At 46.6% G+C, this 60,948-nt stretch overlaps 1 protein-coding gene across 1 annotated transcript; it reads right to left on the bottom strand.

The window, feature by feature from the left end:
• Window positions 1-14,853: 14,853 nt before the first annotated feature.
• RPN1 (ribophorin I) lies at window positions 14,854-45,106 on the bottom strand. Its single transcript, XM_045494004.1, has 10 exons — window positions 44,718-45,106; window positions 41,015-41,079; window positions 37,016-37,322; window positions 28,464-28,673; window positions 26,621-26,813; window positions 22,174-22,273; window positions 20,371-20,509; window positions 20,017-20,136; window positions 16,687-16,932; window positions 14,854-15,476 (listed from the first exon to the last, which is right to left on the bottom strand). The coding sequence occupies exons 1-10, from the start codon at window positions 44,976-44,978 to the stop codon at window positions 15,294-15,296; spliced, it is 1,824 nt and encodes a 607-aa protein (XP_045349960.1). The 5' UTR covers window positions 44,979-45,106; the 3' UTR covers window positions 14,854-15,293.
• Between the last annotated feature and the right edge of the window lie 15,842 nt (window positions 45,107-60,948).

Here is a 60,948-nt window from a genome sequence, read left to right as displayed (position 1 = left end):
AGGAGGAGATGTGATTGGCTCCTCCAATCCCTGCCCTGCTTCGGGCCCTCCAAGAAGGCAGCTTCCTACAGGAAGGGCCAAGACTTTTCAGAGGATTTTAGGGAGCAGGAAGCAGAGTGGGGACCCCTTGCCCTGCCAGCTTACACCACTCCCATCAGTTGGGGTCAGAAGAATAGAGAAGCTTCTACCCGTGTGCTTACTCTGGTCAGTTCATAGTGCTTCCGGGCACCGTGACGAGAAAGGACCTGAGGCCTAGTCCAAGCTTGAAGGAAAGAGTGTGCCGGTGACATATTGGCCATGTCGGCACGACGTGGAATGGGAGACTGGCAGGGTACAGACTGTGTATTTGTCATCCCGGAGGTACGGTCTTTTCTCTCCCGAAATTGTAGGCATCCCCTCCACTAGAGAGAGGTGGGAGAGGTTATTAGCAGACTAGCAGGAATGCGATTACTACCCTCATAGCTAACAATATCTAGCACCTACTTTTAGCCAGGCACTTCGCAGATGCTGCCCCTGGAACAGTCCTAAAAGCGTGGGGACAACTAGGAAGGGCTGGAGTCTCACTGACCTCTGACACTCTGGAACTGAGGGGTAGGTATCATAACCCCATTTTATAGCTGAGCTGAAGCATCTGAGGCTTACGACGTACTCGCCGAGGTCCCACTGCTAGTAAGTGATAGAACCAAGAATGGACCCCAAACCCAGGCGCTCTTGAGCCCCCCCCCTTTGCTTCCCCCCATCCACTCTTCCCATCCCAGGGCCCGGCCTCCTGCTGCCTTTCCTGAACCGCCCTCCTCCCACAAGTCCCCTGCAGATATGGGGGGCGTCAGCCTACAAAGCTGTGGATGCTGCTGGGAGGGGCAGCAAGGTGGGCAGGGGCTCACCACCCCCACAGGCAGTGGACAGGGGCCTCCCTGCATCCGTTATTCGCCCCCCAGCCCAGGCTCTGCCCACCACACAGCAGTGATAGATAGTTTGTGAAATACCCCAAGCTTGCGGTTGACCAGAATTCTGAAATAATTCCATTGAGACCGGAATTCATGCAATGTTCTGTATCCTGATGTGGTAAAGAAGGCAGCCCGCAGGGGGGCGAGGGGATGTGAAGGCCTGAGGATGGTGAGGCAGCCTCCAGGCCCTGCAGCAGTGGCTCCTGCCAAACCCCCCCCTTGCCCACGGGCTCCGGAAGGCCCATCTGACAGGAGCGGAACCCTGATAAGCACCACCTGACCAGGAGGCCCCAGGCAGAGAGATTAATGCACAAATTGTCAACAACCTCCCCACGATGCACCCCCACAGGGGGAGCAGGGGCAGATGGGGGGGAGCACTGGGAAAGGAAGGACAGAGAGGCCTCAACCAGAGATAGGCAACAGGACAGCTCAGTCAACCCCAATCCCTCGGCTTCGGACTTGCTCCCCAACCTGCGGCACCCCAGCCCTGGACACCCTGAGCTGGAAGGGGCCAAGGCGTGAGGCCAAGCGAGCATCATGGCGGCCCTGGGGCCTGAGCAGGCCCTTGTTGTGCAGGGAGACGGGTGGTTGTCTGCGGAGGACCTCCGCCTTGGCCTAGAAGCTTCCCATAACGGTGACTTTCAAGCCCCCATGTCCACGACTGAGCCCGCGGGGCCCCAGGGGTTGGGGGGTGCTCCACCTGGCCCTGCCTGCCTCCTTGGCCGTTGGGCTAGATGGGGATGTGGGCTTCTCCTTGGCCAGCCTCCTCTTCATGTTGTAAAGCATCCCTCCACTCCTGTAGCTGGGCAGGGACTCCAGACCCAGACTCGATCGTGTGGGGTCACCGCAGTTCAGGGTCCCCCCACACAGGTCAATAGGTTTAGGCCAAATGAAGTTTCCTCTCCTCGCCTGGAAACCAGAATCCTGAGGGCAACCTAATAGGCTTTCCATAAAGCAAAATGAAAGGGCTGCCATGGTACATTGAGATTATGAGACCCCCACTTTTTAGGGGGGCAAAAAAGCGAAACCTTTTCTCTGAAGAAATGATGGTACGAGCCAATCAGACACAGCAGAGTGAAGGCCCACGGCTGCCCGGCGTTTGCTGGGTAGCTGGGTTTAGGTTGTTATTTCCAGCTTTGTTTAGAAGCTCTGAGCCGCATGCGTCCCCATGTGCCCAGGCCCCAGCCCTCTCACTCGCTCCCTCCCCCTCTTCCCTGCAGCAACCCCGAGTACGCTGGTTATTTATGATTCGCACTTTGTGTCACGTAGAGTTAGCCATGCCGCACGGCCGTCCCACACCATGGCAGCCTGTCCCTGGCCCGTGTGTTCCAAGCCAGGGGGTTTTGGCCCCTGCCCCATCCCTCGCCCTGGAACGCCTCCCTCGTGTGTCTGAATCCCTCCATGGGCGAGGTACGCCAGGGTCCACCTGTCCAGTGCCCCTGGCATCCACAGCGGGACAGGCTGAAGGTGCCACCCTGGGTTGTACCCTGCATGTGCAGAGGGTACTGTCTCCAGAACAGCAAGGACCCAGACTGTAAACCCCGGTGCTGTCCTGGGCGGCACCAACCTGGAAGAGAGGCTCCTGGGGGGCCTGGGGACCGCAGACAGGCATGGCCAAGTCCAAAGCCACAGACTCAGGGACCTTGGGCCAGGCAGGGGGTGCATACAAGTGTATAGATGGAAGTGGGAGGTGGGAGCACAGTCGGTTGTGTGGACCGGGCACACGGGAGCAGCCGCCGCTCTAGCCCAGGGCCACCAGGCAGGGGCACAGGCCCCCCCACGGCCCGATCATCGGAATTTTTTCAAGAGACGTAACGAAGTCAGATTTTTAGGGGCGCCTGGGTGGCTCAGTCGGTTAAGCGTCTGACTTCGGCAGTTTGTGGGTTCGAGGGCCACATCGGGTTCTGTGCTGACAGCTCAGAGCCTGGAGCCTGGAGACCCAGAAGTGTCTCCCTCTCTCTCCTCCCCTCCCCTGCTGGTGCTCTGTCCCTCTCTCTCTCAAAAATCAATAAAAACATTTTTTTAAAAATTTTTTTAATTAAAAAAAAAGTCAGACTTTTAGGGTATATCGCCTGGCTTTTAAGTGCTGAAAATTAACTCAGTACTTCATAATGATAACAACATTGCACAGGAAAAGAAAATACACATGGCGGCCAGAGAGTGCAAACTCCAGTCGGCAGCAAGGAGATTCAGCAGGTCCCACACTACATACGGCCAGTGAAAACACAAGGCCAGCCTGGGCAACATCATCCAGGTGTGTTTTCTGGGCCTAGCCCAGGGCTGGCTCTGGGCAGCCACCTAACTCAGACCCTATCCCAGGCCTCATGGAGGTAGACATGTAGGTCATTAAAGTGCAGTGAAGAAGGGCAGCATTCTTGTACAGGCATAGAGTTTTCTGGAAGCTCACAAAGAATTGCCAGCAAAGTTTTCCTTTGGGAGAGTGGTTGGCCACTATGGGCAGGTAGGAAGGAAACCTTTTACAGGGTTTTTGTTAATGTTTATTTATTTTGAGAGAATGAGAGAAAGTCACACATACACATGCGAGTGGGAGAGGGGCAGAGAGAGAGAGAGAGAGAGAGAGAGAGAGAGAGGGTTAGGGAGAATCCCAAGCAGGCTCCACGCTGTCAGTGCAGAGTCCGACACGGGGCTCGATCTCACAAACCGGGAGATCATGACCTGAGCTGAAATCAAGAGTCCGAAGCTTAAACGATGCCCCTACTTTCACAATCTTTAAAACACAAGGTGCATTTCTAATGAATCTGTCTGTAAAGCAATGCAGTGATACTTGTAACTCACATTGCAGAACGCCCAGCAAGGCAGTAACTGTCCTCATCTAGGAGAGGAGACAAGGATGGCATTAAGCCCTCCCAGGGGTAATGTTGGCAGCTGGATTTTAGAGACGAAATAGGAGTTTTTTTCCAGGCAGACAAGGAGGGAAACTTCCTTGCAGACCAAGGAAATCAGCGTCTGTCGGGGTTGCTGGGGAAGGTTTTATGGCGTGGCACAAGCACGGACATGGAGGGAGAAATGAACTTGACACATGTCAGGGACCTGGAATCGAGCTGGAAACCATAGAGTGGTTCCAGAGCAGGGGCTGCAGCCTGAGAACGGCCCTGGGTCCTCACAAGGCCTGGCCCAGAGCTACCTCTCAGAGGTCCAGGAGGACCTCGGTCCATCACTGGAGGATGAACAGCTGCCTCGGGCCGTGCGGGTTCTCAGGGAGCCTGGGCCCACCCACTGGGAGTCGCAAAGGCCCGAGCAGCATAGCATGACTAGCTGCCAACTAGGAGCCGGTCAGCAGGTCTGAGTCTTGCTGGACCTTCCCTCACCACAGTGGGACCTTTAGCTGTCTTTCCTAAGCTCCAGTTTCCTTAGTAAAACCTCCAGCTGCATGGTAACTGTGAGGAACCAAGGGTATGAGGATGCCAAGTTCTCACCACTGGTCCTGACTTGTGGTGCAGAGCGGAACTCTGGGACAATTGCTGACGTCTATCCGACACCCACTTTCCTAAGTGCCCTACCGCCATCGATTTGTTCAGTCTGCGCAAGAGCCCTAAGCGGCAGTTCCAGCGATAATCCACATGACAGAGGAGGAAACTGAGGCAGGCAGGGTGACACACAGCCAGGGAGTGTGGGAGCTGGGATGTGAACCCTGACGCAGCTGGCTCGGGCATCCCGACTGTCACCCGCCACATACCTCAGGCTGGTGCCATGTGACTGCGTCATTCCAAAGTAGAATTTGGCCACCGTCAACAGAGGTCCTCTGCGCCAGAGCACAGGCCACCAACTGGCAAAAGCAACCCAGAGCCGGGGCCAAATGCCCGGGCCTGCCTCCTCCAGGCGAGAAGAGTGAATTTCCTGGGCGGGAGGCGCCCTCTGGTGGCGAAGGGCTCAGAGTCCCCGCCGCCTGGGAGGGTCTTTAGAGCAAGGGGAGGCGGGTCCAACTTTTACCTGAACCTGGCTCACACTCAGGGGCCAGGGCCCCGCAGCCCCACTTTGCAAAGGGGGAAACCAAAGCCCTGAAAATGGAGCAGTAACTTTGTCCGGGGCCACAGAACAGTTCATGGAAGAACTGCAGGAAAAAACCAGACTTCTGTCTAGCTGATCAGATACACAGAGTGGAGGATTCTAGCTACAACTGGATGTTGCAAAAGAAGACAAAAGCCCCAAAGTCAGGGCCCAGTTGAGGACAGACTTCAGAGGAGCCCGACCAGAGTTTGGTCAACCCTGGGATGATCCCATTCTATGGAGGAGACCTAAGGCTCAATGTCAGGCTGATTCCAAAGCCACCATGCAGGCCAGCCTCCCAGAGGGAGGCCCAGGGGGCATCTTAATGGCCCCCGTGTTCCAGTGGAGGGTCCAGTGGAGGGTGGCATAAGGCAAAAGGGACTCAGTGTCCCCTCTGAAATAGGAGCTGAATCAGATGGTTGCCTGCCAGCATTCCAGCCCCACCGTCACACCCTGTGTCACACACTCCGGTCCTGTAGTCTGTGTTCCTACAGGGACAACAGACCCACCTCATGCCCCCTGTGGGCCAGCGCCCGCCCAGCCCCTGCCCAGTCATTTGAGCCTCACACCAATGACGGCTCTCCGAGTTAGGAATTACTATTGCCCCATTTTATGGATGGGAAATTCGAGGCTCAGGGCACCCGAGTACCTTGCCCAGTCACACTGCTCAGAAGTGGCAAAGCCAGCAGTCCACCCCAAGGGCCTGCCCAGAGGTCACCTCCCTGCTCAGGTCTGTCTCATGGTCTCAACTAGCTGTAATGAAAATTTGTAATCTACCATTTCACTAGCTTAAGTAAAAGATACTCTAAAAAAAACCCAAAGAGAATGTACATCGAATGAAGGGATTCCATCTGACTACACGGAATCGCGAATGGAAAGCCTGGCGTTTGGAAGCAGCCCTGATTTTGTGAGATTACATGTTGGGGGGCTGTGAGATTCCAAGCTGCCCCACCTGGCAGACCCTCCAGACCCGCCCTCTGAGTCATTATGTCCAACCTCTCCCAGGGAACTGCACTGCCTAGTACCTCCTTCCCAGGCTGCGCTCTGGGGGCACAGATACCTCAGAGCGGATTGGAGCTTTAGACCAGGGCTCCCATCTTGCCCCAGGCTGGGCACAGCCCCACCGCCGTGTGCGCGGCACGATGTAACCGCTATTCTGCAACCAGACTTGCCCGATGGCTGTTTGGCCCCAGAAGAATCACTCGTCTCTGGCTTCTAGTCCTCACTGTAAATGGAAAGAAATTGCCCCCACTTGCCAGATTTGCTGTAGGGACGAAACAGAACCCCGGCCGAAGTCAGCAAAGCAGGGTGACACCACTGCGGGGGAGGGTGGTGCACGCTGGTGACCACCCTTGCCAAGCCTGTGTGACCCACCAGTCCTCCCACCCCAGCTCCTTTGGCCAGGTCTACTCCCTGAAGCCTCCTTTGGGACAGAGGGAAGACGGGGGTGTGGGGGTCCATCACTGGGGATTCGAGGGTGGGACATGGGGGGGTGTGGCACCCATCACTGGGGGTAGACGGTTGAGGGGTGGAGGACGCACAGTGAAATAATCTGGGATAGAATGTTGTGGATGCACACAGAGCAACACGGGCAGACCCCCAAAACTGAGCCAAGTACGGTCAGTAAGAATCAGAGTATGATCTAGAGCCAAGTGGACACATCCGCATGAAAACATACCACATGCTTTCCCAGGACACACCCCCACATCTGAGGACACGCACTCTACACAGTGGGGCTGTCTACGGGGACAGAGGAGGGGAAGAGGGGTCAGGATGAAGGTACTTCGAGGACAGAGGCAGTGTGTCCCAATCTGAGGAAAAGAAACAAGTAGGGATTAATAACAGATCGCCCAGCCCAGAATCTAACCTATCAGACCATGGTTAAGGACTAAGTACCCATGTCCGTGTCTAACAGATGGGAGTCCGGCGGGCAGGAGAGCAGGTGACTGTGGGTCCTGGTAACAGATGGGCAGCGCCCCTAGAATCACAGGACAGCCACATTGGGATGGGGCCCTCAAGACCAGCTCTGCCAGGACCTGCAATTCACAAGTCCTAAAAGGGCCCCCAAATCCTCCCTCTCCCCCTCTCTCTCTCACACACACTCACACACACACACACACACGCATACAAATTGCAACTGCTATGTGTTAGGCACACACGTTCTTTGTGCTGGGATGTTTACTTACATGTTTTTCATCCTTGTAACATCATTTGGCCCACTGTTTGGGTGGAAAAGTTAAGTGACTCCCAGAACCAAGTGATTCCGGGTAGATCTGGTTCCACCCTCTTCCAGCTGTCCCAGGGCTGCCTCCCACCACCGCACATACATACGCACGCATGGGCACGTGCACGCACACACACACACACGGGTCACAGCATGGCAGAACACTTTCCTGGAGCTGCCTCTTCCCCTCCTGCGCCTCGGGTGTGCACAGATACCCTGTCCCAGTCCTCACATCCCCAATCGCCCTCTCTAGCTCTCCCAAATTCAAACAGGTCTCCTTCTCAGGACCCAGTCTCCATCCCTGACAACATCCCCCCCCCCCCCCGCCATGCTGCTGGAGTCCCTCACCTGGGTCTCCAGGGGCCCAGTTCATCTCCTGCCCAGTTCCCTCCTGGCTCGGAGCTTCCTGCTCCAGTGACCAGGCCTCATAAGGGGGAAACTGGGCTCTCTGGAAGGGCTCTGTGGGTGAGAGGCTGTGCCTTTGTGTAGTGTCCCTCAACACCCCCTAAGCACAAAGACCCACTTCTACTGCAGGCCTTGTGCTCGGCACAAAACCCAGGGCCTGCCCTGGACTCAGCCTGGTGGAGGGGGTGGCCAGGCCTGGGGGATTCTGTGCCAGGCCCTAAGGGGGATGGGTCAGAGCCGCAAAAGCAGCTTCTGAGACTAAGTAAACAGAAAGATGCTCTCCGAAGAGAAGCCCATGTGAGTCAGGACGGAGGAGGGGGTGTGGAATAGCTGTGTGATGGGAGGGTGCGTGGAGAGCCCCACGCCGCAGGCCTGAGGGTGCAAAGAAGTGTTTCTGCTCATGAGGGTGCCCTGGAGCAGTCTGCTTGCCTGGAGGAGAGAGTCTGTGGGTGAGAAAAGGCCTAGAATGCCAGGCCTGCCTGTGCCAGCCCCAGGGCTGCAAAGTGAGGCAACAGCGCCCATCGACAGAGTGACTCAGGGTTAACACAGGTGGACACGTAAAGCGACGAGAGCAGCGGCAGCACCAGGTGCGTGCCCTGAGTGTCAGCGGTCATTATGACCGCGACTTGGCCTTCTAAGGTCCTTAAGGGTGGAGACTTTGCCCACTCCCCACCTAGCACACGATGCACGCCCCTGAACATCTGACGCCCTCGACCCAGCCCAGCAGCGGGTGTGCGTGTCGGTCTGCAAGTCTCGGTGAGAACCATGGCGGGGTGGGCGGGTGCTCCCAGGTGCTGGATGGCCGCACACCCGAGGCCGTGTGCCTTCTCTGCCCCCCATGAAGGTACACGGGAGACAGAGATGGAGAGAAAGCCCCCACCCTGCTAGTGCAGGTCATGCGGAGGCTCGGGAAGGATCTGCTCTGCTCACGATGCCTCCAGAGCTCGCTCACAAGGCAACCAGGAGCCAAGACGGGTCCTGCCTCAGAAAACCAGGCTCGGCCTCTCCCCTTAAGAGCCCAGCCCAGCACTGGGAAGAAGCTGGAATGGGGAAAGAAAGCTCTGTGACTCTCTCCTCAGCTGAGGCTCCTCCCTGCCTGGCTGGCCCCAGCATCAGGTGTCCATGGTAGGAGGGCCCTCGAACGCCCATCATTGAGTCCCAAAGGGGAGAGGGAGCTGGGACCCAGGCTCCCATGCTCAGGGACCCCCGTCTGCACCTGAACCAATGAGCAACGGATGCTCATAAAGGCACTTTGTAAATAGCTAAGCTCTTCGGACAAAAGTGTTAGGCTGATCATTCCAGCAACTGTTGAGGAGAGACTCCCATTTCTTAAGCCACCGCTCAAGAAGGGTTTCACTTGTGCCATGTCACTTGGTCCTTACAGACCTCCAACCATATGGTCCCCGATCTCCAGATGAGCAAGGTGAGGCTCAGAGGACAGGATAAGCCCTGGGTCTGGAGTGGGTCACACGCCCAGTCAGGAGCCCGGCCTGGGGCACCAAGACAATGATGGCCGAGGGCACCAAGACCCGGGCCTCAAGGGCAGGGAGCAGGGAGCCAGGAGCTAAGGATCTGGGCTGCCCTGGAGAAAAGGGGTGCCATGATACCTGACTTGGAGGCAGGAATTTCTGTAGCCACCAGGGCCCAGCTGGGACGGGGCAGGGCAGGGAGGGGTGAGGTGGTGGGACTTGGGGTGTTCACTCGGCCTTCTAGTCAACACTCTGCCATGCCACCCTCCAGAGCTCTCGGTTCAGCGGTCTCCTCCCAGGGATGCCTCCCGGCCCTTCAGACTAAATCCAGTCGTCACTGCACGCTATTTTGTCCCTCAAAACATCCATCGCTACCTGCCAACATTTTTCTAGTTTATTTTTTTTATTAATGTTTATATATTTTTGAGAGAAAGAGACAGAGCCCAAGAAGCGCAGTGGCAGAGGGACAGGGAGACACAGAATCCGAAGCAGGCTCCAGGCTCCGAGCTGTTGCCACAGAGCCCAATGCGGGGCTCGAACCACAAAACGCAAGATCATGACCTGAGCCGAAGTCGGACGCTTAACCGACTGAGCCACCCAGGAACGCCTTTCTAGTTTCTTTCTGAAAGTCACACGCGGGGCGACTGGGCGGCTCGCTCAGTTAAGCATCCAACTTTGGCTCAGGTCATGACCTCACCATTCAGGAGTTCAAGGCCCCCATCAGCCTGTCTGCTGTCAGCACAGAGCCTACTTCGGATCCTCTGTCCCCCGTCTCTCTGCCCCTCCGCCCACCAAAAAAAAAAAAAAAAAATTAAAAAATAAGTAAAAACTAAAACTCACACAAGACTGTGTCCTACGTACAATGTCCCTGGTGTCTTTCAGGCACAGTGTCTGACACACAGTAAAGCTATGTGCCAAGTGAATCAGAGGCATCGGGTGTGACACTTCTTTGACTCTGCTCAGAATGAGCTCCCAGTCTAGGGAGGCAAGCACCTCAGAGAGCAATGCCAAATTCCCAGGGGAAATAGGGAAGGCGGCCCAGGCCTCAGAGGGCGCTGGTGGGAGGCACAACCAACGGCTCAGAGATCTCCCCGAGGTCTCCCCCTTTGGCCCTCAGTCCCATCCAGTCCTGCTCTTCAGGCTCCCTCTCTCCTAGATCTGCAACCTTTCCCTCCCCATGACCTCTTTCCTTCTCTCAGCAATTAAATGGGCTCCTTTCCATCACCCCCACATGCAAATGCTTCAGGCCCCATTATTACTCCTCTTGACTATGCCCCCATTCTGTTTTTTCTCATGCCCGGTCCCCTGCATTTCCTTCTGGGCCTGCCACAGAAAACACAGAACCAGTCACCTGAAGGAGGTTGGGAATTTAGAGGGCTGGGTTGGAGGCACCATGGAAGGACTGGCCACAGGAGGGGAGAGGCTCTGGTTCACGTCCAGCCCCATTTGAAGGTTCCCTCTTCCCTCTCTGTCATCTTCCAAGCCCGTCCATGCAGGTGACAGACGAGTCAGCAGGTCTCACGCCAGAGTCCGAGAGTCCAGCCCAGCTTCAAAATGGCGCCAGGGCCAGGTCCAAGGCAGCAGGCCTGTGCGGAGGCCATGGGCCCTGGGGTACGCTTGGGGGCGTTTCCTGTCTGGGCCTGCGGCCCCCAACCGCTGGCAGCGCGGTTTCCGGCAGGGCTGCGGCCGGGGCCTGCACTATCAGCTTGGTACCAGATGCCCGGTCAGGATACTTGTGGTGAAACTGTGAGGGTGCACTTGGTCCTTTGGGGTTTTCTCCCGTGTCAGCCTCCAAGACAAATGAATGAGGGAAAGTGACATCCCGCCCTTCTTCAGCCGTGTTTTCCCCCCTCTGAGCCAGGGGCCAGGCTGTGGGCAGCCGCCCAGGGCTGGGGGCCTGCCACCCAACCAGCTATGGCTGCAGGGACAGCTCAAGGCTGGGGCAGGGAAGCAGGCCAGGGCCAGGTCACTGGGGTCAGGAGTCTTGGCCAGGGTTGGGGGTCTCAACAGTGGCAGGGAAGCCCCAGGAGAGCACTCCTCTCCGCCAGCCATGAGGGCCACGGAGAGGGCAGGCTCAGTCTGAGACCAAATGAGAGTTATTAGGTGTCTGGGGCACCTTACCCTACACCGGGGGGGGGGGGGGGGGGGGGGGGGGGGGCTAGGCCTGGGCCAGGGCTTCATACTCAGGACCCCACTTTACTGCCCATCCCAGGACTTGTAAGGAGAAAACTGGGGCCCTGTTTGCCACTAGGGAAATCAAGGATCCAAGAGGCACAGGGCTGTCAATGGACTAAAATGCTATGCCCCAGAACTACAAATACAAGGAGGGGCTAGTGGAGAGTGTGGGATGTCTCATCTGTGGTCCCCAGCCCTGATGCCGGGTGAGCTATGGGCCAGTTGGCCCCTAAACCCTACAGGGCATCTGGGAGCCCAAGTCCTCATTGTCCTTTGGCAGCACCGCGGCCCGGCTTGCACGTAGACCCCAGACCCAGGTGTAGTCCAGGCCAGGGCTGTGGTTCCCGACCTGCACCCCTAGATGGCGCCACAGCCGGAGCATTGGCTTTGGGGAATGTCGGAGCTGCCCAGCCCTCAAAGCAGCTGCAGCCCTGCACATGCGCCGCTTTTCAACCCCAGCGGGCCCTCTGCGCCTGTGCATTCCACCTTACTTCCTGGCGCCCCAGTGACGTGTCCACAGCTTCCACAGAGACACAAGGGCGCAAGCGCAGCTCCCTCCCCAGGTCTGGGAGCAGCCCAGCAGCCCAGCAGAGGGCGCCCGGCGACAGGGACCTTTGGTTCCGGCCAAGTTGTCTTTTCCCGCTCTAAATTGAGAAAAGATTTCACCAAATGCAAAAGGATGGGGAGGGCTAGGAAGAAACTAGCCCAAAGGCCTGAGATGGTACCCACCCAGGGTAACCAGGTCCCCACTCTAAGACACACAGCTGCCCCTGGGGCTTCCTTAGAGAAGTAGAGGCAGCGCAGGGAGGCAAAGGAGAGGGTCAGCCAGCGCAGGGCTGCTTGCTGGGCAAGTAATCTGACAATTCCAGGGGAACAAAGGGAGGCCCAGCTCGGTCCCACCGAGGGGCGCCAGGGACTGGGCAAGTGTGGGGCCAGACCCACGAGAACACAACTGTGAACACCAATCAAGTGCCGCCTCTACGGTTTCCAACCCTTGAGGCCACAACACCCCAAAGACGCACCCAGGATACTGCCAGGAACATTGACTGGAGGAATGGAAAGAGATTAAGCGATGGGACGAAACCAATAGTTAATGTTTAACGAGCAGCTGCCCTATGACACTCCATGTTTATTACCTCACGTGATCCATCCTATGAAGCATTAACAAAGCCCTGTTCCATTTTACACATGAGGGAATGGATGCCTCAAAGACTCACCTAAGGTCACGGTGAGTGGCCTTAATATGCAGTTGGTCTGGAGCGCCTGGATGGCTCAGTCAGCTGGGCATCCAACTCTTGCTTTCAGTTCAGGTCAAGATCTCACGGTTCATGAAATCGAGCCCCGCGTCAGGCTCTTGGGATTCTCTCCCTCTCTCTCCCTGCCCCTCCCCCAGCTCGCACTCTTTCTCAAAATAAACTTTAAAAAAAAAAAAAAAAGATGGTGAATACGTTCTAAAAACACTATGCAGTCTGTCTGACTGCACGCCCCACTCTTGAGCCAACATTCTCGTGCACATCCAAGTCCTCTCCTTCCACCATCCTTTGGACTCCTTATCTTCCCACTGCCGGAAAAACCTCTCACCCTGCCCATGTCTTCTCACCTTTATATTCAGCCTCTCATTTTCCACCGGACCCTTCCCACTGGCACTGAACACACTTGAGTCTCCCTCCCCGTTCCCTCTCACAGCCTCTGACAACATTCGAAGGAAGCCTCAGCCTCGCCTGGGTCCCATTCCCATTCCCGCCGCTCCACCCACACAGCGCTCAAGTCCCTGAAGGCCAATGTCGGTGACCTGCTCCCAGCACAGGCTGACCTTTCCCAGCCTTCCTGTCACATGACCACTCAGCAGTGCTTGCTCCTGCGCCTCGTAAAGTCACCCCTTCCCTTAGTTTCCATAACCTCATTCGTTCCTGCTCTCTTATTTCACAGGCCAGTTCACAACCTGTGCACAGATGGGGGGCTCCAAGTGGCCACTGTGCTTTGGAGCCCTACATTGACTTGAGTCTCTTCTTCTTGACACTCTTCCTAGACACCCTCACCCACCACAACCTCTTACCTCGCTATTCCCACAGCCAGCTGCATGTTGAACGACCCCCACATTTATCATTTCCACACCAGGCCCCTTGGAACTCCAGGCCTAAATATCCAACTGCCCAGACATTTCCATTTGGAAGTCTCAGGCACACCCACCTCACCGTCTCTGAAACAGACCTCATCATCATCCTCCTCGAAACTCGTCTTTATAGACTTCCCCCTGTTAAATGAATGGCACAACCATCCCTCAACCCACCCTGCCAGTATGTCACACGCTATGTCACATGCTGATCTGTGTGTCTGGCTGATAACAGAAGAGGCCCTTATCAGGCAAAACCCTCGCCCCATCAGAGCCAGTCCAGTAATTATGCACATCCCAACTGTGATATGATGTGCAGACAGAGTAGAACAAGAGGGGCTGACTGGGTGTGGGAGGTCATGAAAGGCCTCCCTGAAGCTACTACCTGAAAGCTGAGCAGGAACTACCTAAATGAAGACAAGGCATAAACCTCAGGCAGAGGGGCGCCCGAGTGGCTCAGTCGGTTAAGCGTCCGACTTCGGCTTAGGTCACGATCTCGCGGTTCGTGGGTTCGAGCCCCGCGTCGGGCTCCGTTCTGACAGCTCAGAGCCTGGAGCCCGCTTCAGATTCTGTGTCTCCCTCTCTCTGCCCCTCTGCCGCCTGCACTCTGTCTCTCGCGTTGTTTCAAAAATAAATAAACGTTAAAAACAAACAAAAAAAAAAACCTCAGGCAGAGAGGAGAGGAGAGAAAGCATGGCATTCATCTCACACTGTCCATTCCCCCACCTAGATCTCTCAGCTACACCCATGTGGGCACATGGCCACCCTTGCCCAAGGTTCTCTCCCACACCCATTTATGGCCTTCAGCAGTTTGTTCTCGGCCAAAATACAAATCTAAGCATGTCTCATACAGTGGTTGGTCTTCCCTTGGTTTTAGCGTAAAACCAAAAGCCTCGCCAGACCTACAAAGCCTGATCTCATCTGGGCTCTCCCACCTCTGCAGCCTATGCCCTACGCTTTCGGATTCCTTTCAGGTCCTCAAGCCCTAGCCTGTCCCAAGGCCTTTGCACATGCTATGCCCCCTGCCATCTATGTAACTCCTACAGAGCCCAACTCCAAAGTCACTGCCTTAGGGAAATTGCCCAATTCCCCTCTCGACCCAGATTGCGCTGGGTACTCTCCTGTAAATACTCAGAGAACCCTGTCCCTTTTCTTCATGGGGTTTTGTCACAGTTTGTGATTATGAATTTGTATTTGATCATCTGTCCTCCATAAGAACCACCTCTACCTCGTCCATCATTGTGTCCTTAGTGCCTAATATAGTATGTGATGCAAAATAGATTTACAAAAAGAAGTTTAAAAGAGCATTCACTCCACCACTCTGTTTGATGATTACATAGTCCACTTTACCTCTGTGGCCTTAAGTGTTCTAACATGTAAAATGCAGCCAACACTTGCCATGCAAACTTGGTCTAAGAAGCAAATCCACTATTTTTCAATGAATAAAAAGCACTTGATAAAGGAATATCCTCAGAGTTAAGAAATAAGTTACGACTGTCACCAGAACAAACAAAATGTTCACAGTCCCTGCTTTATTTTCATTTAGCCACACACGCTTTTAAAAAAAACAAACATACACTTACAAAATACCCAAACATCAGGAATTAGAGCAAAAAACAAGGGGCTTTGGGCTGAAACAATACCCTAGGCTTCAGAACAAAACAAAATCAATCACTACTGAAAATTTCTTTGTTCAAAACACAAAAATATTTTGTTTTTAATGGGATTTAAAGTGTTTTTGTTTCGTTTTGTTTTTGAAAAAAGGAACCCTTTAAGGACAAAAACTAAGTTTCTTGTATTGCCTGCAGCAGGGCCTGGCTTCACTTCCTTGAAGGCCTTTTGTAAAATACAGATGCCAGCATTCAGTGGCCTTGATGATCACCTCCCCCTCTTCACCCCCAACCTGTCATCTGAAAGTGCGGCGCCCCAGGCCCACCCTGATGACGATGGGGCTACAGAGCATCTAGGATGTGGTCGATCTTGGTGACCAGCTCCTGCCGCTTTCCAGAGATGAGCTTCTCATTCTCAATGTATGTGTCTTTCTTGAGCTTGCCGGCCACCAGCCGCTCAGCTTCCACCGCAGACTTCAGCACGAGCTCCTTGACCTGTGCATCCAGCTTCTGCATCTCGCTTACCTGGCCGAGGCAAGAGCAAGGCAGAGCTTGAGAAGGGTCCTCCCACCCTCCCTCAGCAGGGCCACCACCTCCCATGCCTACAGACCCTGGAGGCCCAGGGCAGACGGGCTGGCTATGGAAGGAGACAGGCCTGGCTTCAAATGCCGGCTCCACTCTCTACTCCTTCAAGATCCGACCCTGAGCGTCAGCTGTAGAGGAGAGTTGTGAGGATCAAGTGGGAACAGATGGGTCACCCCCTGGCATGGTGCCAGGGACACAGCAGGTACTCGAGCTACTCTCCTCCTCTTCCCTCTGGCTGGCCAAATCAGGTCCAGGGATTCAGTTAGACAAGACCAATGGCAGCGATATGGCAGAGAGACTGAATGTCTCCCCCGCTGTCACCAGCCGGGTGTGGGACTGAGGATCTCACGGTCACAATCATTCAACACGACAGTTATTTAGTGAGCCACAGTCCCAGGCACACTTCGAGGCTCTGGAAAAGAGCAGCAAAGACAGACTGGGCATCTCGCCTTTGCGAAGCTGCCAGGTACTCCTTGAGCACATAAAGAAAAGCTTCAGAAAGAGGGAGGAGCCATGAAGAACACAGCAAGGAGACTGCGTGCTGGGGAGCGGCATGTGGAGAGGGGGATTGTGGGAGACTAGGAGGGGCACCTCTGGCAGGGAGGGAGACTCGTCTTCATTTACAGCCAACAAGAACTCACTCACAAAGCTTGTCCCAGGCACGGTTCTCAGCACTTGACGTGCACTAACTCATTTCACACTCACAACACTGAGAGGTAAGTACTAAGACATGAAGAACGGAGGCACAGAAATTAGGTAACTTGCCCAGGTTTACAAAGCCTGAATCAGAGCCCGAATTCAAATGCGTGATTCTAAGTCTAGGTTCTTCTCAGCACACGCGAGCAGCCTGGAGCCTTGCCCAGGCTGGTCTCCAGCAGAGGAAGCAGCCGTTCTCCATGCCGGCCATGTGGACAGACAGTGACGTGGAGGCTAGAAGAGCTTTCCGATCCCAGCCAACAACCGACACCCCCAAACTTCTTGTTCCACTGTGAGGGTTGGCACCACAGGACCAGCCACCAGTGAGCGGGAGATGCCTGGTGTGTGCTCTACACAGAGCAGCCCCACGGTGCTCTAGCAGGTGGGGGACAATCCCTGGAAGTGTGACCAGGTGGGCAGAGAGCCGAGTGACTCCGGCATGGCAGACACTTACTTTGTCGCACAGGTCAGAGCCCTCTGTCTTCAGCCTGGACTGCAGCAATGCAATCTCACTGGTCAGGGCCTTGTGCTCTGTCTCCAGGCTCTTCTTGCCGCTGTTGAGGGTGGACACGTCCCGGGACTGCTTGTACCTATTGATGGTCTCATCAAAGTGACGGTAGAGACCTATTCTCTTGTTGACCAGGGTCAAGACTTGCTCTGTGATGCAAGCCACCTTCATCCTGGCCTCTGCGGCCGGATCCTGTGGAGGAGACATTGTGCATGACAACATCCAGGCCTGAGTCTGCCCCAACCTTCACCTTCCAAAAAGCACCCATCGCCAGCTGTGCAAACAAGAAAAGCCATCTGAATCAAACCTTTGCTGACATTAAATCCACTCCAATTCCGCAAAGGGCAGGACTGGGGACATGAGAATGAAGGAGACATTCACTTCAAAGTCCGGCAGGGCATACAGAGGGATGTGAAAAAAGATACTAATGCCAGAATACACCATGAAAGGGACAGGTGTGGTCCCAGGTGAAGAAAGAGAAGTCTCAATGCAAGTCAGGGAAGGCTTTCAGGACATTTATTATGTCTCTCTCCTTAAAACCTCCAAGAGTTTCCCAAGGCCCAAAGAATAAAGCCCAAGCTCTTTATCCTGCTATTCATGACCCTTTAGATGCGGCCCTACATACTTTCCAGCATTCTCTCTCACCATGAGTCTACTTCAAACGTCCTAACTTGGTAGCTCAAAGGCTGAATCTGGTCTACAAATGGTTCATCTGGCCCACGATTACTTTTTTCTCAATGAATTATCAAAGCTTTAAGACAGGGAAACGTATACATAAGAAACTGATCGAATAAACTGACCCATTCATTCAACGAAGTACTCTGCAGCTATACAAAAAATAAAAAATTTTTTTTAAAAAAGGAGGAAGCTCTCTATGAACTGGTATGGGTAATTCTCAGAATGTGTTTAGTGAAAAAAAGAGGTACAGAAAATATGTACTAGTGCTATGCTTTGTGCAAGAAAGAAGAAATGAGAATTAAAACATCTGCTTATTTTTGCCAGATAAATCAGGGAGGATACCCAGAGACTGATGAAATTGGTTATCCACAAGGCAGGGTTTTACAAATTCATAACCAAAATTAAATACTTAACAGTGACAGAGAGGGAAACTACAGCAAAATTCAAACAAATAAATGAACTTAGTTATATTTCAAATGAGTTGATACAGGAAAACTAAGCCAATTACCTTGGGAACACAGTACTTTGATAAGACATTCTCAGTCTAAAGACAAAAAGAACTACTAACGAATCCTGGGACTCTACTTGGTAGATCTGGTGTTTGTGGCAGCATGACTGCAGCAATTCTGAAACTATTTTGTGTGTTTACACAATTCAACAAATGAATAAATATATTAATGTTGGGATCCAGGAGAGAAGGAAACATGGTGGAATGAGGGAATACGGCAAAGAACCCTGTGGCTTCAGAATGGAGTGAACATCGGTGTTAACTACTATTTTAAATACGTTTCTCCCCTTGCTCTGTCTGCTGAAAGGCCCAGACCCAGTGATACTCCAAAAGCAATGATCACACCTAGCTCACAGATCATAGTCCCCAGGTACCATTCCACACTAAAAGGAACCAAGGCTGCCTGGAGAAAGTACAGGACATGCCTGGAACATGCTGTTGTGCCTGACAATAAGGAAGTGCTCAAAAAAATGATGACACATGAAAAAAAGTCCAATCAGGAACAATTAGAGCATCAAAGGAAGTAGTGCCAGAGGACAGCAGCCCAGAGAATAAGGTAAGGCGCAAGTCGACACAAGCAACTAGCCAACCAGGAAGAAAAGCCTTCCCTACAGCACAGTGCCCGCAAAAGGAATCACAGTTTTTCAACCACCACATAACAGACTCAGACAAGAATCAATGGTAAATGCTCTAAAGAGTGAATGTATATGAGGGTATTTACATAGCCTCAAACAAATCATATATTAATTGCAAAAAGAAAAACAGTAACTTTAACATGAAGAAATCAGGCAGACATCAACTTAGCCCAATAAGGAGAGTTAACATCCCCAGCACTGGGACCAGCTGACATCAGGTACCCCTTAGTGCATTCCTACCAAAAATGCAGGGTCTGAATTTAATCAGGGAGAAACATACGATACACCTAAGGGACGTCCTACCAAACTGGTCTCTACACGCCAAATACGTCATGGTCATTAAAGACAAAGAGAGGCGGTAGAGCTGTTCCAGGTTAAAGGAATCTAAGGAAATGTGACAACTAAATGCAACGTATGATCCTCAGCTGGATTCTGGATGAAGAAAAACAATTGCTAAAAATGTCACCGTCACTGGGACCATCAGCCAAATCTGAACAGAGCTTGCATGCTGGTTAACAGTGTTATGGCAATGTAACATTTCCTCAATTTGATCATCATACTGTGGCTCTACTAAGAGAATACCCTTGTCCCTAAGCTACACGCACACTTAAGTACTCAAGGAGGGGAAGGATAAAAATGTCTGCAACTTACTCTCGAATGGCCCAGGAAAAATAATTATATATAAAGAGACAGGCCAACGTTAATTGCTAGGTCTAGGTAAAGAGTATACAAGTTATTTTTACTACACTTGCAAAATTTCCCTAACAGTGGAATTATTTTAAAGCAAAGTTTAAAAACAACAAAAGCAGGGGCACCTGGCTGGCTTAGTCAGTGGAACATGTGACTCTTAATCTCAGGGTTGTGAGTTGAAACCCCATGTTGGGTGGAGCCTACTGAAAATAAAATTTAATAAATATATATAAAAAAAATCAGCTTTTAAACTTAAAAAAACAGGGCTATCTTGTAATAAAACCTAGACTCAGCCCTTCCGTCTGACAAGACTTGCTAGTAGCTGCCTCACTGGGCAGCCTCACTGGACTATGGAACCAGCCAGATCAACATCTTTACTGCCCCTCATGGGTTCCACTCAAGCCCTTCCTGTTGTCGCACAAACTGTTCCTTCCAGCTGAATGCCCTTCTCCGCCTTCTCTGCCTGTCACCGCCTCAGGGTAGTCCCACCACCGAAACACACACCTCCAGCTGCCCTGTTGCCACAGTACTCACCCGTCAGTAGCACCTGCCTCATTTAACACAGCGCGCTCTGTGATCGCAGTAAGAACAAGGTGTCTCTTTTCATGGTAAGGGTTAGCAGAGGCCACAGGCAGGGACGAGGCTTCTGGGGGACAGGGTTCTGCCTTGAACTTGTTCAAAGGACTGGTGCTCAGAAAAGCTAATGAAACACATGACCAAGGGTGCAAGATGACTAGCAAATGTAGGGGGAAAGCCAAAGGGTACCTTTGTGATGGAGAAGTCCAGCCTGACATAGATGATGACAGTGAAGAACAAGATGTAGAACGCAGCCACCACCAGCAGCGGCTCCTGCAGCATTAGCACCTTGTTGAACGTGTAGTGGACCTAGAAGAGAGAACGAGGAAGACGGGCTCTGACAGTCTGCATGGACGCTGGGGACAACACAGGGGCCTCAGCAGGCCAACGATCATCCAGGCTGCCCCACCTACCCACAGAGGGGACTGTGCTCAAACCCCTACAGCCCAAGGAAGGAAAGATAAAGACAGGCAAGTCCCTGGCCCCCAGGACCCCACACTCTGAGGAGGAAGGCCCAGAAGGCAGAACTGTGGAGCCACTTACCACGATGTCCTGAATGTGCTGTTCCACCAGATTTTTCTTATAGGCAACAATCACAGGGCGGCCAAATGTGTCCAGGTAGGTGTAGTGCAGCTCATCTGGGGCACGGCTGATTTCATAGGGACTGTCAACTTGGATGTTCCTGGACGCAGGTAGGAATGAAATACAGCCTTAGACAAACTGCACTGATCTACGTACGAGGTTTATTTAGGGTTGGAGAATTCTAAGGCTCAAGAGGCCTTTCAGGGTCATGAAGTTCACACTCCACTCTGCTCCCCTCCCGGCACCAGGGACCACCAGACCTCCCGAGACAGCTAACCCGCTGCCAGAAAACCCTGAGTATCAGACCACTTTCCTGCCGAGGCAACAACCATCCCCCTGCACCTTGTACTCGCTAGTCCTCGCCAGTGCTGGCCAACCCCTCGGAGTCACATAGTCCACACAGCCCTCCTGCTCATTCCACCCAACAAGAGCCTCGCCGGGACTTGAAGAGGCCCCTGAGAAGTTACTTCGAAGTACCTTCTCTTCACATGACTGAGGACTTCTTATAAGGTATAGTGGGACAGGCCCTGTTTTTGTCTGCCTGGATCCATTCTCCCTCCTCCAGGCTCTCACTCTCTAGTTTTGCTAAAACTCCCCATCCCCCATGGAATGTCTTCCACAGGAGGAACAATCAAGGTGACTCTCTCTGGTGATCAGAGTGGACACATGACCTGAGAGGTCAAGCAGATGCTCCCCTTTGAAATGAACCCAGAGCAAAGTGACACAAATATGCACATAGGTGTTTGTCACTCATGGCAAGGGCGGGTCCCCTATGAACATCCATCATCCATGGATGGATCCATCCACCCAGTTTCCACCAACTGGATTCCCAGAGACTCTCTGGATCTGCAACTTACGCTGCCATTTTATAAGAGATGCCTTACCCTTCAAATGCAGTCCTTTCTGCTTCAACTGGCCAACGACTGCCTACCGTTTTAAGCACAGAACCCTAATACACCACCAGGACCGCCCTTTCTGAACCTGGTCTGACGGGCCCGGGATAAAACAGAGCCATTCCTCCATTGCTTTTCTTTTTTTTTTTTTTTTTAATTTTTTTAATGTTTATTATTTATTTTTGAGAGAGACAGAAAGAGAGTGCAAGCAGGGGAGGGGCAGAGAGAGAGGGAGACACAGAATCCAGAGCAGGTTCCAGGCTCTGAGCTGACAGCACAGAGCACAACGTGGGGCGTGAACCCACGAAATGTGAGATCATGACCCGAGCCGAAGTCACATGCTTAACCGACTGAGCCACCCAGCCGCCCCCACTGCTCTTCTTTTTTATAGTAACACAGCACAAGCGCTACCTGGCTGTCCTGACTCTGCATTTTGTCCTCTTACAGATCATCCCATCCCCTCTGGAAGCTGCACCTGTCACACACAGGGACTCTGTTTGGGGAATAGGTTTCGTAAACAGGGGCACCTGGGTGGCTCAGTCGGTTAATCGTCCAACTCTGACTTCAGCTCAGGTCATGATCTCACAGTTCATGAGTTTGAGCCCCGCATCGGGCTCAATGCTATCAATGCAGAGCCCACTTCAGATTTTCTGTCCGCCCCCCCTCGCCTCCCCCCCGCCTCTTCCTCACTTGCACTCTCTCAAAAATAAATACATCTTTAAAAAAAAGAAAGAAAGTCCCTACAGGCCTCTCAGTCAAAGGTATGTACTGAGCACCTATTCTACACCCCTAGGACACAGTTTCCCCTTGAAGTACCACAAGGCCACCACCAGAGAAATGGGACGCCGAGGAAAGGAACAGTCACACTCACTTGGCACCCTCAGGCAAGATGATCTTCACTGTCAGAGAATCTATCACTTGCTCATCAAACACATGGTCCACAAACCTCATCTTCAGTGCATACTGGTCACCTGAAGAAAGAGCAAACACACGCAGTGAGGTGAAAAACAGAGAAAATGGCACAGGAGCTAGAGGGATGCAGAGGGTATGGACGCTCTCATCTTCCAGAGAGGAATGAACAGATGCCATCTGAAGTTAACGGACGAGGAGACTGGGAGACAGAGGTGTGGTGGCAGCATGGTTTTGGGTCTTCGCCGATTTCTATAGAAGGAGCAACAAGATGGCAAAACCAAACCCCCATGGAACATACTTACAACAAAACTGGATAAACAAGGGATCTCCACAAACCCCAAAACACAGAGGAGTCACAAAACACCAACAGTCACACAACCTGCACATTATTAGTAAGGCCACCAGTGTCTGTAGAGGAGGAAGAAGGAACCAACAGGGCAAGTGACAGACCTGAGAAGAGAAGAGCCCCAAACAAGACATATTCACTAGAGAGCGAAGCAGGCCAACTGGAGAAGAGCGGCCAGAGCTCTGAGTCCTCCTCCCCGGGTCCCACATAGCAGAGAGCAAAATGGGCCCACAGACCTGCCAGTCTAAAGGCATCTAGCCCCTGAGAACTTGGAAAAGCCATCAGAGCTCCCCTCCAAGGACAGCACCATACACGGAGGAAAACAAAATCAAGCCTAACAGGAACAACAGAGCTACAGGACACCGAGCCAGGGCAGGCTCCGAAAGCAAGCCACCATTTTTCATACTACATTAAATCAAATGCACAGTTACGATACTTCGTCTTAATTGCTCACATTAAAAATGAGCAACAGGGGGCGCCGGGCTGGCTCAGTCAGAAGAGCATGCCACTCCTGATCTCGGGGTCGTGAGTTCAAGCCCCACACTGGGTACAGAGATTACTTAACTGAATAAATAAAAGAAAAACTTTAGGGGAAAAAATGAGCAACAAAAAAGGATAAGGGTGTCTCTCAGTCTTAGAGTAAGTTATGTTTTTAAAAATTAGTAAAAAAGACAACATCCCTACAGAAAATGAAAACATGCCAGAAATTCATGCCACAAAACTAATCAAAACTGTTCCTGCTTTTTAAAAACAGGCTAATGTTAAAGGTATTCTAAAAATGACACAAGTCATGAAAGAGTAATATAAACAAGAATTCTAGAAATTCAGAAATGACAACTCAGAAAAAAATTTAGGAAATAACTTTTAGAAATTAAAAAAACTGTCTTAGAAATGAAGGCTAGGGGCGCCTGGGTGGCGCAGTCGGTTAAGCGTCCGACTTCAGCCAGGTCACAATCTCGCGGTCCGGGAGTTCGAGCCCCACGTCAGGCTCTGGGCTGATGGCTCAGAGCCCGGAGCCTGTTTCTGATTCTGTGTCTCCCTCTCTCTCTGCCCCTCCCCCGTTCATGCTCTGTCTCTCTCTGTCCCCAAAAAAACGTTGAAAAAAAAAAAAAAAAAAGAAATGAAGGCTAAGCTAGAAAGAACAGGAGTGAATAAACACAACAGGTAATGTCTTCTAATAAATCAAAAGTAAAGGGAAGCAGTTTTCAATGAAGGAAAGATTCAAGAGAAATTGCCAAATATTAAAAACAGGCAAAGACTCAACATAAAAATAATTGGGAGCGCCAAAGGAAAAAACTTACAAAAAGGTTTAAAACTGTAAGTTGAAAAACCATAATGCAGACCCAAGAATAGCAACCCAGAGCAACCACTGCCAAGATGTGTTCTAGTAGAAGTATTAGGATTTTTTTTTTTTTAATGTTTACTTTCGAGAGACAAAGCGTGAGCAGGGTGGGGCAGAGAGAGAGGGTGACATTGAATCTGAAGCAGGCTCCAGGCTCCGAGCTATCAGCACAGAGCCCAACACGAGGCTTGAGCCCACAAACCATGAAATCATGACCTGAGCCAAAGTCAAGACGCTTAACTGACGGAGCCACCCAGGTGCCCCAAAAGTATTAGATTCTAAAGAAAGAACCCCTTTCAATATTTAAGACTTAGAAGGGAAGTGACTCACAGAGGGGAAAAATTAAATCGTCAGACTTTGACAGCAACACTTTATACCAATAAGAGTGTAACACATGTAAGATACTCCAGGAAAGATGTGTAAGCCAAGGATTTTACATTCATCAAAGTGACTCATATGCACAAAAGGCACAACCTGTTAACATGTAAGAACTCATTCCCACAAGCCCTTCCTAAGGAATCTACTAGAGAATGAGCTTCAGATCATCAAAATGAATAGAGACCTATCAGTCGATGTAAAAACTGACATGGTGAGCATTAACTACACTTACTGCAGAGCTAAGACTAGAGTTAAAAGCGGGGAGGTATGCTGTGTAACAGCTATTTGTTCTGATGATATATACATAGTATACATGCAGCACACCAAAAATTGGGGTAGAGGGGCACCAGAGTGGCTCAGTCAGTTGAGCATCCAACTTTGGCTCAGGTCATGACCTTATGGTTTGGGAGTTCAAGCCCCATATCGGACTGGCTGCGGTTAGTTAGCACAGAGCCCACTTTGGGTCCTCTGTTCCCTTCTCTCTCTGCCCCTCTCCCATCTGCTTTCTCCCTCTCTTTCTCTCTCAAAAATAATAAACATTTAAAAACTTAAAAAAAAATGGGGCAGAATGGGGAGAGGATATTCCAAAAATAAATAAATAAATAAACTCTTTTCAGTAACCATATTGGAAGTGGCACTGTGATCGTTTTTATTCTGAGACTGTTGTGTAGCAGGTGTGGGATAAAACAATTGTGGAATGCTCTAATTCTGTCACCTTCTCTGTCCTTCAGAACAAGAATTCTCAGTATGGAACTAAGTACACATATAACAGGAACAAAATCCCTATAGCTCATACTATTAAGTAACGATAAAACTTCATAATTTTGTTTATACAAAGACATAATATATACTTAACTCCATTAACTGAAAAGGCCTAGAAAAAATTTTTTTAAGTTTATTTATTTTTGAGAGACAGAGCAAGCAAGCATGCACGTGTGGGGGAGGAGCAGAGAGATGGGGGAAAGAGAGAATCCCAAGCAGGCTGCACACTGTCAGCATGGAGCCCAACGTAGGGCTTGAACTCACGAACTGTTAGATCATGACCTGAGCCGAAATCAAGAGTCAGATGCTTAACTGACTGATACACCCAGGCGCCCCGAAAAGGCCTAGAAATTGACCAAACAAAGTGCAATGAACATTCCTAGTTCTCAGGTTGTGGTCTTAAAACACCCTTTTCCACAAGAAGAAACCAGAGCTTTAAAGAGAAAGAGCTGATTCCAGGTCTGGGACAGAAAATAAACAAGTTGAGGAGTGCCTGACTGGCTCAGTCAGAAGAGCATGCAACTCTTAATCTCAAAGTTGTGAGCTTGAGCCCCACTCTGGGTGTAGAGATTACTTAAATAAATAAAACTTAAAAAAAAAAAAAAACAAGAAATGAAAATATACAAGTTGAACCAAGAATGTCTTTTCACAAGACAGCAAGGAAGGTTAACAGCTATCAATTTGCAAGAAATACAGAAGATACAGGAATACACTGAATAATATAGGAATAATACAGGAACAGCATTTTGAGTAAGCAGTCAGCAAAATCCAGACTGGAGACTACACTACAAGTGGCTCAAGTTCTTCAACAGATAAACTCTATTCAACACACACACACACACACACACACACACACACACACACACAGAAGGGACTGTGGATTATTAGAGACTGATAAGACATCGAATTTTTTGAAAGGGCAAGACTAAAGTAGATTATCTAGAGAAGTACACTTGGGTGATAAACTATGAAGAAAGTCAAGAAAGTGGTTACCAAGAGTCAGGATGGTAACTACGGTTGTGAGGAAGGAAGAGGTACATGGAGAGCCTTTTGGCTGGCTGGCAAAGTTCAACTTCTTGACCTGAGTGGTGTTTACAAGGTGTTCTAGTCATTTACTGAGCTATACATCTGTTTTGTATGGTTTTCTACATTCAATTTTGTGTTTAAAAGGTTTTAAAAAGAAAGACTTGAAGAAAATATGGCCAAATCATTATAATAATTAGTTCTGGGTGCTCGCATAAAAGTGCTTATTATTCTGAGTTTTCCTTAATTTTTTAAATACCTCAAATTAAAAAAAACTTACGCAGCTCTGTCTTATGATGGACCCGGGGGTTAGAAGAGGATTTTGACTAGGCTGTGTGAACTATTATATGCAGGCATTACTTTTACAACAGTGATTTATCTCCACCCATGAGAAGTTGTTCCTGCTATCCCAGCCTTCCAAAAAATGATAATTCTCTCTTCCCATCAAAAACGACTGGTAATTCTCAAAACAAACGAACACCAGCAGGAACAAAAATGCAGGAAATGGAAGATAATGACAGTCTCTCCCCTAAGCACTAAATACTAAAGACTGACCCAAATTATAGAGGTACTCATAGCTTGGGAGGTTGTAGCCAACAATGTAATGAGTCTTCCACCCGCCAAACAGAGGGAAGCGAGGCCGAATTTCCATCTCTACAGAGTCGTCCAAAATAAGGAGGTGGCTGGTGGAAACGTTGCCAATCTCATCCCGGTAGTAAACATCCTGGGCAGCAGCAGGGAGGATGGTCTGCAAGAGAAGGGACATGCCTGAAAGCCTCCAGAAACTTACTCACAGGAGATGATCCTAATGACAGAAAAGATTTTCTACACCAAGAGCCTCCTTGTAGCAATATTTAATTAAAACAGTCCCCAAACTGGAAACAACCTAAAAAGAAGTCTAACTACCATCCCCACACCCAAGGCTTCAAAATTTCTAGATATTGTAACTATTTCTCAATCATGGTAAATAGCCAAATTCTCCTGAACAATAAATAATGAAGAGAATTGTAAATACCTTTACGAATACTAAATGATTAATACAAAGATAAAAATAATCTTTAAACTACTCTGCAGGGAGAGAAACATAAAAATGGAAGAAATTACATCAAATCGCTAGGTGACAGGGTTATGGAGGGTTTCTCCACCTCTTTACTGTGGCTTCCAAATCTGTAAGTATCTTTTCGTAATCAGGAAGAAATAATGCTAACACTTCCATTCACATAATGAGCCCTTCTATAAAACAGAAGAACAGCTGACCCTTGAACAACATGAGTTGTTCATAAACTGCATGAGTCCACTTATATGTGGATTTTTTTTCAGTAAATACAGTACTTAAATGCCATGTTCTCTTCCTTATGATTTTCTTAATATTTTTTTCTCTAGCTTACTTTGTCATAAGAATGTAGTATATAATTAATACATACAACATACCAAACAATGTCATAATGGACTGTTTATGTTATCAGGAAGACTTCCAGAAAACAGGAGGCTATAAGTAGTTAAATTTTCAGAGAGTCAAAAGTTATACACAGACTTTCAACTTTGTGGGGGGCTAGCACCCCTAACGTCTGTGTTTCTCAAGGGGGTTTTCTTTTTTTTTTTTTTTTTTTTTAACGTTTATTTATTTTTTGAGACAGAGAGAGACAGAGCATGAACGGGAGCGGGTCAGAGAGAGGGAGACACAGAATCTGAAACAGGCTCCAGGCTCTGATCTGTCAGCACAGAGCCCGACGCGGGGCTCAAACTCACGGATGTGAGATCATGACCTGGGCCGAAATCGGACACTCAACCGACTGAGCCACCCAGGCGCCCCTCAAGGGGGTTTTCAACTGTGCATGTTTTCAGCTTTCCACTGTACACGCTCTTATTTACAAGACAAAAAACATATACAACTTCATCTGCAATATAATCACATATCTTTTTAAAAGAGCATTATAAAAGAAAAAAGAAATATTAAAATATGAGCAATAGTAATGTCTGGGTGGTGGTTTAGTCTTCCTTTTTCTGTTATTCAAGTTTTCTTTTAAAAACATGGCCTACTTTAGGGCACCTGGCTGGCTCAGTCATTGGAGTATGCGACTCTTGATTGCAGGGTTATGAGTGTAAGACCCATGGTGGGTGTAGATATTATTTAAAAATAAAATCAAAAAAAACCCCAAAAACAACAAAAAATAAATAAAATCATTAAAAAAACAAACAAACACGTGGCCTACATATACAAATGGGGCCACTTTTTTTTAAAGATTCTTTCTGCTGGTTCTAACACTGTGAGCTCAACTACTTGAACACCAAACAATCCCAAACAACGGTCAATATTCAGATACTTTAAAAAAGCAAAAGAAAGGGCAGATATGATAAAATGATACTTTCTCCCACTGTCTGGTTGAAGACCCCATACCTTAAATGAGCGGATGGAGGCTATTCCACTATCTGGCTGTCTCTGGTAATCATAGCGTGAAAAGGGCCCCTTCAGCACAGCCCCTGTATGCTTCAAGTCCACATTTTCTTCCACAGCAATGTTACCCCAATGAGAGACCTCGATGACTCGGGTCATGCTGGTGATGGTCAGGAAAGGGCTGTTGTTCTCATAATGTACTTTAAAAGTATCCTATAAAGGAAGGAAACAAGTGACAAATGAATCAATACTAGTTTCAAATAAACTGGAGACAATCCATGTGTCAGCAACAGAATGGTTAAGTTATGGTATATCTACTGTGGGCCACATTCTAAAATGACGCTTACTAGGACTTTTTACTGGCATACAGAAATAAACATTCAGGATATATTATTAAATAGAAAAGTAGGATACACAAAATTGCTTTAGGTTCCAACATAAGTATCATTTGTGGTTTTTCTTATTTTGTTTTGTTTTTAATATGAAATTTATTGTCAAACTGGTTTCCATACAACACCCAGTGCTCATCCCAACAGGTGCCTTCAATACCCATCACCCACCCTCCCCATCATTTGTATTTTAAAAACAAAAACTTCTATGCTCCACTCATCTTATAGCCACCATATGAGTAAAAGGACAAAAACAAACAAACAAACAAACAAAAAAACTGGAATGAAATACATGAGAATCCCAAGTAACAGTTATAGATTATTTCTTTCTCCTTGTACGTTCTATTTGCAAAATTTCTACAATGAGCTTTTTAAATTGCCTTTTAAATAATTTTTCCAGTTTTAACATAAAATGAAACCTTAAACTATAATAAAGAAAAAGTGTGACTAGGTAATATTCATGATCTAATAAAGACATGATCTCTACCCAATGAGCTAGCAAATAACCTCAAAACTGAGGATGATTCATAACATTACTGAATTTTTCTAGCACATAAGAAGACTTATACAGAAAAGTTCATGGAAGACTTTTTCAGCTAACACATATGGAGCTAACATGTTATCTGGTAGTCACTTTTATGAGCTCTAAACAAATGTATGATCATTTAATGCTCAAAACAACACAGTGAGGTACTACCCATCTCATTTTACAAATTAAAAAAACCGAGGCCCAGCAGTTTTAACATATTCAAGGTCATAAATGAATCTAAGTGGCAATACTAAGTCTTCGGGTCTTCAACTCTGTAGTTCTGGCTCTGCACTCCTCCACAGTAAATACTGCCTCCCAATGACATCTCAGAGAATTAAAGGAAATACTTTTGGCAGTTCCTCCTCCACTTTGCCAATTTCACCACTGAAATTAGTATTCATTCCTCCCAATCACTAAGTAATATAAATGCCCCTCTATGAATACACACATGGAACCTTAAAAAATGGTATCTAAAAGGACAGAAGGATCAGAAAAATACCCTTCTTCCCCAAAAGACCATGAAAAGGACACTGTATTCATTCTCATATATCCTACTACTTTATTCACTCATTCTAGGACTGGATTTTTAAAAGTTCAATTCCTGGGGTGCCTGGGTGGCGCAGTCGGTTAAGCGTCCGACTTCAGCCAGATCACGATCTCGCGGTCTATGGGTTCGAGCCCCGCGTCAGGCTCTGGGCTGATGGCTCAGAGCCTGGAGCCTGTTTCCGATTCTGTGTCTCCCTCTCTCTCTGCCCCTCCCTCGTTCATGCTCTGTCTCTCTCTGTCCCAAAAAAATTGAAAAAAAAAAATTAAAAAAAAAAAAAAGTTCAATTTCATCCATATCGTATTATTTAATGCCAAGTGACAAGGGTGCAAGGAAACCAGCAGCTTCTGACTGCTGATGCCATGATAAATTGGCTTAATCTTTTGAAAAACCACTTGGCAATATACATCAAAAGATTTTTAGGGGCACCTGGGTGGCTCAGTCAGTTAAGCATCTGACTTCAGCTCAGATCATGATCCGGCGGTTTGTGAGTTTGTGCCCCACATCAGGCTCTCTGCTGTCAGCATAGAGCCAGCTTCAGATCCTGTGTCAGCCTCCCCGCCCCCCCCCGCTCCTCCCCCACTTGTGTGTGCGGATGCCCTTTTTCAAAAATAAACATTCAAAAAAAACATTTTTAAATGTTCATATGCCTTAACTTGAAAACTTTTACTTCAGAAAATCTATCCTATGGCTGACAAACACATGAAAAGATGCTCATCACCCAACATGAGGGAAATGCAAATAACTACAATCAGGTATCACCTCACAACTCTTGAGAAAGGCTAAACTCAACAACACAAGAAACAGGTGTTGGCGAGGATGCGAGAAAAGGGAACCCTTGTGCGTGCACTGTTGGTGGGAATGCAAACTGGTGCATCCGCTCTGGAAAACAGTGTGGAGGTTCCTCAAAAAGTTAAAAACAGAACTACCTTATGATCCAGCACTACTGAAACTACGGGGTGCTCACCCCAAAAATACAAAAACACCAATTCAAAGGGATACATGCACCTCTATGTTTATAGCAGCATTATTTACAATAGCCAAGATATGGAATCAGCCCAAGTGTCTGTCAACCAATGAATGGATGAGATGTGGTATACACGTACACAACATAATATAGTGCTTAGCAAAATAAGTCAGCGAGAGCAAGACAAACACAAAACAATCTCTCTCTCTCCTTTTGAGAAGAAGGGCACTGCCAGCACAGAGACCCATGCGGGGCTTGAACACACAAACCATGAGATCATGACCCAAGCCGAAGTTGGATGCTTAACCGACTGAGCCACCCAGGCGCCCCAAGAAACAGGTTCTTAACTATAAAGAACTGGTGGCTATCAGAGTGGAGGAGGGTGGGGGGATGGGTTAAATAGGTGAAGGTGATTAAGGATTACACTGGATGCAATGAGCACTAGGTGTTGCATGGTTGAATCACTGCATTGTACTCCTGAAACTAATACTACACCGTATGTTATCTAACTGGAATTAAAGTAAAAACTTTAAAAGAGGGGCGCCTAGGTGGCTCAGTCAGTTTAGTGTCCCACTTCGGCTCAGATCACAATCTCATGGTTCGTCAGTTCGAGCCCCGCATCAGGCTCTCTAGCAGCGTGGAGACTGCTTCGGATTCTCTCCCTTCTCTCTCTGCCTGTCCCCTGCTCTCTCTCAAAAATAAGTAAACATTTAAAAGAAAATCTACCCTGACAATATATAAAAAGTTATATGCAGGGGTGCCTGGGTGGCGCAGTCGGTTAAGCGTCCGACTTCAGCCAGGTCACGATCTCGCGGTCCGTGAGTTCGAGCCCCGCGTTGGGCTCTGGGCTGATGGCTCAGAGCCTGGAGCCTGTTTCCGATTCTGTGTCTCCCTCTCTCTCTCTGCCCCTCCCCCATTCATGCTCTGTCTCTCTCTGTCCCAAAAATAAATAAACGTTGAAAAAAAAATTAAAAAAAAAAAAGTTATATGCAAAGATATTAACGTTATCGTATTAAACTTTTTTTTTTTTAATTCAAGTTAGTTAACATATAGTGTAGTAGTGGTTTCAGGAGTAGAACCCAGTGATTCATCACTTACATATAACACCCAGTGCTCGTCCCAACAAGTGCCTTCCTTAATGGCCATCACCCATTTAGCCTTTCCCTATCCACCTCCCCTCCAGAAACCCTTAATTTGTTCTCTATGTTTAAGACCTCTTACGGTTTGCCTCCCTCTCTATTTTTATCTTATTTTTCCTTCTCTTCCCCTATGTTCATCTGTTGTGCTGCTTACATTCCACATATGAGCGAAATCATGAGACTGATCTTTTTCTGACTGGCGTATTTCATTTAGAATACACTCTAGTTCCATCCACGCTGTTGCAAATGGCAAGACTGCATTCTTTTTGATTGCCAAGTAATATTCCATTGAGTATATATACCACATCTTCTTTATTTGGGCTCTTTCATAATTTGGCTATTGAGTTCTGGTTTTTTTTTTTAATAATTTATTTTTTTAATTTAAATCCAAGTTAGTTAGCTATGTGCAACAATGATTTCAGGAGTAGATTCCTTAATGCCCCTTATCCACTTAGCCCATCCCCCCCTCCCACAACCCCTCCAGTAACCCTGTTTGTTCTCCGTATTTATGAGTCTCTTCTGTTTTGTCCCCCTCCCTGTTTTTATATTATTTTTTCTTCCCTTCCCTTATGTTCATCTGTTTTGTTTCTTAAAGTCCTCATATGAGTGAAGTCATATGACATTTGTCTTTCTCTAATTTCACTTAGCATAATACCCCCTAGTTCCATCCATGTAGTTGCAAATGGCAAGATTTCATTCTTTTTGATTGCCGAGTAATACTCCATTGTATCTATATACCACATCTTTATCCATCCGTCGATGGACATCTGGGCTCTTTCCATACTTTGGCTATTTTTGACAGTGCTGCTACAAACATTGGGGTGCATGTGCCCCTTCGAGACAACACACCCATACCCCATGGATAAATGCCTAGTAGTGCAACTGCTGGGTCGTAGGGTAGCTCTATTTCTAGTTTTTTGAGGAACCTCCATACTGTTTTCCAGAGTGGCTGCACGAGTTTGCATTCCCACCAGCAGTGCAAAAGGGATCCTCTTTCTCTGCATCCTCGCCAACATCTGTTGTTGCCTGAGTTGTTCATGTTAGCCATTCTGACAGGGGTGAGGTGGTCTCTCATTGTGGTTTTGATTTGTATTTCCCTGATGATGAGTGATGTTGAGCATTTTTTCATGTGTCGGTTGATCATCTGGATGTCTTCTTTGGAGAAGTGTCTATTCCTGTCTTTTGCCCATTTCTTCACTGGATTGTTTGACTTTTGGGTGTTGAGTTGGATTAAGTTCTTTACAGATTTTGGATTCTAACCCTTTATCAGATATGTCATTTGCAAATATCTTCTCCCATTCCGTTGGTTGCCTTTTAGTTTTGCTGATTGTTTCCTTCACTGTGCAGAAGCTTTTTATTTTGATGAGGTCCCAATAGTTCATTTTCGCTTTGGTTTCCCTTGCCTCCAGAGACATGTTGAGTAAGAACTTGCTGCGGCCAAGGTCAAAGAGGTTTTTACCTGCTTTCTCCTTGAGGATTTTGATGGCTTCCTGTCTGACATTTAGGTCTTTCATCCATTTTGAGTTTAGTTTTGTGTATGGTTTAAGTAAGTGGTCCAGATTCATTTTTCTGCATGTCACTGTCCAGTTTTCCCAGCACCACTTGAAGAGACTGTCTTTATTTCATTGGATATTCTTTCCTGCTTTGTCAAAGATTAGTTGGCCCTACGTTTGGGGTCCATTTCTGGGTTCTCTATTCTGTTCCACTGATCCCAATGTCTGTTTTTGTGCCATAGTATTAAACTTTTTAAAACCTAACTGTCCACCACATAGGAAACTTGGCAAATATACTATAAGATACACTAAATCATAGGATCTTAAGTGGCTATTAAAAACAGTTTACAAAGGTAATGTAAAATGTTTACAGAATATCCTCGGAGGCAAAAGTATCACGCAATACTTTATACACAATATGATTCCCACATTAAAAAGTCCCTATGCTTAGAAAGGACTCAGTTACGACAATGTCAAAAGTGGATGTCAACTGGCATCACATTTTCCTCTATATCTGCCAAGTAAGTATCTCATGAACCTTTTATTATTTTAAAATGAAGTAAGAGGGGTGCTTGGGTGGCTCAGTCAGTAAAGTGTCCGACTTCGGTGCAGGTCATGATCTCTAAGTTTGTGAGTTCGAGCCCCACATCAGGCTCTGTGCTGACAGTTCAAGAGCCTGGAGCCTGCTCAGATTCTGTGTCTCCGCCCCCCCCCTCCCCCCCCGCCGCCCTACCCCACTTGTGCACACACATACACGCGTTCTCTCTCAGAAGTATTAAATGAATAAACTTTTCAAAAAATATAAAAATTGTTAAGTAAATAAATAAAATAAAATGAAGTCAAAAATCCAAAATATTCAAAATTTAAAAGCCTATGTAGGAGAATAAACAAACCTCTGTCCTTAACATGAAATGAATGGTCACTCAGTTTTAAGAAAAAGAAATAAATATGCAGTTAGAGGAAACACAACCCAGAGAGTGGCCAGTCCCTCAGCTCCAGAAGTACGAGCCCCCAGGACTCTCTATCCACATGGTAACTACACCAGGAATCACAGAGCGTCACTCTCACTCCCCCCCCCAAAACCCATGGGGCCACAGTAAACTCAGGGTGCTAATTTTAGAGAAATGGGGGAACATAAATACATTTACTACAGTCTACATATATTCATAGAAAGAAAAATTAGAGGGATGTCTGGTAGCCCAGTCGGTTAGGTATCCGACTTGATTTCTGCTCAGGTCATGATCTCACCATTGTGAGATTAAACCCCACATCAGGCTCTGCACTGAGCATGGAGCCTACCTGGTATTCTCGCTCTCCCTCTCTCTCTCCCTCCCCTGCTCACACTCTCTCTCTCGAAAATAAATTTACAAACTTAAAAAAAAAAAAATTTAGAAAAATAAACCAAAAACTAGTATACATGGTCACCAAGAACAGACAGAAGGTAAAAGTGGAAGCTAAAGTTCTCCCAATATACCATCATTTTATAAAATTAAATTTAAAAAAATTCTTAACAGTTGAAAATGACCCAAAATGAATAGCCCTAACTATGTCAAACTGACATCTGAGATAGAAATAATTATTTCAAGTGACATTAGAACTATTTTGACTGTACATCCTCATTAACATATGTTCTAAACACAGAGATGAAAAGAACTCTTAAATATCCATGTTATTTTTTTTTAATGTTTCTTTTTGAGAGAGCAAGTGAAGGGGAGGGGAGCAGAAGATCCGAAGCAGGCTCTGTGCTGACAGCAGACAGCCCGATGTGGGGCTTGAACCCATGAACCATGAGATCTTTACCTGAGCCAAAGTCAGGATACTTAATCAACTGAGCCATCCGGACACTCCTCCATGTATTTTATTTTATTCATTTTTTTTTCCCTCCATGTATTTTAGAGATGATAAACAAGTACATGGGTTGAAATGACAGGACTCCTCCTAAGATTTGGTTTAAAATATTACAGCAGAGGAAGAAAAGAGCGCTGAAGTGCAGTAATATTGTGAAAACCACTGAATCTAAGTGATCGGTGTATGGGAGCTTATACTATTTTCTATACTCCTGGATATGTTTGAACTTTCCTGTAACAACAAAGTCTTTTTTAAGCCTTGACTGCTCCCTCTGTATTTAAGGCCCAACGCCTAGGCTCAGTAAGGCAGACCGCTTTATGACCCCAGCAGCCACCCCAGCCAGCACAGCGCCCGGTCTCCCATCTCCAGACCTCTACCCACAATGCCTTGTCCTTCTCCCCCAACCCCCACTTCAGCTCTCCAAATGCTACCTCCTTATTTTGTATTATTATTTTTTCATGTGAGTATATTTGCTAAAACTGTGCTACACACAACTGCCCACCGTCCCTGGAAGCTACTTTATTTGTTACTCTAGTCTTGGAGGAGTCATTTAGCTTCACCGAGTCTGTTTCCTCCTCTATAGCTAGAGGATAAAAACAAATTTTTTAACTATGTTTTTTAACTATGATTCAATGAAATGAATGATCATACTGAATACACTAACTACAGAGCCCAGGAAAAAAGACAGTCAGCAAGTTGTTCTCCCTTCCCAAATCCCCTTCTCCTCCACTGCCTGCATGCATTTAGGAAGTTAATGCCTCTGGGCTCACATTTAATTTCATGTGATGGGAGTTCTGTTAGTATAAGACTCTGGGCCTTTTTGTCCAGAGGACCCATACACCCTAAGTAATTGTAAATTTGAGAGGAACGGACAAGGCATGCTCTGTCCAGCTCCTCTTCTCCGTCTGGCATACTTGCCCACAGGCAGTTTGAGATCTCACTTCATCTGTTGGCAAGACTTCCAAGGGGAGAGGCCTGCCTTGGCCCATCTTATTTGTACAGACACTACTCTCTACATTTGGGGTTCGGTATTAGGAAACCTCCTGCAGTACCTGCAGATAAACTCTGTCTCCTTCAACCTCAGCAATCTCTAGTAATCATTGTCACTGGCTAATATTAGCCTTTGTCAGGTCCTAAATTCTTATACAGTAATTCGGCTCAGCTCATGTGTCATTGCCAGAAAAACTCCAAGTTGCAAAATTTATAAGGTTCATTTGCCATGTTCTTCCTTATTAGAGCCTTTTTAAAAAATCCTCCTAGGGGCGCCTGGGTGGCGCAGTCGGTTAATAGTCCGACTTCAGCCAGGTCACGATCTCGCGGTCCGTGAGTTCGAGCCCCGCGTCGGGCTCTGGGCTGATGGCTCAGAGCCTGGAGCCTGTTTCCGATTCTGTGTCTCCCTCTCTCTCTGCCCCTCCCCCGTTCATGCTCTGTCTCTCTCTGTCCCAAAAATAAATAAACGTTGAAAAAAAAAAAATCCTCCTAAACCTCCGAACCTCTATCTGTACTCCCAAAATGAGAAAGCTGACCCCTATGGAGTCAATTCACAGCAGGTGAAACTAGTAGTTTCACAGCCGGTCAACTAGTAGTCACTCCAGAAGAGACTCTCTGAAGGAAAGAGAGACAGAATGGACTCCACACAAGCCTACCTGACTATAAGCAGGGATGTCTCTGAAAGGTCCATAATCCAGGACGTCCTCAGAGCGCGTGGGATTCCCCAACTTGGTGTAGCTCTCCACATTTCGGGAGGCAAGCTTCACACGCATCGTCTGTGTCTTAGTCGGATAGGGAGAGTAGAAATAATGGTTCCCCTCGAACACTACAAACTGTTTCTCTGACTGGGTGATCTGGGTCGGATACGGCTGAAGCACATGGGTATAGACTGTCTCCACGATGACTGAAACCTTGGCCCCAGGATCGAGAGCAACCGGGAGCTTGACTGTGAAGAATCTCCCACTGAAGGAAGAACAAGGCAAGAGAATTAAGAGATGAAGGGTTTTTGAAAACAGGGCTAGCAACTCAAGGTCACAGCAACATTTTGTACCAAAGATGAAAGCAGTTATCTCCAAGAGATCACCTTTAACCTACTAATTTAAGCCTTTTAAGACAAATGTATGGGTATTATTTCAAAGTTGTTTATAATAATAATGGAGTTCAAAACATAAAAGTCCAACAACAGGATAATAGCTAAAAGCATTACAGCAGAGGAATTCTGGCAGCCACTAAAAAAGATGTTTGGGGGCGCCTGGGTGGCGCAGTCGGTTAAGCGTCCGACTTCAGCCAGGTCACGATCTCGCGGTCCGGGAGTTCGAGCCCCGCGTCAGGCTCTGGGCTGATGGCTTAGAGCCTGGAGCCTGTTTCCGATTCTGTGTCTCCCTCTCTCTCTGCCCCTACCCCGTTCATGCTCTGTCTCTCTCTGTCCCAAAAATAAATAAACATTGAAAAAAAAAAAAAAAAAATTTTAAAAAGATGTTTGGATCTGTAGAGATATTAAGCATTTCCACATCCGATGCAAATAACAGAAATCAGTTTACAAACAGCACGGTATGATTCCTTCCTAAAGTATAAACATATAAATATATGTGAAGAGAAACATTACAATAAATGTTTCCTAAATGTTAATGGTAATCGTCTCGTGGAGGTTAAGCTTCATTTTGTTATTTTTTTCTAATCTGTTTTATGAGCTTGTTATCACTCTAATTACTAAAATAAAAATTAAGCTACTAGCATTTTAAACAAAAAGAGATGCCCTGGAAACTACTAAAATCCAGAAGATATTAACTCAAAAATGAACCTGAGTTTTCTAAGCCAGAAGATAATTTTTGGTAGACTCAGAAACCATCAGTGGAAAATTAAAGGCATTTAACATGCTTCCATGCAATTTGTCCTCCAACGTCAGAACGTGGATCACTTTTGCTGACGTGCCTTGAAGAACTGACATGTCTTCATCAGTTACACCATCACACATCCTATCCCTACTCTGAAGTACCCACTCAAAATATAATAAGCCCTACACCTTTTCCCAGGGTAGTCTTAACCAATTCTTGGCTTCAAGTTGCTTCTCGTCCCACACTCTGCCCTGAGCACTAAACTCCTATTTTCAAATGTTCACTAGACAGCTCTACTGACCACTGAACACACCTGTATCATTCATGATCCTGATTCCTTACTCTGTTAATATTACCACCATCTAACCATTTCTAAACCAAACCCTCTGGCATGTTCTGATGCCTCACTCTACTCCATCCTCAATATCTGGTTAATTCTGCCTTAGAATGTCGCTCAAATTCATCCCTTCCTGGCTTTCCACTGCTGCCCAACTCAGTTCAAGCAACTCTCCCTTGCCTAGATCATTGCATCTCTCCCTAATTAACCCCCAAACTCTTTCTCCTTCCAGCCCATCGACACAATGTCACACAACCCCACCTTTTCACATGACATGTCCCAGCGAAACTGAATCTCACTTTAACAACCTTTCAGTGCTCCAGGGTCATCATTAGAAACAACAATTCTTACTGCAACTCAGAAGCACCAGCTAATGAAGGTTTCTGGTTGGTAAAAGGCTGGGCAGACAGCACAGAACTGACCATACTGGTGTATAAGAAGTAGATTTTTTCACAGATCAGAACAAAGATATTTCAGTGGTCGCATTAGGGCAGCAGGATAAATGACTTGTTTAATGTTGCCATTAAGCTTAATATAGACAGATTAATAAATTTAAAATGATCCCATTGATATACCATTACATAAAATTTTGTATGAATGAGCAAATGCATATGAAAAAAATTGTTATTGGGGCACCTGGGTGGCTCAGCCAGTTAAGTGTCTGACTTTGGCTCAAGTCATGATCTCACAGCTCATGAGTTCAAGCCCCACGTCAGGCTCTGTGCTAACAGCTCAGAGCCTGGAGCCTGCCTCTGATCTGTGTCTCCCTCTCTCCCTGTCCTTCCCCCGCTCGCTCACTCGCTCTCTCTCACTCTCAAAAACAAAATAATAAGCATTAAAAAAAAAAAAAAAAAAGAATCACTAACCTAAAAGATTTCTTTTGGGGCTCCTGGGTGGCTCAATTAGTTAAGCATCTGACTTCGGCTCAGGTCATGATCTCATGGTTCGTGAGTTCAAGCCCCATGTTGGGCTCTGTGCTAACAGCTCAGAGCCTGGAGCCTGCTTCGGATTTGGTGTCTCCCTCTCTCTCTCTCTCTCTCTCTGCCCCTCCCTGGCTTGCACTCTATCGCTCCCTCTCAAAAAGAAACAAACATTAAAAAAATTAAAATATGGGAAGGCAAGCTGGTGCAGCCACTCTGGATAACAGTATATGGGGGTTTCCTCAAAAAATTAAAGATAGAACTACCCTACAACCCAGTAATTGCACTACTAGGTATTTATCCAAGGGATACAAGGATGCTATTTCGAAGGGGCATATGCACCTCCACGTTTATAGTAGCACTATCGACAACAGCCAAAGTATGGAAAGAGCCCAAATGTCCATCGACAGATGGATGGATAAAGAAGATGTGGTATACATATACGACGGAGTATTACTCGGCAATCAAAAAAGAATGAAATCTTGCCATTTGCAACTATGTGGATGGAACTGGAGGGTATTATGCTAAGCAAAATTAGTCAGAGAAAGACAAAAATCATATGACTTCATTCATATGAGGACTTTAAGAGACAAAACAGATAAACATGAAGGGAAACAAAAATAATATAAAAACAGGGAGGGGAACAAAACATAAGAGATGCTTAAATACGGAGAACAGAGGGTTACTGGAGGGGTTGTAGGAAGGGGGATGGGCTAAATGGGTAAGGGGCACTAAGGAATCTACTCCTGAAATCATTGTTGCACTACATGCTAATTTGGATGTATATTTTTAAAAAATAAAATTTAAATAAGTAAAATAAAAATAAAAAATGTTTTCTTCCTACATCATTCATTCAACAAATATTTCAGTGCCCAGTTGACACCATGCAACATACTGATAACTGCTGAAGCTGTGTGATCAGATATACGAGGGTTCTGTATTCAATTCTTCCTGCTTTATATGTATTTTGGAAAAAATCCTTAACAAAGTGTTTTACAGTAACTAAGAAGTGCCAGGCCCCTTGCTGGGTGCTGAGGTTAAAGCAGAGAACGAGGTAAGCCCAACCCCAGCCTTCACAGAGCTCAGTCTACCTCATGCAAAGAAACATCGCTTTCAGTGCCCTGAAGGCTCAAGAAGAGGTAAAGGGGTAAGAGCTGTCTGCCCTTTGGAAAGAGAAGGGTAGCAACAACAAATGGGTGGCTATTTATTGAGGCCAACGGCCTGGAGTTCTCACATACCAGCTCTCCACCCATTGGCTGGGGATCCCTATCCCCACAGGGATTAGCAGACCCGATCTGGTATGGAAAGTAGCTACCTTCTTGTAAAACAAACTGCCACTTTTAGGGGCAATTTTAGCAGGAGTAGTCAGAAAAGACATAAATGGGCCCAGAACATGTCATAGCATCTTGCTCACTACCACACACTATATTAATTGAAACAGCCTCTAAAACACCGAACACTGTATTCATTTCCAAAGCAACTATCCTACCTTATGATTCCCACCGCAATCTGATAACCTGTAACAAGAAGATATGTAGATATTCTGACTGTTTGGTAGCTTACCTTTTACCCTTAATTTTGGTTTCTCGTACTTCTAGATTGTTCTCTTCCTCATCTTCTCCCTTCACCTGTAACAGGACAGAAGAGGTTATTCTTTTTTTTTTTTTTTAATGTCTTTTGCCTCTAAGTTTGAGTCAACAATTAACTAACTGCCTCAGAATGTCCACAGTGAAGTATTCAAACTACCAGAACTTTTTAAAGACTGAATTCTGGGGGCGCCTGGGTGGCGCAGTCGGTTAAGCGTCCGACTTCAGCCAGGTCACGATCTCGCGGTCCTTGAGTTCGAGCCCCGAGTCAGGCTCTGGGCTGATGGCTCAGAGCCTGGAGCCTGTTTCCGATTCTGTGTCTCCCTGTCTCTCTGCCCCTCCCCCGTTCATGCTCTGTCTCTCTCTGTCCCAAAAATAAATAAAAACGTTGAAAAAAAAAATTATGAAAAAAAAAAAAAAAAGACTGAATTCTGGTTTCCGTAATGTTTTTTTTTCGTCTGAAACATAAGAACGTTGCCAAAGACTTACTTTTGCACTGAATAAGCTGTATAATGAGCTCTATAAGTACCTAACATTCTCTCCCGAATGATCAAATACACACATATAAATAAATAAAAGTTAGGCTTGTGGCTGGTACTCTCTCTCAAATAAACTTTAAAAAACAATTTATACTCACACTTTACATTTCCAAATATAAAGGCGACGTTTTCTTCTTCATTTACATTCAAATACACATTTGCACAGAAAATAAATAGGATCATTTACTGTTGTGGTAGAAAAGTCTCCCATGGGGCCAAAACTGGTTATACTTGCATAAAAGAAGTTAACAGTGGCCTAAGCCCTTGGGGAGAAGGAGCCAACAGCCACTGCTTATCACACTCCCTTATTCTTATCCTTCACTGAACCAGATGTATAACCAGGAAGAAAATATTAACTCCAGCAAGCTGCAGGGTCTATCTCAGAGTAGACACCCTGAATCGTGAGACTGTAGAACAGACTATAAGGAAAACACTTATGCACACTGATCTCTCTGCCAACCCAACCTCTACTAAAAAAAAAAAAAAAAAAAAAAAAAATTAAGGCTACTTTTTGGGCTGAAGAACTTTTTCCCAGTAGGGTACACAGAACTATAACAAAGAAGCAGCCATTTTTAACATTTTTTAAACTTTTTTTAATGTTTATTTTTGAGAGAAAAAGTGACAGAGTACAAGTCGGGGAGGGCAGAGGAAGAGGGAGACACAGAATCTGAAGCAGGCTCCAGGCTCTGAGCTGTCAGCACAGCGCCCGTGGGGCTTGAACTCACAAACCGTGAGATCATGACCTGAGCCAAAGTCAGATGCTTAACCAACTGAGTCACCCAGGAGCCCCTATTTTTAATATTTTTAAATGCCTAGGGCATCGGGCTGGCTCAGTCAGTTAAGCCTCTGACCCTTGATTTTGGCTCAGGTCATGATCTCATGGTTCATGTGATCATGGTTAGCGAGACTGGAGCCCAAGTCAGGCTCTGCGCAGCTTGGGATTCTCTCTCCCTCTCTTTCTGCCCCTACTGCGCACGCGCTCTCTCTCTCTCTCTCTCTCTCTCTCTCTCAAAATAAGTAAACATTTTATAAATAAATAAATAAAAAGGGGTGCCTGGCTGCCTCAGTGGGTACAGCATGCAACTCCTGATCACAGCGTTGTAAGTCCCAGTCCCACTTCGGGTATAGGGATTAAAAATAAAATCCTTTAAAAAAAAAATAAGATAAAAATAAATAAAATGCCTAAAAGTAATTATACAGCCATCCTCAATAAAGCCGTACAGGCTAATAAAAACAAATTTCATCACTTTGGAATTGTATCACAATGGTAACATTCTAGCACACTCGTGCTTATCACTATTCAATTATATGTTGATTTGTCTTAATAAAAGATATTAATTAATAAAAGATCAGAGAGACAAAAGATCTCAAATATAGGGTCATACGACAGGACAAATACTAAGATGGGTCCTGGTAGTAAGATGAGGAACCACTAGCTCCTCATCAGTAATCACCATTGTCCCTTCAAACCAGTTCCTAATATTCTACATGGAGGGTTGAAGATAACCTACTGAAAAAACTTCTGGCAATCTCACCAAAGCCTCCAAGTCAACCGTTGAAGAGTACACACCTTCTTTGCTAAGTGTAACATCCAGTTACACTTCCCATTGGGACAGGAGTATGTATAAGGGAACACATACATCCATTTAACTTGTGCCTCTCATGAAACTAAGAAATTAACAAATGATTTTGAATAAATTTGGTAATGTGACTGCCGCTCTTACATCCCAACACAACCCTACCACAGAGACATCTGGACCAAATGAGGCAACGTGGTAAAAGCGAAGAGCACACAACGTTTGAAACTAACCTAAGCCCAGGTTCACTCATTGCTCTAAAACCTGACACAGAGAGGTTTAAATAACTCCTAGACTGCACTCCTCACCTGCAGTAGGCCTACACACACCTCAAAGGGTCGTTGTGAGGGTTAAAGAGAATGTACTTAAACGACCTAACCAACACAAAGCAGACTGCCAGTAAGACATGTGGTACGGTAATCTAGCTTGCTCAAAAGCATTCTCCAGCATGATGGCAGACGGCTTCTGCTACCGTCTTGTGGCAACTTCAATAAATCAGGACTAGTTTTAATAAAAGAATGGGATTTAACATTCAAAACATTCAAAGGTGGCAGCACCAACTTAAATGAAGTTTTGATCCATCTTTACACACACCTTTGAGTAAAACCGTGCGTTCCATCATGGACAAGGCACAAAAGGGAACATGAGTGGTTTCAGAAGTATGATCTCTATAAACCCAGCTTTATAGCTCCAGATTCGGTCAGAGAGGAAGGTGTACTTACAATATGACACTGTAATGACTATTCTCCTCGCAACAAATAATTGGGTAATCACTTAACGGACGTTGCTTAATGAAAATAGTAATAAAAAGCCAAACCTATGAATACGTAAGCCAACGTTTCCTTTCCTCGAGTTGCAAAAGTGTTCACTGAAACGCCGTGAACAAGAACAATAGCAAACTTCCAAGCCCTATACTGGTAAGTGCAAGAATGAGAACCGGTAGGGGGAAAGGAGTGAATTGGGACTTTACCTTTCTGTACAGTTCAAAAGAGGTTTCATTACCTATGTTACTTTTTAAAATAACTTTAAGGAGAGGGACAAAATTTAAAAAGCATTCTTAGCAACCTTAAGTACATTACAACAACGGTTTCAAATTACAAACGGGAAAACACGCAATGTAACATTTCTGATTGTACGGGATGATGGCTAAAACGAAGCACCTACAATGGGCCAGACACCGAATTAAGGGAATGATACCCATCTGGGCTCACGTCTTGGTCCTCCAGTTGGGCTCCCGCGTCAAGTCGTGGGACACGACAAGTTTGCTGCACTCCCACGCCCCGCCAGGCCCTTCCAGAGGCGGCCCCTCCCCTGGCTTCCCCGGACTGGGGGGCTCGCACGGCCCGAGGCCAGCCGCGGGGTCCGCCCGGTGGCCCAGGAGGGGCCCGCGGTGAGGACTGGGGGACCGCGGTCGGGGCGGTTGCCCACGTGGGCGGCGGCCGCTCTCCAGCAGCCTTACGCTGACGTGTCCGAGGCGGCGGAACGAGCGCGCGCAGACGCCCACGGCTCCCCGTTTCCTCCGAGGCCGAGAGGGGCGCGGCACCCGAGGCCCGCTCGCACTCACCTGTACCCCGAGGTGCGCCAGCCGGGCCTCGAGCTCGGGCTCCAGGGCCAGGAGGAATGAGGCGGCGCGGGACGAGGAGCCGCCGCCCGGGTGCACCAGGACCACCTCGGCCGTCACCTTCGCCAGATGGCTGCTGAGGTCCACCGTGCGCTTCACGTCCTCGTTGACCAGCAGCGGTGCCTCCGGGGAGGCGCTGCCCGGCGCCGGGGCCCAGGCCCCGAGCAGCAGAAGCAGTAGCAGGCGGGCGGCGGGCGCCTCCATGACCGGGACGAGCTGAGCCGCAGGCCGCGCGGAGCGCCGCCGCCGCCCCGCCTCCGGCCACCGTGCAGCAGCTCATTGGGCCCGGGCTGGCGCCACAAGATGGCGGCGCCCACGGAGGAAGGACCCCGTCTCCAGGGCAACGGGAGGCCTGCTGGGCGCCCGACTGCACACGCCTTCACCTTTGCCAATCTCCTCTCCTGGGATAACAATGGCTTTCTGCTCCAGAGAGCGACAGCAACCAAGACAGAAGCCACAGTGTCTTCTGGAAACGGAGAAACTAAACCCTAAGCGAAAGCTTAAGCAGAAACTGGCTAACTGCACGGTCCCAAAGTATCTCCCATAAAATATTTAGTAATTAGAAAAAGGGAAACAATAATAAGTTATGGTGGAGAATCTTAGAAACCACCACCTTAACCAAGTGATCAAGATTAAGATCACCAATTATAAGACTTAGTGACAGCATGTACTCACTCCTTTGATACACCCAGAAGGACACCTCTCTTCTGTGGTATTGTCAAAGAATTGCTGAAAATGTACGTTATAAACTCAACGCAACCGTAAGAAACCTCAAACCAAAAATTCTTTGACTTTACCCTAGTGAGTCCTATTTCAGACTTCTGTCCTCCAGAACTATAGAAATAATAAATTGGTATTGTTTTAAGCCACTAAGTTTGTGGTAATCTATTAGCAGCAGTAAGAAACTATTACAAAAGGCAATCTCTCTGAGGGCAGAAAGTTATCTAGATTGCTAATCCCAGGATCCCAGGGTGTCAATAAATATTGAATGAATACATACACTTTTCATTATAAATATTATTACCCCACGGGGCACTGGGTGGCTCAGTTGGTTAAGTGTTCTACTCTTTTTTTTTTTTTTTTTTTTTAATTTTTTTTTTCCACGTTTTTATTTATTTTTGGGACAGAGAGAGACAGAGCATGAACGGGGGAGGGGCAGAGAGAGAGGGAGACACAGAATCGGAAACAGGCTCCAGGCTCTGAGCCATCAGCCCAGAGCCCGACGCGGGGCTCGAACTCTCGGACCGTGAGATCGTGACCTGGCTGAAGTCGGACGCTTAACCGACTGCGCCACCCAGGCGCCCCAAGTGTTCTACTCTTGATTTCTGCTCAGGTCATGATAAGTTTGAACCCCATGTTGGGCTCTGTGCTGATGGTGCAGAGCCTGCTTGGGATTCTCTCTCTCTCTCCCACTCTCTCTGCCCCTCCCCTGCTTGCTCTCTCACTCTCTCAAAATAAATAAATAAACTTAAACATTTTTTAGTAAGTACTATCCCTGTTTTGTAGATTATTAAACTCAAGTATCAAAGCCAATAAATGCCAACTTGTTTGGAAACCAGGACTGTTTCTGAACTGGAGCTCTTTCCACTACCCCCACACCCTTGAATAAAGTCCCAGATCTTCATTGACAAAAAGAAACATTAGGGATCCCAATCTAATTCTCATTTCACAGATTGAAATACAGTTCCAGAGAGGGTAGCTTATCCAAAGTCACACAGCTATCGAAGAGCAGACCTCAGACTAGGAAGCCAATCTCCTAACTCTCCATCAAAAATGCCAGAATGGATAGCATTAACCGTGTTAACACAGTCATTATTAAAATACAATACAGGGAAGTTGCTTTGGCAGAGTCTATTGCAAATCTAGGGCCATCCACCGGGTCCCAAATGAAAAAAACCAATTTGATTTTTTCCACCAAGTGACGGGGCAAAGATCCCTGAATTATCCCGGAGTTTCAGACGTTCCATTGTCCCTGGGTATCTTCTATCTTGGTCACAGTCTACTTCTCCCTCACTCTCTCTCATTTCTCTTGCCAACACCAGTTAAGTGAGCTTAGAGCACTTGGGGCACCTCCTGCCCCACTCTAGTCTTCAGAGGCTGTAGCCCAGCTAATGGCTCACTCATGTGGTTATTGGCAGGAGGTGTCAGAGACAGCGACCGAGACAGAAGCCAGAGTGTCTTCTGCAATGTGTTGATGCCAAATGAGCCAACCTTTTAGAATCTCTAAAATTAAGACAGAGGGTTTTCTTAGATCCCAAGTTAGGGCAGCTGCCCAGGAAACACCCTCTTCGCAGGGAAGACGATGTTCCAAAGAATGAACAGCTTTCACAGGGTTATATATTTTTTTACACCTTGTAAAAGATCAGAAGATTATAGATTCGCATACAGACAAAAATCACAAGTTTTAACATCAAGAAATGCAGGGAGTAGGAGCACTGAAAGCTATCTTGAGGACAAGATGGTTTTCCCTCAAGCTACTCATTTACAAAGTAGGTGCACAATGCCATGTATGTATGGCAGGCCATCAACTGGGCCTTGGTTTAAACAAAGTTTATATCAGGCTGACACAGAAAGAAATCTAAAATGGCTTCCCTTTCAGTTTTCTCTCTTATCAAATGTAACCTCAGAAATGACATACCATCATTCCTGCCATATTCTATTGGTGATAGACCAAACCATAGTGCAGCGTAGGAAGGGATTATGCAAGGCCATGGTACCAGGAGGCAGACAGAGATAGTTGGGGACCATTTCGGAGGGAGGCAACCACAAAGGGTACCAGGTCAGTCTTCATCTTCTGTTCTTCTAGTCCTACTCCTAGGAGGCAACTGCTGCTCCCATTTCTTTGGTTTCCTTGCAAAGATAGTCACAAAGATAGTCACATGACCAGTACAGGTTGTGATCTCACGGTCCGTGGGTTCAGGCTCCATATTGGGCTCTGGGCTGACAGCGCAGAGCTGGAGCCTGCTTCAGACTCTGTGTCTCCCTCTCTTTCTGTCCCTCGCCCACTTGCACTCTGTCTCTCTCTCAAAAATAAATTTAAAAAAATTAAAATCATCTGAGAACAATTCATAATTTTACACACACACACACACACACACACACAATTAATCCCTTTTACCTCTGTGTCCCCTACTAGGTAGTCTATATACCTGTCTTTCTTTACAGGCAAGGGGAACACCAAACTGTAATTCATCCTTTCCCATGATGTGCATGTGGTGTTGCAGATGCTCACTAAAAAGGTACAGAGAAGTGTTTCCATTCAGTCAAGTGAGTTTAAGAAATAACACTCTGGGGGCGCCTGGGTGGCGCAGTCGATTAAGCGTCCAACTACAGCCAGGTCACGATCTCGCGGTCCGTGAGTTCGAGCCCCGCGTCGGGCTCTGGGCTGATGGCTCAGAGCCTGGAGCCTATTTCCGATTCTGTGTCTCCCTCTCTCTCTGCCCCTCCCCCGTTCATGCTCTGTCTCTCTCTGTCCCAAAAATAAATAAACGTTGAAAAAAAAATTTTTTTTAAAAATAAAAAATAAAAAATAAAAAAGAAATAACACTCTGCACGTTAGCAAGATTAGGGAACCCTCCTTACTATTCCCTTATTTTGGAAAGACAGAACTACCCAGATATTACAGAAAACAAGGTCAAACACTGAACCTATCAATTACCCATAGAAGAATGTTCAGGACAGTTCTTTTATTTAGATCCCAAATTCCTATTGTCATGTGTATTAGTCAAAACTCTTTTGTTGGCAAGAGATAGAAACCCCACTCAAAATGGGCATAGTAGTATGCAGTGCAAACTGCTCTTAGAAAATTCCCAAACAACAATGGATTAAACAAGAAGAATGTTTATCTCTCATGCAATAATCCTATGGAGCCCAGGAACCCAGCTTCCTTTAATAAGATTACTCACCCATCCTTAACACATGGCTTCCATGTCATGAACCAAGAAGGCTGCCTCTGCTTCCTCATAATGTCTATATTCTGCCTAATGGGAAGAGAGAAGGGGGATGAAGAGAGCATGCTCCTTCCCTACAGAGCAAGAGTCTAAAAACTATGGCCTGTAGGCCAACCACCTGTTGCTGTAAATGAAGTTTTATTGGAACATAGTCACACCCATTCATTTACATATGATTTATGACCCCTTTTCACACTACAAAACAGAGTTGTGCAGTTGCAACAGAGACTGTGTGGCCCACAAAGCCTAAACCACTTACTCTCAGAGATCTTTACAAAAAATGATGCCCACTCCCATTCTATTATTACGCAAGAGGATCACACAAGGGAAAGCTGGGTGAAGGATGACGGGGGCACACTAACAGCTGTGCAGACTGTCTGAGATCAGACCAGAACACTCTCTACTACTCTTTCCAACTCTTCTACAAATCCAGAACTCAAATTAAAAAAAAAAAAAAAAGATTTTTCAAAAGATGCCATTAAGAGAAACACAACCCATAGAGTGGGAGATGGTCACTGGAACACATCTAACAGACAGAGGACTCATATTGAAAATATATACAAAAATACAAATTAATAAGAAAAAGACAAGACAGTAGAAAAATAAGCAGAAGAATTGCTTATTTGACCAGGAACTTCCAAAAGAAGAATTACTCGAATGGACAATAAGGCTGAAAGGCAGGGGCGCTTGGGTGGCTCAGTCAGTTAAGTGTCTGACTTTGGCTCAGGTCATGATCTCTCGATTTATGAGTTTGAGCTCTGCATCAGGCTCTGCGCTGGCAGCGCTGGGGATTCTCTCTCTCTCTCATTCTCGCTCTCTGCCCCTCCCCCCACTTGCATGGCATGTGCACGTGCCCTCTCTCTCAAAATAAATTTAAAAATAAACTAAAAAAACAAAGGATGAAAGGCATACAGTATCATTAATAATTAGGTAAATGTATATTAAAACCACAAGAAGATGCCACTATATACTCACCAACTGGCAAAACTTTTAGTCTCAGAATACCAGCTGCTGGTGGCTATGTGGATCAAGGGGAACTCTCATACCCTGCTCTCATTTGGTATAACCACTTAAGAAAACAGTTTGGCATCACCTACCAAAGATGTGCACACCCAAGGTCTAGCAATTCTACTTCCAGATATATATGCTAGAGAAATGTGAGCACATGTGCCCAGAGAGACAGACAAAAATGTTCACAGAGCTTTGTTTGCAGTGACCAAAAATTAAAAACATCTTACGTGGTCATCTGTCAAGAGGTGAAAAGAAAGACTTTTGTAAATACTACATGGATAAGACAACATTAGCAGGAATGGCAAAGTGAGGACCTCCAAAACACCTCGTAAATACAATGAGAACTGGGAGGAAATGGTCAAAATCAATATTTTGAACAGAGGAATGAGATGTCCCATCTTCTTGGAATCCAGAAGGACGTGTAGGGCTGCACACATGCCCAAAAAATACCTCAGAAGACTCTAAGCTCTCACGTCTGGCTAGGTGAGGCTGTGTGGAAACAGTAAGTGAAGGATAAGGTGGGGTTGTAAACTGCCTTCATGAGCATTGAAGGTGTGACCGACATACATAACCTCTCGGCAAAGCCTGGGAGATGTAATGGTTCCAGGCACGTAATGAAATCTCTGTTTAAGCATTAGCTGACCACTAAGCTAACTGATCAGAGACTTCACTGGCCACACATGACAAAAAACACAGATCTCCTTCATGAAATTCACTAAACAAACTGTTGCAACAACGACTAGAGATTATGACCTGAGCCAAAGTCGGACGCTCAACCAACTGAGCCACCCAGGCAACCCTAAAAACATTTTTTTTATTTAAATATGTTCAAAGAACTAAAGCAAAGTATGAGAACAATTGTCCAAGCAGGATAAATTCAAAGCAATCCATACCTAGACACATCATAACCAAGCGAACAAAAGGCAAACACAAAAAGAGAATCTTGAAAGTAGCAAGGCAGAGATGATTGACCACGCACAAGGAATCTTTCATAAGCTTAACAGCAGATTTCCCATCAGAAATCATGGAGGCCAGAAAGCATTGGGATGCCCTCAAAAGGCTAAAAAGAAAAAAATGCTGTAAACCAGGAATTTTTGGGAACAAAATATCCTTCAAAAAATGAAGAACATGGGGGCGCCTGGGTGGCTCAGTCAGTTGAGTGTCCGACTTCAGCTCAGGTCATGATCTTGCAGCTTGTGAGTTAGCTCAGCTCGGGGCCTCGAGCAGGCTTCAGATTCTGTGTCTCCCTCTCTCTCAGCCCCTCCCCCACTCGTCTCTCTGTCTCTCTCTCTCTCTCTCTCTCAAAAATAAACATTAAAAAAAGGTTTTTAAATGAAGAACATGGGTGAAGGGCTGACTTCCAGCATGACATGAGAAGGTCATCTGACCTTTGGGGTAAAACTGGTGAAAGCTATAAAAACACAAACACTTACAGCCTCTGGAACACTTCTCAACTCATTTTATAAGGCCAGTGTAACCCTAACAACAAAACCAAAGACATCACAAGAGTCTATAAACCAATATATTTTATAAATATGTATGCAAGTGTTCTCAACAACACATTAGCAAACAAAATCAAGTAATGTGTGAAAAGAACTATACATCATGATGAAATGGACTTCTCCCCAAGAATTTTCATTCTTTGGTTTAATACCCAAAAAATCAATGAATGAAATACTGTAATAGAATAAAAATGAAAGAGAAACTAAGAGTTTTCTAGATGAACAAAAACTAAGAAAATCTGTCACTAACAGGAGTGCCTGGGTGGCTCAGTTGGTTAAGCATCTGGCTCTTTATCTAGGCTCAGGTCATTGTCTCTTGGTCATGAGATTAAGCCCTATGTCAGGCTCTGAGCTAATGGCACTGAGTCTGCTTGGGGTTCTCTGTCTCCCTCTCTGTCTGCCCCTCCCCCCAAAAAAAATAAACAAATTTTTTTATTTTATTTTTACATTTATTTATTTTTGAGAAACAGAGTGAGACAAAGCGTCAGCGGGGGAAGGGCCAGAGAGAGAAGGAGACACAGAATCCGAAGCTGGCTCCAGGCTCTGAGCAAGCGGTCAGCACAGAGCCTGATGTGGGGCTCGAACCCACAAACTGTGAGATCATGACCTGAGACGAAGTCGGATGCTCAACCGACTGAGCCACCCAGGTGCTCCAATAATTTTTTTTTTTTAAGAAAATTTGTTACTAGCAGACATGCACTACAAGAAACATTAAAGGGAATTTCTCAGGCTAAAATGAAATGACACTAGTCAGTAATTCAATTCCAAATGAAAAAATAAAGAACTTTTTAATTTGTAGCTCTGCTCTTTCCTTCCTCTGATGTACTTTTTTTTTATTATTTGAAAGAGTGAGAGTGAGAGTGAGAGTGAGAGTGAGAGTGAGAGAGAGAGGCAGAGAGAATCCCAAGCAGGCTCCACACCCTGCACGGAGCCCGACATGGGGCTTGATCCCACGACCCTGGGATCTTGACCTGAGCCAAAATCAAGAGTCACACACTTGACCACGTGAGCCACCCAGGTACCCCTTTTTCCTCTGACTTAAAAGACAACTGCATAAAGCAATAATTGTGCATATTATGTGGACAAAAGTGCAAAGGTCTGATGTTCCTGTTTGTTTTGGTTTGTGTTGTCCTGCATGAATGTTGCTCCTAAGTTTAAGAGGGACATTGTGGAATTTCAATCCCTTAGTCGTAGAAAAATAGGAAAAGGCTTCCCTATTTCTTCTACAACAAGACGATAACATATGTGCAGTTGCACACCTGCACAAACAAACCTTGTGTATTTCCCATGGACAGAAACAGCACCTTCTCTAGGTACTGGATTCTCACCCAGGATATCGTGATGATGATGATGACAATGACAACGATGATGATATGATGATAAAGAAGAAAAATGTGACTCATACTTGCTCTTAATTAAGTATTAAATACATCCCTGTTGAGGCGCTAACTAATAAACCAACGTAGGAGCTGGTAACAGATGTGAAGTTATTTTTGCACTTCAAAGAGTCCTGAAGACCTGGAATGCATCCAATTTCCAGAAACAGAAAGCTACCCTATTGGAATTGGACGTGGTCTAAGTGACGATTTGAGGCAGATAGAGCAGGTAATGATATCTAAAAATCCCTAAAATCACTGTTTATTTGTAACATCTTACTTGGGAAGTAGGTGCTGTGGATCTTGGAAGTGTGAATACCAAAGAGCTCCAGCTCTCCTCCTTCTTATGAAGAGCCTGACAAGAAGGAACCCTCCAAGAGCGTCAGGCTGCCAGACTCCTGAGACAAAGCCAGGACTGTCTCCCAGGTCCTGCCCAACCTCAGTCAACTTCCTGAATGACAGATCTGATAGCCGGGTGGTACAAGAACACCCTCACCATGGCAAACCATCACCAGCCACAGGCAAGGAACAAGGCTATGCGGGTTGGCTTCTTCACATGGGGCTTCACATGCTTCCCTGGAATGTCTCCATAACCACCCCTGGGTGCTTCATAAACCATCTGGGCATATAACCTTCAACATGTTGCTGGCCTCGTTTAGCTTAGCAGGTATGTTCATTCGTCATCTAGTTCCCAGTTGGCCCCTCTGGACAGAAGCTTCCTCAACTCTCATCAGCAACATCCTGACCCTATTTGCCACAATGCTCCTACCGTCCTTCACTACTTCAATTTCTCCCTGCTCAGGAAGATCTTTCAGTCTGTGCTAGTCCCGGGCAGCCAAGCAGCCATCCTGCTGTTTAAATACTCATTGCCATATTGGTGGAGGGGCACCTGGAAACCATGCCATTCTCCACCACCGCCATGATCAAGGTCGTGCACTTTGACTCTTTCAGTGCCACTTTGCAGGACAGCCCATTCTCCTTGGTTGGCAACTACATGTTTCTTATAAGCCGCCAGTGCCTGATGATCATCTCCCTGCCCATGACCAGTGCCAACTCCACCGCACGGCAGCATCAGACAGTGCCTTCGGCTACATCTTCCTGGTCATACTGCTGCCCACCCTGTTTTTCTGGCCCTGTCCAGGCTAGAGTTCTGCCACGACCACAAGCATGTGGACCAATGCAGCAAGGCGGACCACACACAGGATGAGATACTCAGCCCTCAGCCCACGGCCTTCCTCCAACGACCCTCAGCTGGTTCTCAGAAACATCACAGGCCTGGCCCATACATCCGCTTTGTCTCCCCTGGCACAAAAGACGTGTCCCCACTGGGTCCACCACAGTTAGGCCCAGTGTTGAGGGCACCAGAACTTGAGGAAATTACTTTATTCCTGTGTCCTATTTCTTGACTATCATCAACGTCTCTGACTGGTTGGGCCACAAATCCATGGCCGTGCTGGAGCTCAGTGCTGGCCTGAATGGCGTTCCTGCCGTGGATTTTGCTGTGTGCACTGTGATTAGAATGAAGCACACCTACTGGGGATCTTCCAGCACAGGGGGTAAAGGAGCAAAACGGGGAGTTTCTGGGAATGCAGGCAGCATTCTCTTTCTCAGCTGAGGTAGTGGTTACATAGGCATTCACATTACAATAATTTACTACATTGCACGTTAATGATTTATGTACTTTTTTATTTTTTTTTTTAATTTTTTTTTTCAACGTTTATTTATTTTGGGGACAGAGAGAGACAGAGCATGAACGGGGGAGGGTCAGAGAGAGAGGGAGACACAGAATCGGAAACAGGCTCCAGGCTCCGAGCCATCAGCCCAGAGCCTGACGCGGGGCTCGAACTCACGGACCGCGAGATCGTGACCTGGCTGAAGTCGGACGCTTAACCGACTGCGCCACCCAGGCGCCCCTGTACTTTTTTATATGTGACTCTCAGTCAGAAAACTTTTCTGCATTAAAAAAAAAAAAAAAAAAAGAGTCTACATCCCTGAAGGCACACCATACCCATACCAGCCTCAGCTCTAACTATGCTTGGATTATTTACTACTTGCAATAGATGGACACTTGTCTGTTTAAGCGGCAGTAGAAGAATGTTCTATTATTTGCAGCCAAATGCCATCATAATTATATTGATAAATATAATCTTGGAGCTCATTCCATAACAGCACCGCTTTGTTCTTTTTAAGAGCTGCACATAGATAGGTCATATAGATAGGTCACATTGTCACATAGATAGGTCATATTTTTTAAATCTAACCAATCCCCTAGTGACGAACAATTAGGTTGTTTCCAAGCTTTTGCTCTTCAAACAATGCTGGATTGTTATCTCTTTGTACACATGTCTGTGCACATAGGGCATACGCCTGTAAAATAATTTCCTAGGCCTTTATGTGGCTGATCGAAAGATTGGTGGAAAGAATTCTATATTAACAGACATTGCCAGTTTGGCTTCTATGGAGGCTGTAAAGATGCACATTCCCTCCACCAGTAGGTAGCGTTGCCAACACAGGGGTCGCCTTGAAAATCACATCAAATGGTAGGGTTGGACACCAAAACTCTCTCTCAAAACAATCTGGCTAGGTGGCTAGGACAGGGATTCCTATTACCCCAGTTTTATAGGTAAGTAAACATTGCCAGAATAGAATAAAGGACCTATTTTTCCAACGTCAACCTCCATTTCTGGGGCTGGATTAACACCTAAGAGTAACTACTAAACGTGTCATAGCAACTACCATCGTGACTTCTCATTCTGCAAGCTGGAAGCCATTTCTTCACCTCTGGTGCAGACAAGACAAAAAATGTTCTATTCTCTCTCATCCATGCCCTCTGGTTCAGTCTTCCCACCCTCTTCTCTTCCCTCTTCCAATAGCCTGTCCTTTGAATCCTCTGTCAAAACAAAGCTACAAGAACTATGGTGATTAGCCCGTTTCTTTACTGCCTTTTTAGCACATAACTCCAACAAGGTCCTGTTGCCAAAGAGTAGGTATAACAGTTAAGATCAGTCTCCCACTACAACCTGGCCATTGCTACTAGCTATTTCGCGAACTTGGTAATGCTGACAAATACCTACCTCATAGAGTTGTAGCGTAAATTAAGATACCAGTGTGCCTGGCAATGGGGTTGCTGATGTTATGTCATTACTACTGTCAATGAGAAAGAAACTAGTATTAATTAGAAACCAGGCACTAGATCCGGACACTCAATCTTTGCAACAACCCCACAGATTTCTTATGCCATTTAAAGAAATGGGTGAGGGAAATGCCCCATCCCGTCTTTATCGGGGCTTGGCAGAGTGGCCAAGGGTGACGCGTGTTTCCTCCTCTGGAAATGGCACCAACACGCGCCTCACAGGGTCGTGGTGGAATAACACAACACGCAAGAACTCTAAATAAAGGGGATGTCCTCCCCGGATTTCCCCCGCCACACTACGCCACGCTACGCCACGCCACGCCACGTCACGTCACGCCAATCACGTCACGCCTCGATCGCTCAGCGCGCAAGCTCAGATTCCAGCCCAGTCTCGCCCCGGCTCGGCGTTTACAAGCGAGTCCTAGTGACGTCAAGGCCCCGCCCGACAAACCCGGAAGCAGAATCCCTAACAGGTCAAAGCAGGAGTCGCTGCTAGGGCACCGGCGCTAGAGGGCGCGAGAGTCGCCTAATGTTGGCTCGTGTCTCCTCTGTCACGTCGGAGGGCCGGTCCGGAAATGGAGAGGGTTGCCGTACAAGATGGCTGCTTCCTTTGTGGTTGTACGGAACGCTGAGAGTTATGACCCGTCTGTGAGAAACGCGGTGATCTTAGCGCAGTGATTGCGGCACAGGCTTCTCGTGAAAGATGGCTGCGGCGGAGTTTTCAAGAAGTCTGTTTTGACGGGTAGGTGGCCCAAAGTCCAAGATGGCGGCTCCCACTGCGGGCGCGGAAACAGCCGGAAAAATGGGAGCGTGCGTGCGTGGGGCGGGGTGGGCGCCGGCTCCGCCCCCGCCGCAGGTGGAGCCCGGCGTGCACGCGGAGTCTTTGTGTGCCTTGTCTTTGTGTGCGGTGGGAGCGTGGGCGTCGCTTCCGGGGCTTCCGCGCCCAGGCTCCACCAGGGACTGATTTCCACCTTAATGATACCCTGTTGTAGCACGTTAAGGTATTTTCCCTCCTCACAGCTAAGGGTGGTGGGCGGGACAGGGATTCCTAATAACCTGCAACTGACTCATGTGGACAAAGAGACTTGCTTTTTCTTCTCTTGAGCCAAGAAAACCAGGTGAAATTAAATTTTCTCGGAGGAATAACTTAACCATCGCTAAAAAGAGCAAAGGAGCAGTTTACATACTAACATGGAAGGAACTCCAAAAATCATTAAGTGAAAAAAAGCGAAGCACAGAAAAATGTATATGGTCAGACCATTGCGTCTTGTTTTTTTAAGACCCATTTGGGTAGTCCTGGGGCACCTGGCAGGCTCCAACAGCGGAGCCTGACTATCTTGATCTCTGGGTTGTGAGGTGGTGTCCCACGTTGGGTGTAAACATTATTTAAAATAAAAAATTAAAAGACTCACATGGATAAAGATACAGAGGAGTTTGTGAGGGGGAGCAGAATATGCCACCCCAAAATGTGTCTGCCTCTTTGGCATGTGAACTAGTTTGGGCTGACTCAAGAGAAACATTTCTCACTTAACTGCCTGAAAGCACTTAAATAGAGGGACCTGGCCCAGAAAGGGAGCTTTGACGAGGGTTAGCTTTTATCTGAAGGACTTACCTGCATGGCAGGGCAAACATCTTTTGAATAGCCCTCCTTCCCTTTGAAGTTTCAAGCCCCTATCCCATTCTTTGGCTCAGAATGGCATATAAACCTCAATTGCCTGAGTACCTTTGGGATGCACCTTTTCATGGGGTTTCTGTGTGTACAAAATTAACTTTTTTCCCTGTTAATGTGTTTTACGTCAATTAAATTATTACACAAAGAACGTAGAAGGGTAGAAGGAAAATTTTTCTGCTCTGACACTTGCATGGGCATAAAATATCTCCACAGAGAAACTGGTAACAATAATTGCCTGGTCTAACAAAAGGAGCAGAAATGAAAAGGTGAGGATCAGGAGTAGAAGGAAAAATAACTTTTATAAGTATTTAAATATACGTTTTAATCACACAAAGATCCTTTGAAGGTCATCATATCGTTAAAGGAGAATAGCCACACACCAAAAGCGCCACTTTTCAGCTTTAACCATGAATTTTTTTTTTAAGTTTATTTTGAGAGAGAGAGAGAGAGCGCGCGCGCGCACACACACACGGGAGCATGAGTGAGCAGGGGAGGGGGAGAGACTCAGGCTCTGCACTGACAGACTTGGGGGTGGGGGGCTTGAATTCACTAATGGTGAGATCATGACCTGAGCCCAAGTCAAGAGTCGGAGGTTTAACTGACTGAGCCACCCAGGCGCCCCTTTAACCATGAATTTAATAAAGATCCATGAGATTCAATGTGTAAGTGTAAAATGTTCAAAGTCAGTACTACAGTACTTGCTGCGAAGGATCTATTCTATGAGCAAGTGACAACCTGAGCCCTTTTGAAAACTAGATATATTTGTGGGGGTGGTGTTGTTGCTTTCTTTGTTTGGGGTGGGTTGTTTGGAGGTTTTCCGTATTGTCTGTTTGATTTTTTTTTTTTAATGTTTATTTATTTTTGAGAGACAGAGGGAGACAGCATGAGTCTGGGAGGGGCAGAGAGAGAGGGAGACACAGAATCCAAAGCGGGCTCCAGGCTCTGAGCTGTCAGCACAGAGCCTGACGCAGGGCTCGAACTCACGAGCCTTGAGATCACGACCTGAGCCAAAGTAAGATGCCTAACCGGCTAAGCCACCTAGGTGCCCCTTGTCTGTTTGATTTTTGAGGGGAGGAAGAGAAACAGGAAGTTTGGTCTGGCAAATGGAAGACCTACTTGTTGAATGAATGAATGAATGAATGAATGCCTTTCTACTATAAACACACGTATTCTCAGTGGCATCTTCTGGTGTATCTTCCTGTTTTTAGGGTTAGTATCATGGAAAACACTGGCAGCATTGAACTAGCTACAACCAAGAGTTCCGCCGTAAAATCATCCGATAACTTGTTTCCAGTGCTCAAAAAAATAAAGTAGTAACAGTTTCAGAGTTAGCATTGATCTTGGGCATCACATATTTCAGTGTGAAAGAAGTGTCAATCCTCTGTCCTGATGATAATTGACCATTACTGAGCAGTGTGCCAGGCACTGGACAAGTGGGCACTCTTACACATAATACTTTTACTGAATGTATTAAATATGGTAATGCAATCAGTTTCACCAAATTCCTAACCTTTGCTAAATGTTTAATAAATATTAGCAATTACTATTTTGTGGCAACCCTGAGATGATTACAGTACGTTTTTGCCTCTGAGACCTTATGGGCTTTAAAAATATCCTAGTTGCTCTAGGGATATTATTATTATTATTACTATTACTATTATTTTAGAGGCTACATGGTAGAAGGGAAAGAATTTAGCTCCTTTTTGTGCATCCTTCAGTAAGTTACTTAACTCTGGGACGTCAGTCTCCTCACAAGACAAGAATCACAATCACTTGCATAGAGTCACAGTGAAAATAATAGGAACAACATGTAAGGGACTTTGTGCAGGGCATACAGTAGCACTCAATAAGTGATCTGTAATTCTATATTTCAACCTCACAGTTAAAGAACTAATATTGCACTCAGAGCCAGGAGAACTTCTCTGGTCAAGGGACAGGAGCAGGTGCCACAGGGAGCTACAAGGAGCAGTTAGAGGGAGGACAGGTCCACTGTCCATAAGCTTCCCGCCTCCATTGGGAAAATTGCAAGGTCTCCACACCAGGCAGATATGGTCCCCAGGCCGTTTGCAAAGATGCCTCCTTGCCAACAGACAGCTGCACTATTCCAGCTCACAGTCACATCTTTGGAGCATTTACAAGGCCTCTAAGAGTCATTAGCCACTGTTTCTGAGGCTCATTCCTCATACGTTGGTATTTCATATGAACTGACTACTGCATATGTTTTAATTTTTTTTTTTTTGAGTTTTTAACTGTGGAAAACTATACATAAAATTTACCATCTTAACTGTTTTGTAAGGGTACAGTTCAGAGCAAGAATGAGTACAACAGCAGTGAAGGATGGTGGTCTCACAGTTGGCTGGATCCTTTTCACAAGGTTGACAACATCACCCTCCAGTACCCTATTAATGCTTAGGGTACTAGCTACTCAGGGTTTGAAAGATACCAGTCATCAAGTCCAACTTCCCATTGCTCTGGACATCTTAGCCACCACATGAGTACCCCGTTTTTGCCTGCATTGCTCAAGGAGCAGGATGGTCTCTAACTCAGAGGGCCTGTTCCATTTTCAGAGAACTCTGGCTATGGCAGGGTATTCATTCATTTGGAGCCAAATCTGATCCCTTGCCCTATTCCTCAGATGCACACAATGTGTTTGTGCCCAGTTTACAACCAGCACTGAGGGATTTTAAAGTATCCACCCTGGGGGCACCTGGGTGGTTCAGTCCATTAAGCATCTGACTTGGGCTCAGGGCATAATCTCATGGTTTATGAGTTCGAGCCCCGCATCAGCCTCTGTGCTGACAGCTCAGAGCCTGGAGCCTGCTTTAGATTCTGTGTCTCCCTCTCTCTCTGCTCCTCTTCCCCTCCTGCTGTGCTCTGTCTCTCTCTCTCTCTGTCTCTCAAAAAAAAAAAATAAACATTGGGGCGCCTGGGTGGCTCAGTCGGTTGGGCGTCCGACTTCGGCTCAGGTCATGACCTCGCGGTCCGTGAGTTTGAGCCCCGCATCGGGCTCTGGGCTGACAGCTCGGAGCCTGGAGCCTGCTTCCGATTCTGTGTCTCCCTCTCTCTCTGACCCTCCCCTGCTCATGCTCTGTCTCTCTCTGTCTCAAAAATAAATAAATGTTAAAAAAATAAATAAATAAAAATTTAAAAACCAAAAAAAAAAATAAACATTAAATAAATTTTTTGATAAAAAAATAATTACAAATACTTAGGAGGGCATACTCACACTACTTTTTTTTCTTAATTTACATCCAAGTTAATTACCATATAGTGTAATAATGATTTCAGGAATAGAATTTAGCAATTCATTGTTTACATATAACACCCAGTGCTCATCCCAACAAGTGTCCTTAATGCCCTTTGCCCATCCCCCCACCGCAACCCCCTCAGTTTGTTCTCTGTATTTAAAAGTCTCTCATGGTTTGTCCGTCTTCCCGTTTTTTTTGTTTGTTTGTTTGTTTGTTTTTTTACTTTCACTTCCCTTCCTTTATGTTCATCTGTTTTGTATCTTAAATTCCATGTATGAGTGA

This window comes from Leopardus geoffroyi, chromosome A2 (assembly GCF_018350155.1).
Source record: "Leopardus geoffroyi isolate Oge1 chromosome A2, O.geoffroyi_Oge1_pat1.0, whole genome shotgun sequence".
NCBI lineage: Eukaryota > Metazoa > Chordata > Mammalia > Carnivora > Felidae > Leopardus > Leopardus geoffroyi.
The sequence above is the reverse complement of the archived record's forward strand: the minus strand, read 5'-3'. Positions and strand labels throughout refer to the sequence as shown.

Coding starts and splice junctions, on each gene's coding strand:
- RPN1 (XM_045494004.1), bottom strand. CDS start 44,978: ATGGAGGCGCCCGCCGCCCGCCTGCTACTGCTTCTGCTGCTCGGGGCC. Junction 20,510..22,173: donor ATCTTGCCTGAGGGTGCCAA/GTGAGTGTGACT, acceptor ACCTGCGTCCAG/GAACATCCAAGTTGACAGTC. Junction 15,477..16,686: donor GCTCTGACCTGTGCGACAAA/GTAAGTGTCTGC, acceptor TGCCTCGGCCAG/GTAAGCGAGATGCAGAAGCT.